Raw genomic sequence first — 72,089 nt, 5'->3', positions numbered from 1 at the left:
TTGTTAACTAACTATAGTTTTGGCAAGTCGGTTAGGACATCTACTGTGTGCATGGCACAAGTAATTTTTCCAACAATTGTTTACAGACAGATTAATTCACTGTATCACAATTTCAGTGGTTCAGAAGTTTACATACACTAAGTTAACTGTGCCTTAAGTAGCTTGGAAAATTCCAGAAAATGATGTCATGGCTTTAGAAGCATCATTTGAGTCAATTGGAGGTGTACTTGTGGATGTATTTCAAGGCTTACCTTCAAACTCAGTGCCTCTTTGCTTGACGTCATGGGAAAATCAAAAGAAATCAGCCAAGACCTCAGAAAAAAGATTGCAGACCTCCACAAGTCTGGTTCATCCTTGGGAGAAATTTCCAAACGCCTGAAGGTACCACGTTCATCTATACAAACAATAGTACTCAAGTATAAACACCATGGGACCACGCAGCCATCATACCGCTCAGGAAGGAGACACGTTCTGTCTCCTAGAGATGAATGTACTTTGGTGCAAATCAATCCCAGAACAACAACAAAGCAACTTGTGAAGATGCTGGAGGAAAGAGCACAGAAGTATCTATATCCACAGTAAAACGAGTCCTGTATCAACATGACCTGAAAGGCCGCTCAGCAAGGAAGAAGCCACTGCTCCAAAACCGCCATAAAAAAGCCAGACTACGGTTTGCAACTGTACACGGGGACAAAGATTGTACTTTTTGGAGAAATGTCCTCTGGTCTGATGAAACAAAAATAGAACTGTTTGGCCATAATGACCATCATTATGTTTGGAGGAAAAAGCGGGAAGCTTGCAAGCCACAGAATACCATCCCAACCATGAAGCACGGGGGTGGCAGCATCGTGTTGTGGGGGTGCTTTGCTGCAGCAGGGACTAGTGCACTTCACAAAATAGGTGGCATCATGAGAAGGAAAATTACGTGGACATATTGAAGCAACATCTCAAGACATCAGTCAGGAAGTTAAAGCTTGGTCGCAAAAGGTTCTTCCAAATGGACAATGACCCCAAGCATACTTCCAAAGTTGTGACAAAATGGCTTAAGAACAACAAAGTCAAGGTATTGGAGTGGCCATCACAAAGCCCTGACCCCAATCCTACAGAAAATTTGTGGGCAGAACTGAGTTTGAAGGTAGGCCTTGAAATACATCCACAAGTACACCTCTAATAGGCTAATTGACATCATTTGAGTCAATCAGAAGCTTCTAAAGCAATGACATAATTTTCTGGAATTTTCCAAGCGGTGGCACAGTCAACTTAGTGTATGTAAACTTCTGATCCATTGGAATTGTGATTCAGTGAATTAGTCTAAACAATTGTTGAAAAAATTACTTGTCACGCACACAGATGTCCTAACCGACTTGCTAAAAATATAGTTAGTGGTTGAAAAATGAGTTTTAATAACTCCAACCCAAGTGTATGTAAACTTCCGACGACTTCAACTGTATTTATATTCCAGACTCTGACGTTGCTCTTTCTAATCTTTTTTAATGACATTTCCGTGATTTTCGTTTATTGTTGGGGATATTACTGCACTGTTGGAGGTAGGAAGTGTTTCGCTAGACTTGCGATAACATCTGTGGAATATGTGTCGGTGACCAATAAAATGTGATTTGCCCCTCAACTTACTTTACGTGGCTTTAGTGTAACCTCCATCAGAGCCTTGTAAAGAGAAGACTGCCCTCCATCCTAATGGAGTCACTGGTAATGATATGGAACTGTTCCATGTAATAAGTTGATTCATCGCTCTCATCTCTCTTCTAGGAACTGTTTGTTCAGCACCTAGCTCTGTCCTCATTCAACAATGGATCAGGGAAAGACCAGACCCTCTTGTACAGTGATCTGGCCAATACTGTTGAGGAGAAAGAGACTTTTCAGTTTCTCACAGGTAAGAACTATCTCACAGAACCTTATTTATTATGTATTGATTTTTACAAAATAAATTCACTCTTTATGCCGATGCACAATGCAGAGAACACTCGAATAATTATCATTTTATTACCTTAGTGAATTATTGTAATGTTTGTGTCAATTAATCCCATAAGGGATGGTGTTGCCAATTGGTGATTTGACAATTTTTTTGAATGAAATGTTATTTAATACATTCGTCACCACCACCAGTTGACTGTCCTTCTCTTCTCTCTGAATGAACATGGGCGATCATGACACTGAGAAAGCAAATATTTGTATCTGTTCCGTATACCGTTTGCAGATATCCTACCAAAGAAGATCTTGGTTCGGGATTACCTGAAGCTTCTAGAAGAAAATCCAATTGAGGAAGCAGACAATTGAAGCAAAACCCTTTGAAGCAACAGTGGTTGTATTGCTAGCATGGATACTGAATATTTTTCTCCAGCTCATTCCTGAAGTAGACCACATTCATACCACTTCCATTCAATGGCATTGTGTAGGCCTACGTCTTGATCTGAGATTTACTAGAGCATATTATGTTTACTACAATCAAGTTGCCTAGTCATCTGCATGCTGAGCATCCAGTTTTGGGTGAGAAAGAATCAGTATGTGAAATGACTACAGATAAAGTGTTAAAATCATAATTGAATGTTGACTATGATACCCCCCCCCGCCACAGCAATAACCTGCTGCCAAAGAGAATCTCTGTACTCCCCCAGGTTTTGATGCCAGCTGATGCAAATAGTGCACAGAGATGAGGGCTTTCATTTGTTTTGGGCATTATGTTTTACAGGAGACCTTGAAGCAAAGGGTGAACAGATCAGGTGCTTTTTTTTTTATTATTCTTTTTTTTTTATAAAACAATGTCTTCCATACAAGCAATTTAGTTCTCAGGTCGAAATAAATTTGGCTCATTGGTTGTATCCTTTTATAAAGAGGAACAGCTATTCAGTCTTTGCTAATGGACTTTAATTTCTTTTATTCATATACCCAATGAAATCTGCAGAAATATAGACATGCAAACTGATTTCTTACAGTGTTTGAATGGGGTATGTGACTAAGGAATATACCGACTTTAGATTTTTGCTGTGTTTAGTGTGATCTATTATCTTTACTAATAGGTACTTTCAGTCCTGGGTGGCTGCAGGTAGCACTTATTTAAATCTTCTCTTAATTTTTTGTAACAGCTCCTCCGATTGTAATGTAAGTTATGCTACAGTAGGCATTGCCATATTTTTTTTGTTTTTTCATGTGAAATCATCATACAGACTTATTACATTTATTGAATCAAAGTCAAAATATGCTGCTGTGTGTCTGTGTGCCATGAAACTACAAAGCAAGGTCCTGTAATGTGCTGTCTCAAGAATGCACTGAACTAAGTAGCCTAACTGTTCAATTAAAACATAACTTAATCATATTCTGTTAACTCATACCCAAATAAATGTTGACTCATCCAATACTCTTTGTGGCCAAAGCATGACATTGAAGGGGGAAAAAAACACCTCAAACTCAATTGCATACTCCTGACTTCTCGACAGCGCATCCTCCGGAGGATGAGCTGGCCAATCTACTTGCACCATTCTGTTGTTGGGGTACTTAACTTGATAACCATTAAATAACCATTTTTTTGGAAGGAAAACAATCACTCCTATTGTAATTATAGGTCATATTTAATAGAAATCAGTAAACACTGGACAGTTACTTTTGTCACGGCTCCTCCTCTGCAGTGCAGGGGGCGGTTCCTCCTGCAGGCAGAGGAGGGTCGTTAGTGATTGGAGCCACCTGGGCTCAGGGTATAAAACTTTACATACACCTTACATTATGATACATCCACACCTCATTCCTGTTTCTTAGTTTAAGTTAATAGTTTGTTTAATAATAAAGAATACTTTTAAATTGGCCTATACCTGTTGTTCGTGTCCTCTCATTTGTCACAGGCTATGAGCCGGCTTGTGACACTTTTAATAGCTATGAATATATATTTTTTCTACAAGAGTGAAAAACAGCAATTTCGATCCCACCTAAGTAATGAGACTTGCCTTTTGTATGTTTTTGTACCATAGTTTTATTAATGAAAATGAAATCCTCCATGCTACAGACTATTCATGTTGAATTACTGTAGATACAAGTTTTCGCCTCGTTGCAACAATGTTATGCCATACACTGTCACACACAGCTGTACTTCATTCAATAAAACATCTCTTTATGGTACAGGTCTAAAGCCTGGGAGTATAAACAGATTTTATTGCCATCAGAATACCCCTGATGCTGTAGGCTTTGCATATAGTTTGGATTTTAGGTACATGTGATTAAAATGCACCTAATAGGAATGTGATGCTATGGAGGAATAAAAGGCAGAGAATACAGTACATATACAGAGAAAGTGCACCTCTTGTTGGTACAGGGTTTCCTACCCTGAATCTGCATGCATTGCTAGTGGAATATATTACATGGTACGGTTCATTCAATGTAAAATGCCTAAAGAACATATTCACTGTGCCATTTTTTCAAGTTGGAGTTGCATGTTGGAGTTGCATGATGTAAAGACCTCTAGGCTAGAGAACTGTTTCTCTAGGATCGATGCCACATGGTCTTTGGAGTCCTGTGTGTTGGCAATGTGCTCCTTTATACTAGGAACACAACATAAAATCAATCGCAAAAGGTTCTTAACCTAAAAACGGGTTCCTAGTCCAACAATCCTTTTGCGCAACGATGCACTCATGGAACTCCTAAATATTTACATCTGAGAGGTTACTAGTGGGATTGGTTCAAGCTGTATCGTACTAGAAAAATGTGGGGAGGACTGAAGATGTACAAAATTTGCAATTATTCAGGTGACGTCTGGATAACCGTTTCTGCTCTGTTTTTGGACCCCTCCGTGTGACAGGTCCTGAACAAACTGTTCTCTCTGCTTCTGCACGGCAAGCAGTACCGGATCATCAAGTTTGCCACCAGCAGACTCCTGAACAGCTTCTATACTATATTGATTGCTGCACTGTTGGGTTTAGAGCTTGCAAAAATGGCATTCCATTGTACATGTGGCATTAAAACTTGACTAGTGGTTGATCATGCATAACTTCATACGCTAGGAATTCACAATTCTGGTTGGGAGCAGAAAGCTCAATATTACCTTTCCTCTTTGTTCTCTTACTCCCCTACTCTGCTTGCACAAGCCCCTAGAGGAAGTTCACTCAATCACCTTTGATCAACTAACTTCTACAACCATTTAATTTCTCAATAGTATTACCTTGCCTATAATAACAAATAACAATCACTGTAAAAGGTAGTGGTGGAAAAGTACCCAATTGTCATACTTGAGTAAAAGTAAAGATACTCTAATAGAAAATGGCTCACATAAAAAAGTGAATGTCACCCAGTAAAATACTTGAGAAATTCTAATGTATAAAAGTAAAAGTTTAATTTAAAATGCAAGCCAAACAGCACAATAATTGTTTTAATTTAGAGATAGCCAGACATAATTTAGTGAGTCTGCCAGATCAGTGACAGTGGTGATGACAGCGCGTTCTCTTGATAAGTCCATGAATTGGACAATTTTGCTGTCCTGCTAAGCATTTGAAATGTAACGAGTACTTTTAGGTGTCAGAGGAAATGTATGGGAGTAAAACACACATTTTATTTAGGAATGTAGTGGAATAAAAATAAGTGGAAAACAAAGTACAGATACCCCAAAAAACAACTTTAGTAGTACTTCAAAGTACTTTTACTTTGTTTATTTACACCACTGGTAAAAGGGCATTAATATGACTGCTTGAATATTCCCTCTAGGAGCAAAGCCTAGCACAAGCCTACTGCTGTGCAAGCCTACTACTATCCTGGTCCCGCCCACGCCGGGCACCAGGCACTCAGGAGGAAACAGGACAGGCAAAACTCAGCTCGTTGTTCTATCCTGGAGCAACTACACCACGATGGAACTGTACCAGTCTTGTTCCCCAGCCGTGTTTCTATTAGCCTGGTAAGTGAGGCTGCTGGGCTGAAGAGTAATGTAAAAGGGCATTATTATTTAGATATTAGGCCTAAGTGCAGCTAGAAACAAACAAGGCCAGCACTGAATCATTCATCCAGGACACAGGACTCTTTGTTTTGGACATTGCATGAAGTTCATAGTAACTTTTATCCGTTCTTCAAGAACTCACCTACATTTTCCTGTGTGCTAGTAGGGTGGTCTAATTAAGCAATAAGGCCTGAGGTGGTGTAGTATATGGCCAATATACCACGGCTTAGGGCTGTTCTTAGGCACGACGCAACAGTGCGCCTGGATACAGCCCGTAGCCGTGGTATATTGGCCATATACCACAAACCCCAGAGGTGTCTTATTGCTGTTATAAACTGGTTACCAACGTAATTAGAACAGTAAATTGTATTTGTTTGTTATACCCATGGTGTAAAGTCTGATATACCACAGCTTTCAGGCAATCAGCATTCAGGGCTCTAACCACCCGGTTTATAATAGCAATGTTTGGCATGGTCCCACTGGGCAAAAACTGGTTAAATCAAAATAATTTATATTTGAGATTCTTCAAAGTAGCCACTCTTTGCCGTGACAGCTTAGCACACCCATGGCATTCTCTCAACCAGCTTCACCTGGAATATTTTAACAGTCTTGAAGGAGATCCCATATATGTTGAGCACTTATTTGCTGCTTTTCCTTCACTCTGCGATCCAACTCATTCCAAACCATCTCAATTGGGTTGAGGTTGGGTGATTGTGGAGGACAGGTCATCTGATGCATTCTATCACTCTCCTTCTTGGTCAAATAGCATTTACACAGCCTGGAGGTGTGTTGAGTAATTGTCCTGTTGAAAAACAAATGATAGTGGGACTAAGCGCAAACCAGATGGAATTGGCATATCACTGCAGAATGCTGTGGTAGCCATGCTGGTTAAGTGTGCCTTGAATCCAAAATAAAATTCCTGACAGTGTCACCAGCAAAGCACCATCACACCTCCTCCTCCATGCTTCATGGTGGAAACTACACATGGCGATCATCCGTTCACCTACTCTGCATCTCACAAAGACACGGCGGTTGGAACCAAACATCTCAAATTTGGACTCAGGACAGATTTCCACCGGTCTAATGTCCATTGCTTGTGTTTCTTGGCCCAAGCAAGTCTCTTCTTATTGATGTTCTTTAGTAGTGGTTTCTTTGCCCATCCAACCTGAGAGCTTAAGAGGATCTGTAGAGAATGGGAGAAACTCCCCAAATACAGGTGTGCCAAGCTTGTAGCGTCATTCCCAAAAAGACTTGAGGCTGTAACCGCTGCCAAAGGTGCTTCAACAAAGTACGGAGTCGAGGGTCTGAATACTTATGTAAACATTTCAGTTAATGAATTTGTTAACATTTCTCAACACCAATTTTTGGGTTAGGGATAAAAAAAACGAATGAATCAATTTTAGAGTAAGGCTGTAACATAAGAAAAGTCAGGGGGTTTGAATACTTTTCAAATGCACTAAATATGTATATTTTTTTGGTGTTTATTAATCTCCAGTCACACCATCGGTTTGAGGTTTTTTGTCAGTAAAATTTAAAACAAGGGATGTCTTTGGAGAACTCTACCACTGACGTAAGTAAATAAGATGGTGACATTTGATGTGGTTCAAGAAGCCGTATTACTGAATGAATAACTTGCAGAATCGATGATGATGTCCACCTATAAAGAACTATAACTAGTTATTCAAAACATACATAAGGGAATAGATTAAACCATTCATATTTTAAGCAAATTGTTATATGCATAGTAAAAGACAGACATGTGAAGTTTCTTCAAACCTTTTTATTAATTAATGCAATTTACAGTCAAGCCAAAGTGAACTACATCAAGTAATACGTATTCACATTATTTCCTAACAGGGTTTACAGCATAGCTTGTGTTTGTAATCATAATTGTTAACAAAGTAAAATAGAAATCAAAGCTCACTTACACCTTACGACAACTAGAACGAGGAGCTTAGCAGTGGATCCGAAAACAAATAAACCAGCAACAAAAAGACATCTCCATGATTGGAATGACAGCAAATTCAGTTTTGGCATGTGGTAAAAGAAAACAGAGAGACTGAAAATCTAAATGACAGGCGAGGAGGTTTGAGTTCACAGGACTGTGCAGGGCTGACTTTGCGAAGAGAAACGTTGCTCCTCTGTGGCTTACATTGACATTTAAAGAAACAAAAAAGATCCTCAATGACGGGTTAAAACGGCACCCTGAAAATTCTGTTTAATGTGAAAATAAGTAAAGACAGGACATTTTGGGCTTTAAAAAAAAGTACATTGATTAGAATTTGAGGATGAATGTCTATGTAATAATAACAGAACAAATACATTCATCAAGTGACTGCATCTTTAGGACACTTACATTCATAGGAGGTAGATGTATGACAATGGGGCATGACATGGTTTCAAGGTGTCTATGGGAATCAAGCTTCTTCACAAGTTGTGGATTCTAGTGCATAATTTCGTACTTAAGGCCAAATATACTAGAATGTACCCCATTTGAAGTTCTAAGGCTATCTTAAGACAAAGGTGTGGGAGAGTAGGATAGAGAATATAAACAGTTGCAGATACAGCCCTTTTATGGCAATACCTGAGTCAACAGTCATATTGAACAGCGTTTTGTTGATGGAAAAATGACATGAATTCGTCATTGACTGAACCCATTGTTTTAGGTTCTATGGACACTCACAGCATCCTAACAAAAGCAAAACATGGTAACTGTGTGGATGCAACTATTCAGATGATCAAATGTTTTGTTAACAAGTGCATACAAGACACACAAATCACACAACCATTTCTTTTGGCCTCAGGTTCAGAAAATTCCCTTTCACTTCTGACAGTGAACATGCAGCACATCCTACAAGACCCATCGAGTCAGAAAGCAGGTTTTGCATGGCATATGCACAGCCTTGTGTGACAATCAAACCTCCCAGGGGGGGGATATTGACATTTTATTGGACAATAGAAAAAGATTAAATGAGAAGTCAATGCAGCATTTATCAGGCTTATGAGGTACTTCATGAATATATATCTATATCTTTCCTTTTTTTATTTTTAGAAAAGCTCTTCAAAGTCATATTATTCCTTATAATTCCTATTGATAGCATAAAATACCTTTTTTTTTTTTGTCCGCCCAGCCTCAAGCTGCTTTGAAAGTGCAAAACACAAATACTGATCGTTCTATGCAGCATGTTCACTCAAGGTTGCACGATAACTCATGTAGAAAGTATTTTGTGGCTCTGTGAATCAAAATGTGTAAGCAACCCATATGGAGGTGGAAAATAGCTCTAAAAAAAGGCACACACAAAACGATAACAAAAAACAGGATGGTTTTAGTTCAGATGACCATAATGACAGAAGAATTTGAAGTACATTTTCATACAACCTTTTTTTGTACCTTTTCTTGTGTGACTGAAATATCCCAGTAGGCTACATCAGTGTGTGTGTGTGTGTGTGTGTATGTATATATATATATATATATATATATATATATATATATATATATATATATATATATATATATATATATATATATATATATATATATATATATATATATATATATATATATATATATATATATATATATATATATATATATATATATATATATATATATATATATATATCTCATGTCACAATGTATTGATCAAAGTATAGTTCAAATTTTGATTCCCCTTGTAAAATGTAGCATGCAAAAAGACATTATCTTCATCAAAAACATTACCAAATGTTGATAATGTATAGCTTAATAGTTTATTTTTCTGGGTTATTGCGATACTGGATAAAATCACTTAGAGATGCAGATCATGTCAGACACTCAGCTTTAACTGTGGACCATTTATGTTTGGTAGTGTAGGTTTGTTAAGTATATTCCATTTATCAGACATCCACTTGCAATCTCTTAAATGCTGAATGAAAGATGTCACACTAGACCACAAGCCAAGGTTCATGTAGCTCACTAGGTGAGACTTGCCATACACCTTGACTAGGCCCCCTAATAAACCTAGTCAAGCAAATCACAACCCTAGTTTGGGCTTCAGTAGTTATTGCTCTGCATACAACATCCCATTGATAAGCCTCTTTCTCGCCATCTGCAGCCCACTATTTCTATTTAATACTACCAAAAACCATTGCAGGAATATCGATTGATCGTCGATCTAAAAAGCCATTCCATTGGCACGCCAATATATCATTCAGTCATGACTACAGCTTATGAACACATGAACGAATCCCAACTCATTTTGTTAGTGTTCATTGGTTGTTTTTGTTATCACTACATAAAAAGAAGAAGAGAGGACTCACATGCATGTAAGAACATTGAGACCAACTCCAATTACAAAATTTGGTCCCTTGAACTTTACATACTAAAAAAGTTTATCCGTAAATTTGTCGTTTTTTAATGTAAAATAATAACGTCTATATAATACACAGTATTGACTTGTGTTGTTTGGTCAGTATAAATTATCTTTGTTTTCCTCATAAATTAGGGATATACAACGCTAGCACCCGAGACCGTTCTGAGGTAGTTTACTAAATCCCTGTTTCCACTGGCACTTCAAATTAGGACCACATTCGAGCTCAAATGGAATTCTGAAATTCAAGCTGGGTCGAGGGAAACCTGGGCCAGCGCAGTTTCACAACTGGTGCCAGCTCGATTAGAATGCTGACACCACGTTTAGTTAGCTTGTATGGGCTTGTTGCTGTTAGCTAGCACATGGACAAGCAGTACTGCAGTAGTCCGACTACACACATTACCACCATTGCTGTATCCTTTATTTTTTCACTACAAAATACGTTGAGAACAGTCAGCCCTCGAATGCTGGCTACCTAACATTAGCTTTCAACTCAAGAGTTAAACAAGCTAGCAGGAATTTTTGCTGGCCAGGTCGTATTGAAAGCCAGCTATATCATATCAAAACTGTCATCTGGTTTGCTTGGTTAGCTAGCTAGACTATAGCCAATGCAAAAGCAAGGTAGGAATTATGTTAGCGATGACGCTAACTGTTTAGATATTTAGCTAACTTTAGCAAGACAAATACATGACTGAGTCTGACTGGCAACGGTATGGGGTAATGTTAGTTACAGCATGGTGAGAGTGAATTGAACTCTTCAACGTCGTGATAGTTAGCTAGCAAGCAATATTAGCGAAGCCAGCTAACGTTATACATTGGTTACCTAGCAACATTACATAATTTATCATTTCTGGAGGCAGAGGAAACTCAATTCGAGCTAGCCCACCAATGTCAGCCCAACCCAGGCTGACTTCAAAGTGCCAATGGAAACAGGGCTTTAGTTGGTATATAAAAAGCCAAGTCATTCTGAAGCCCTCTAAGCTTTTAGAAGGATACAAAAATACCCATATCAGTATTGCATGTTATATGCAAGAAATTCCGCTATATGGCATTCGTTTGGTGAAGCTCTCAAGGTTCTCCATTCTCTTTCTAAATAGGATCTCAAGACAGCATCGCTGTGGGTTATAGGGGGTCAAGCTTAGTATGACAACAATCGTGGGCTAGGGCTTGGAATCAGCTCAACCAAATAATACTCAAAAACAACAGTGCCATCTACTCAATGGGGAGAGATGACTGAAATATGGGATTTTTTAGCTGGGCATGCTGAAGCCGTCGCACAGAGTTTGTGGAAAGAAAATACATCTAATCCTAAAAACAACGCTATATTTCCATCAAAAAAGGAAAACAAAAGAAAAGCCAACTCGTCAACTTCTGCATCTATGACTTCAATAGAACATTCTGTAGACCACTAACAGCTGCTCATGAAGCATCGTGTCAGAGGTCATCTGTGTCATAATAACTTTGACAAATTCCAAGAAAAAATTAAAAATAAAAAATAATAAATGTTGGTTGAGGCAGCATTAGTCTCTAGTGTCTTCAAACTCAACTATGGACCTTGATCCCCTCTAATCAGGGACTGATGTAGACCTGGGACACCAAGTGTGTGCAATTAATTATCAGGTAGAACAGAAAATCAACAGGCTCCAGACCTTGTAGGGTAAGAGTTGAATACCCCTAATCTAGTGTGTATTGTAGTGGAATTACAAAACTAAGACAAGCAGAAGCCAAAATCACTAATATTACAGCACCTCAAGAAAAAACTGCACCTGTGTGATACACACAGGTATGTATGTATTTATGTAGCCAAAACATTTGTTTTATAGAAGTCTAAATGTTCCAATGATATATCCAAAAGTGAACAAAGTTCAAAGATATTAAATGAGAAAGACAACTTTTGCATTCTGATGACCAGCGATAAGATGTACAGTATGATATTGAATAGTCATCTGAGTAAGAAATTGATGACTGAAGTGGAATGAATGATTTGACGATATGTGCCGTTAGCCTATGCTAAGGATAAGTATCTTAGGAAAACAAAGACTGACTTGACTACATCCCACTTTCAGGAGCCAATCGGTTTAAGGTTTGTGGATTGAAGTTAATGAGCACGCATAACAATTATTTTATACAACCATATTACAGGTGGATACATTTCTTAATGACATACACTGCCTTTAACTACATAAATTGTAACCTTTCAGTTAAGAAAATAAGTTCTACTCTACTAAACCGGGATGGTATTTCAACTGTAGACCTTCAAGAGAAGACAGGAAAAGGCAAAGGGGATAGACCTTTCTGTATATACAAGTCTGATTTTATATTTTCTAAAGGTTTCGTTTGCCCACAGTATACAGTAGCGCAAACAGATACATCTGTTGTCATTTACATCGGTTGTATCACCTCTGATGCAGGAGCCACTACTGTATTTGGATAAGATAGAAAAGTAATGGATCCATACTACTACACTCAGCACATCTAGACAATGTTCTGCCCAAATCAAAGCTATACTATCACTTAAGCAAAAACTAATATGGGGTAAAGCTAAGCAATGTAGAAACTAAACCATCTCAAATACCTTCGAAAATGTCATGGACACACACAACTCAAATAAGCATGATAAAATGAGAATAGATCCAATATTTATCTATTAGGCTGAGACAAAATACCAAAAGATCAATTATTATTCACAACCTTTAGTTATCAATATATGTGTTCCTGAAATACTCATGCTGACAGTACAAATCAGGTGGCAAATACTCAACATTGATTTTTATCAAAAAATATTGATATCAACATTCTATTATAATCAAAGACAGTCCAATAGGACTAGTTGTCCCAGCCTTATAAAGGAGAGCACCTCTTTCTGCAAGGGCCTGGGACTAGAATGTATGGTCAGTTCCAATGATCTATTGACGTGATATGTCTTAATTCTAGAAAATGTATCAACATACTTGTTAGTCAGTGACCACGTTTACATGCACACCAATATTACGTTATTCGGGATACTCAAGTATTTAGTTTGAGTTGACAAACATATCCCGTTTACAATAACCCGAAAAGCTTGTATCCCGGTTATGAGAAATCCAGATAAGATACCTGGGATATGCTGAGCTTAGATGGGATACTGTGGCATGTAAATATCTTATCCCGTTTACCATTTTTTTTCTCTTGGTCTGCACAGGCTCAGTTTTAAATCTCATGGGTGTTGTGTGATGTCATCTGATTGTCAAAAAAAAAAAAGTGATTTGTTTAATAGGCTACCTGTGCAGCTCCATCCTCCATAATAATATATTTTTCTGATTCTCCGTACTGGACCGTATAGCCTACTTTCACCGCTAACTTTCTGCTTATAATTTCTGACATTTAGTAGGCCAAATTATAATTTTCAACATTTGGTAGGTCATGTGTCTGTCAACTATAGTTAGATACATGCAGCATAACTTGTTGTCCCAGAAGACTAAATAAAGTAGAGCTCACCAGAATAAATGTCTTACATTGATAGAATTAATGCATTAGTAATCTAGTTAACACCGGTAAAGTTGTCTATTTAGTTCAGGGACCTGGGAGAAAAACGCAATAACTTCAAAAAGGTGGAAAGATTTATACATTTTGCAAAGGACCAATGTCATAAGATTGACCGGTTTTAAGGAAATTAAAAGCTGAGAAAACAATTAAAACACGTTTCTGATTAGACTTGGGTACATATTTTGTGGTGCAAATACTGTCTGCTTGCAGTAGTGTCAAAGATAACACATTACACGTGCAGTCACATTTTTGTCAAGAGATGCTGAAAGAAAGAAATCAAATTTCTCCACTCCTGTTCGAGACAAAATTAACATTTGTTCTATAATTTTACTGCAATAAATGCATCATTCTGCAGGAGTTACTATATTACTCTACATGTGAGAGGTTATAGGCCTACAGTCAGTGTCCATATTCCACTTACTATTCCATTTAACCTCTATGAACTTAAAATAAGGAATATTCTGTTTATTCACAGTGATACTCGTGAGCGGGATATCAAAAGGTGCATGTAAACAGCTTATCCCGAATAAGACCTTAAGCGGGATATGAACTATTATCCGGAATACTGTGTGCATGTAAATGTGGTCTTTTCCCCAGAAAAGCACTAGGCGGAGGTCAATATGCATCTTGGGATTTCAGGTAATAATTAAGAACCGGAGATGGTAGGTGCACAATTTAAAATGTTATTTTGCATCATTATTTACTTGGGCTTGCCGTTGTTCAGTTCACTCAATCTATCCACTAGTGTTCTTCTTGGTACAACACCATACCCAGAACTTTTGAGTTCCCTATGGCAATTGTATCTCACTTGTGTACATTCCTGATTTGGCTCAAAAAGACTGTAAATAGCTATATAACTACAGGGAACGGCCAAAATAAAGAAAACACCAACGTAGCGTCTTAATAGGGCGTTGGGCCAGCACAAGCCAGCACAGCTTCAATGCACCTTGGCATAGATTCTACAAGTGTCTGGACCTCTATCGGAGGGATGTGACACCATTCTTCAAATGAGAAATTCCACCATTTGGTGTTGGAAAACGCCATCTCAGGGACCGCCTCAGAATTTCCCATATGTGTTCAATTGGGTTGAGATCTGGTGACAGACAGCCATGGCATGTGGTTTACATAATGTTCATCAAACCATTCGTGCCCTGTGGATAGAGGCATTGTCAGCCTATTGTCAATCTATGGAGGCATAGCCTTGGTAGCCAAAATAATGGCCTTCCCAGAAACTTTATACATGACCCTAAGCATGATGGGATGTTAATTGCTTAATTTACTCAGGAACCACACCCATGTGGAAGCATCTGCTTTCACTATACTTTGTATCCCTAATTTACTCAAGTGCAGAGTTTTTTCTGCATAGAAGTGGGTTTTTCTCAGGCTGCCTATGTCCAAACAGTAAAAAAAAGTTCAGTGTAAACATAAAATGACTAAAACCAGATAAAGTATGCAAAAAACAGACCTAGGGGTTGGGTTAAATGCAGAAGACACATTTCAGTTGTACAACTGACTAGGTATCCCATACACACACACTTTCTTTTTTTATATAACTTTTGAGAACCAACAAATCACCAAAATAAAAAGCTAGTCAAGGAGAATCTAAAATCCCCAAAATGATGCTTTCAGGAGTATTTGTCATGGCATGAGGCCCCCATTGATTGTGTTATGTTTGAGTCACTCGGATAGCATAAGCCATGGCAAAATGTGTAGAAATGCAGAAGATGTGCCTAAAACAGCAACATTTTGTCACTGCGGCCAACAGGAGGGCCTCTAACCTTTCCGGGTGCCACGCAACCAACCAAGCCCCATTTTGACCCAGAAAAAAACCCTGAAATGTTACCATTATTTTGGCAGTTACATGTATGTTGACAAAAAAAAGCTTACGGTTTGCAGATAACTCCTACATACTGCTATGACACTAACGTTAGTTCTGCCACATTCGTTGATGCATGCGATTTCTCTATGGAAGTCGTATTTCTGGCGACCATAAACGCAAATAACACATTCCACACACAAACTTTGGCATCAGACTACAGCTACACATTTACACAACCAGTACAATATACAAATCACAATGTTCACAACTATCAGACATCCACCCAGTATCCTAATACATGGTAAGATGTCAGTTTCATCTTTATTACTTTGCATATGCTGTTGTCTCACTCACAACCTTCAAGCTATCACTCACAACCTTCAAGCATGGCCATAGAAACAAAAGCTCAAAACAAATAAATGCATGAATAGCACCCTCTTCTGGGAGGAGTTTCAATCACAACCCAGTGGCAGTTATTTATCTGACAAAGACTTTAAAAGGCATTATTTTCAGTGAATCACCCACTGTACGCTGGTTGGCTGGGAGAATCCCTCAACAAATAGGCCTAGGTGTAACCATCTGAATGTCTGACTTCGAAGTGCACGTGTGTTTCTGGGACCAGTTGTCAATGCAATGAGTTAATGGTCTCACCAGACAAACTAGCCTGCTATTAAACAATGTAAGCATCATGATGAATCAAACCAGCTCATCTGATCTCTCATTCCTTCTGAGACAACACTAGTGACTCAACTAGACAACAGCTCCAAAAGTATTTTTTTATTTTAGTGCAAAAAAGAACATTATTAAATGTTTTGGATATTTTCAGGAAAAGCAATGCTGTACAGGTCCGATATAATCTAAGGTGCTGTGTATAAATAGGTAACTTAAAACACGTATAAGCAGTAAAAACAAGACCACATCTCCCAAGAAACAAGTTTAGGATGAACAAAGGGTGGGGCAGACTACAGGTTGGGAAAACCGATGAAAAATGGTAGTATGAAACATTGAACATTACCCACATTGAAAGGGAAATATTCACATTTCAATGGACAAGCACACATCTTGTATCATAGTTTCCATAGCAAAAAACAAACTCAAGTTATCAATAACATCAAGTCCACTTGACTACATGTTTCTGCCCTCTGTACGATTGACTGTAGCAAACAATAACCTGAATAAACATGAGGCAGAGCTTAGACGATGCATTCCAAAACAAAAATGTCACTATTTCATTGAACAGCTACATTCAATGAACCCAATTAAAGCAACATGGGAGATGCCTTTCCATGTACCCCATGTGTATCTATGGGAACACAGCAGTACATGTTGCATATTCAGTATCAAGCTAATAGTTTAAAAAACATGACATAGGCTACAATAGTAAATCGTCAAATTGTGGGTGAGCAGCTATAATTGTTATTAGCGTGGCTTGACCAACATGTTTCACAGCAGTCAGTTAGGTAACATATCATCCATCTCCAAGGATATGCAAGGATATATATATTGTGATATATTTTTTTATGTTTTGCATTGGTTGGTTTTGCATTGGTTGGCTAAATGAATGCTGTTCCATGGGCGCATAGGAAAAAAAAGGCCAAGTCAAAAGCTTGGTTGGACCAACATAATTTCAGCTCAACACTAAAGATCATGTAGCGCTCTAACCACTTTTTTTTTTTAAACAGCTTTAGGATCGTGCACAAGAACTATGATTACAGAACGCAGGTTCACCGACTGTCACATGACAAACGTTCAAAATCATTCCATTTCGTGACAATGTAAGATTCAAATGATGCCTACCAGATATAATATCCTGTGTAATTATGAAGAAATGACCAGCAGTGTGACGTTACCATAACACTTGAACAGGTAACAAGAGGTAGAACACACAGCCATTTCAACACAATTGCACCAGACTCATAATGTACGTTCGAGTTTCCTGCTTGGATCAACCAATCAATGGAATTCATACCAAGTTCACTTCTATGAAAAGTGCATCCAAATTTACAAGTCGCAAGACCAGCACCAAATAATAATATTGACATAACAGTAAATATCAAGTACTTGATTTCTAAGAATGCCCAACAAACAGTCAGATTTTGGATTACTTTACAGGGAATTAGAAATTAAAGTAATGAATATCGTTAAGGGAGAAAGAAAAAAAAGTTGTTCAAAAAAGCTTAATCTATTACCATACTTACGGCAAGTGAAGTCCCTCGTGGATTTAAGGTGACATTACAGTGAAGGAGAAAAAACGTCTAGCACCTGTAATTAAGCTGTCCTTTTGTGCGTCAATGTACAAAATGTGTAATCTTGTTTGGCTAAGAAGAAAGATTGTAAAACGAAGTATATACCGAATTTGTGCTAGCAAACATACAATACAAATTAAATACAATCCCCCATACCATTACAAAGGTATAGGGAAGAAGCACTACAAACGCTATTAAATGCACCAAGCAAAAAAAAAAAAAATTTTTTTTTTTTACTACAAATACCCTAAATTCATATTTGAGAAACATCACTGCTAAAAATGTCTTGTTTAAAAACAATGCATAGTTAGAAAAGAGGGATAAAAGCCAGCCCATCTAGGCTACATGAAGAATTCCCTGCTAAAATCGAATTATTCAGGAGAACAGAAAAGGGAATAAAAATAAATATAATAAAGATCAGTATAATTTCAGTTTTGGAAGGCATTACATTTTTTTTGCATGAAAGTTCTGCGTATACAAATAAAGCCAATTTGACTTAATTTAATTCAACTACATATGGGCCAATAAAAAAATTATTCTATTATAATTTTAATAACCTCTTCTAAAAGCTTATTCAAAATATACCATATGTCCCTCAAGGCTATGCTACAAAGAACCACAATTAAAAAACAAAACCTTTGCTTGACTACGAATAATTGCCCCCCTGTTTTGCTGAGCAATAATGAAGAGAACATATCCATCTCCGGAATCCTTTTCCACCCAATAGAACCCCACCTCATTCTTCAGTCCCTAAGCTGTGTGACACTTGGAGCATAGGCTCACTCTACTGTACCGATTCATACATCAACGCCTGTACTAAAGATGCCAGCAACACGACTTGCCCCCCAGCAGGGAGAAAACCATGATTGAAACCATTTTAAAAAGATCAAAACTACAGATAGGGTTAACATATCCAAATCGACTGTGTGAGTCATCTACACACAAATTCATATTTTTTTAAATTATTTTTTTTAGAAAGACAACATGAAAATAAGGGGATACAAAAATGTAATTTGAAGAGACTTGACCTCCCCCCTAATGTAGATGTCTTAACATGTAACAAGGCTCAGAGAACATAAAAAGGTGTCTGTTGGGAACCAGTCCCATTCTATTAGTAAGTTTCTCTTGCAACACTGACCATAGATTGACAAAACGACTCAGTCCAAGTAAAAAAGGCAAGAGAGCGACAATTGCCGACAGTTTAGATTTCATATTACTAATTTGTATAGGTCTTGATTAAAAATAAGTGTTAACAGTTTCAAAATCTAATGAAAATCTAATGCTTGCTGTCATCAGATGCAGCATAAAAACATGTGTTGGTCACCAGTGTTGATGGACAAATACTCTGCAACTGGTACTGTACACAGGCCTGTTCAATTCATAGCTGTACATACAAATGAAAAGACAACATGTTAAGTATTTGTGTCCTGGTCAAAGTATCCATCTGGTCAGTGCACTTTGCTTTGATTGGCTGATAAATAAAGTTGTGAAGCAAAAGAATGATTATAAACCTTCCATTGGGCCCTTATCTTCGATATGCCCACCTCCCTTTAACCCTATAAAAAAAAATATGGAGAAAACGGTTTAGTGTGACCTTGTGTCTAGATTCTAAACAATCAAAGTGTGAGGATACTGCCCTCTAGTTTTTGATAGAAGTATTTCCTAATAAAAGTTTTTCCTTTGCTCAAACTCTGTAAACTACTAATTTACAAATACAAACAAAATGTACAACATGTCAAATAAACGAGTCCACCCCACCACAAACTATTTCTGAGGAATCATTTTACATACTACTGCCTAATAATGACCAGGGTAAGGCCAGGGAGAGGGGAAGAAAGTGGTTTTGCATGTGTGGGTTTGAAAACAATTGTGGACATTTTGGAAAAGAAACCATTCCAATTTGTTTGGGATGACACTTAACATGCCCCCTTACTGGTGAGGAGAGACGATAGACGGCACAAACCCACTGATGCCCACACCTGACACAGTAAGGGGGTTAGGTGGGAGGAGTGAAGGCTTCTTCCCTGTGTGGTCTGTCTCACCCCTGCCGACCCCGGTGCCCAGGCTTGGAGCTTCAGGCGAAGTACATTGTGCGCAGTGTGTCCTGGTGAATCTGAACTGCCTTGGCCAAGGCCTGCTGGTCACGCCCGTTGCTCTGTCCCGACGTGTGACTGCCCTCCGCACTGGAATGATCACAGGGGAAAGAGTTAGTGAATTCTTTAAAAAAAATATATATATTAAAAAGACCTTCCTTCATCACCTTCTGGTAATCAATCAATCAAGTTTATTTTATATAGCCCTTCGTACATCAGCTAATATCTCGAAGTGCTGTACAGAGACCCAGCCTAAAACCCCAAACAGCTAGAATGCAGGTGTAGAAGCACGGTGGCTAGGAAAAACTCCCTAGAAAGGCCAAAACCTAGGAAGAAACCTAGAGAGGAACCAGGCTATGAGGGGTGGCCAGTCCTCTTCTGGCTGTAATCACTCATCTACCACAATTTGAATGGTGCAGTGATGATGGAAATATCAGTTACTTTAATAGGGTATCAGAACAGGACCATGGTCGACAGCAGACATGGTGATGTCTCTTACCTGTCGTGCTCCTTGTCCACCAGGTGGTATCAGAACAGGGCCATGGTCTACAGCAGACATGGTGATGTCTCTTACCTGTCGTGCTCTTTGTCCACCAGGTGGTAGCGGGCACGGAATGCCACCAGGTGGGCGTAGTAGGCCGGTGCTGGGATGGACACAGAGCGGGTGCAGCGCACATAGGTGTGGCACAGCTGGTAGGTCAGTACCTGCAGCTCGTCTGAGGTGAAATGGTTGTCGTCCCACAGCACGTGGTAGTGGGATGGTCGGCTGGTCCCCTGAGGGGAATTACAAATTATATAAATGTTTATTGTAAATGGATTAGTCCTTTACTTTTTGGCTCTACTATAACCAACATCTAGAAATGTGAAAAGTCCCAATTATAAAAACATTTAGAGCAGAGGAACTACAATTCGATTCTCTCAAAAGCACATTATATTAGTAAAGCTGGCGGTGGGTCCATTCTCCACAACCTAGCTCTATAGTGTCCTGGGTTGTGTCAGACATTGTACCCTATTCCCATATAGTGCACACAAAGTAGTACCCTATATAGGGAATAGGGTGCCATTTGGGATGCACCCCTGGATGCTGGCTGGTTCTTACCTGAATGCCAGCATGGCTACACAGATAGAAGTCAAACTCCGATGGGTGAGTGATTTTGGTGTCCACTGTGGTGCCGGCAGGGATGTTGCCACTCTTACCAACCTGAACAAAACACATTAGGAATCATATAATATCCCAATGTAGGAATTTAATATGCACATTTATTTTACAGTAATAGTGGTCAGTATGAATTGGAGAGATTACGAACCCTCTCGTTTCTGTCCATGCAGAACAGTCGAGTGTGGTGTCTCTTCTGCACCACCACGAAGGTGATACCGGGCTGGTAGTCTTTCTCCAGCTTGATGCAGGCCTCACGGATCGCCAGTAACTCATGTTGGAGCACCTGGATAAACCCCAAAACGACAGCAGGTCCATTTATACCAGTTCAAAACAAGGAGTCAGAACGGTAACCAATAGAAACACAGCAGTGCAAACCAAAAAGGAACAATTACAAATTAACTCCCAAACAACCAAAATATCTGATTTGATCTCGGTAAAGACAAAGACAGGGCAGTCAGAATTAAATTGGAACAGTAACCAATAAACAGAAACCAATACAAAACCCCAAAATATATATTTTTTTTACTCACGGCCCACGGTTTGTACAGTACAATTACAGATCATGCAATTGAATTGAAATCCTATTTCCTCAAGTCTACCTCAAGTCTAACCTGGTTGAACTGGCCCTCAGATATGCCGTCGCGGTAGTAGATGATCCGGGTGGGCTTGAAGCGGGTGGACTTGTAGAACTGGATGAGCAGCTCTCTGACCATTGTGGCCAGGTCCTGGATGATGTCCTGGCGATGCTGCTGTACCCGCACCGTGGCACAGTAGCGGCTGGGGTGGGCATCCATGCTCCCCACCACCTAGAAAAGAGGACCAGGGATGTGATCTGGACAAAATTACACATCAGGGATTTTGGCTAGGGGTATAGGTCAATCTCAATTATATGTGAATGGAGGATGGCTAGATAAGCAGGAATTGCTGATTAATCATGAAGAATCACATCTGAGGAAGCACAGGTCACACTTAGGAGATTTTTTGCTAGTCAGGTGAAAGCCCATCAGTGAGCTAGGTGGAGTGGTAGACTATAGTTTTCCTTAGTCCTCTCCATTTTAGATGATGTTGGACATAGTCAAATAAACCACAGTAGACTTGACATTCACCCATAGACCTTAGACTATCAGTGCCATTGCTTCCACCATTTCAGATGGTGATGTTTGACATAGTATAGGAAACCACAGTAGACTATTGAGATGCACCCTGCCTCCCTAGCAGAACATGGTTGTGGGTATAGTAAAATAAACTACTGTGCACTATTGAGATGCACCCCTACATTCCCTGGTAGTTGACACAAGGCCCTATGGAGAGTCTGGTCTGTCTGACTTACTGCTGCGATGGAGGGTTTCTTCCCGTCTCCAGCAGGAGGGTGAGTGACGTCAGCACCCAGGAAGATGACTGGCTGCTGGAACACCAGGGGCCTGGGAAGAATAGACACCCACAAGGTTAACCAGAACCATCCTTAGAGAAGAAGTGTGAACAGAAGAATGGACGGAAACATTATAGTTTAAACAAATTAATCTCATTTACGGCATGTCATGGCTCTACAGTGCAACCATTTCACTTGCATAGGCGCCAAAATATTTTGCAGTGCAACCTTTCATTTATATTTAGGAGCACCAGTGCACCTATAATACTTAAGGATTCTAGCATTATTACCGCAAATATTTTTCACTGAGCTCCTAAATTCCTTTGTGTGTGCCTATATTTTTCAACTTAAGCACACACGTGCTCCTGGTAAAAAAGCTTTGAGCCCTGCATGTGGATGTATAGGTGAATGAGCATGTCGAAACAAGCCACCAGTCTCAGATGTCATGGACAAATGTATAACGGTTTATACATTTTGAACAAATGTATAACACTCCATTTGATTGATGACAACAACCAGCAAGTACTCATGCACATGTTAATGAGAGAGGTTCTACACTGACCTGCCCTGTGGGAGGAGGATGTTGTTGACCCCGCCCAGCTTGACGTTGATCTTCAGGCAGAGGTTAGAGAGGGTCTGGGGAGTGGTCTTCTGAACATTCTTCACCTGGACACACTGGGTGGCCATGCCCAGCACCGTGTCACCAACACGCTTCACCTCAGCTACACCACACAGGGAGGGAGGGAGACAGGCCATGTTAGCGCAACAGGAGAGATATACAGCTAGCGGTGTGTGTGTGTGTGTTAGAAAGTCTACATATGAGATTTGATACAGTTGGAAAGATGATCCAGGAAAAATAACAAAAGCCCTTTTAGAGCACAGCGTTCTAGCTGAACCAAGAGGGTTTACAGGTTAATCTATAAAAACAGGAGACAGCCATTCACTTAGGAACATACTTTCCACTTTCCTCACCATAGACGGGCGTCTTCCCAGGCAGGATGACCACCACCAGTTGCAAGCCTTGATAGGTGTACTTGAGATGTTTGAACATGGGCTCCACGCTGTCCGCCCCCTGGGCGTACTTACAGAAACAGGGTTGGCCCTGGATGGGCATCCCCGCGTCACGAGAAATCTTACGCAGCTGGTCTGTAAACGCCCTGAGAGAAACAGGTTTATCAGGGGTTAGATGGGGAAACAATAGTCCTAAAATATGTTAATCAGATTCAGAAAATATGGAAATCATAAAGGGCAAACATGCAAAGAATGTGTAGAAGTAATGAATGTTTTTAATACCATCAAGGAATTGGTAGAAGAAATGACTGGTTTTTAATACTATCAAAATTTCTGCAACAATAACTTAATAGATCCTCATCCTTGCAGATGCAGTTCTTACTTGAGCAGGAGTTCAGTACACTGTCTCTGTGGGGCGAAGCAGGCGATGGCCCACACCTTGATCTCTATGCCAGTGTGGAACTGCTTGTTCCTCATGTCCCACACTCCCTGGATGGGAGTTGCTATTGCTTTATTCTGCTTGAGTAAAAGGGAGAAGAGGTAAGGGTCAGAAACAAATAGTTGTCTGTAACCACTCTTCCAGCCAACCATTTCATGCGGATGAATTACCTGACGCATGAAAAAAAGTCACGACTAGACTAATGGAAACATAAAATACCAGTACAATTTTATAAATGCCAACAGACAATTTGTTAGTTCGACACGGTTGGATCTTTGTGTCTAAGAAATGGCGGTGGAAACACCTTCATGCTCAAATATTGATATAACCATCATCCTATCGAAGCGAACTTGGAGTCACACGATATGTTCTGTGATCCTCCCACTACACTGCAGTTTATTAATTATTAGTCTACAGATGAAATAAGTTATGATGAACTTCACAGGGTGATGAAAGTGCAAGGTGATGAGCTTGATGCTCCTTCCAATAAATATTGAGTCTTATTCTGGTGACATGATGATCGATGCTTGGCTGCTGTTAGACAGATACAAATATGGCTCTTATCCATAATAATCTCATGTAGGTAGCCTACCCACACTATCTGCCAGCTGTTGGCTAGAGAGCATGTACCAAGACGAGTGGGCACATTCTCTATATAACACAACAGTTTGTGACAAAACCATCAGTAGAGTTGAAAATGCGATGGAAACCTATTTAACTTGCATTTTTCATTCGGTACATGGGAATTTAATAGCAAAAGTTATTTTATGTGCACTACTTCATCATCCATAGCCTTTTATCTGCAAAAAGTCAGTTTGATTGAAACATCTCTGGTGGGAAAATGCAATGTTAAAAATATTTGCATGAAAATCTGTTGCAAATTGGATGGAAACCTAGCTTGTGGCAAAAAAAGGAGAAAAAAATAAGTAAAGTCTACACAGGTTAAGCGTTACATTTTTTTAAAGACAATTACACCCAACTGGGATATGTCTCACATTCAAAACACAAATGATATAATGTTAACACTCCAAAAAGCTCAGTACCAAGTTTATTTTTGCATAATATACCTACAGAACTGTGGTTCATCAGTGCACTGTTCTTACACATCAGAGGCAACAAGTGGTTTTGAATTACCTAATCAGTCAATCAATCAATCAATCCAGCTTAAATGGCAGAAACCTACCCGCCCTCCGTAGAGGATAGATGGGGCCTGGAGGACTCGGCCATTCACCTCGGTCATCTCATCCCTCACCATCACCCCAAACTCACGCACGTAAGGATCATTGTTAAAGTTGGCACTTCTCATCTGAAAAGGGTAAAGGTTCAGTGGTAATAATTCAGAGGGGATTAGTATACACTAGGACTTCAGAAAGACTGAAATAAATAATTTGCATATGGTCAGGCCACCAATGGTTCAATAACAGCATTTCAGTCATTGTACATTCAGTTACAACCAAATACATACTTTAAGTGCAAAAAAGCAGCTTTCAAGACACTCAGTGCTGGAGTTCATTCCAGTAACAGTAACTTTACCAGTTTGCTGATCTCTTCCTGGCGGTCGGGTGCCGATCGGGCTGTGGCACGGATCATAGTGGACGTCTGATTGTCTGTCAACTTCTTGATGCACCGCTGGCCAGCTACTATGTTGCATACCTGGACACATACAACTTTATTAATACCCTCAATGACACATTAAGGCATCATCGACCAGGAGATTAATCTCCCATACCCTAGAGATACAGGGCATTTTCACTGTTTCAATGGCACCCTGGAGTTTCTATAATACCGCCAGGGACCTCATTATTTGTAACAATTTGAACCCAGCAGTAAACCATCTGAGGTTGTGAGGGGAGACTGCAGACTGACCTCAAGGGGGAGGTAGGTGTGTTTCTGCTCCTGTCCAACCTGTAGACAGGGGAGGTGGGGGTAGCGTAGTATGAGTTTGTACTTGTCTTTGAAGTACTGTGCTACTGTGCATTCTATGGTCTGGCCATTCTCCTGCTGCAGAGGAAACCTGAGGTCAAACAGATGAGAGAAATAAAGAAAAAAATGTTTGATTGGATTTTCAAAGGTATTCCAGATCCCAAGTGGGGATTTCTGTTTGTCCTGATTGGTAACTGCTCTTAAATCTGCGCATAGAAGATGTGTTAAGCAGTTTTGTTTTACATCCCTATGCAAACCATTCCTGGTTATGTCACAAGATACTAAAGGAATTGAGGCAGTAGTTGTGAATCTTTTATGGTGTTCTTTCTTACGTCTGGTGGCTGGCTGGTCTTCTGGTAACATTACATACTCTGTACTTCCTTTTCATCTGACCACAGTGAGTGATCTCAACCTTCAGACCTGAGAATCACAACGGCAAAACAATGGTCAGATTCACACACTGTGAACAATAACATTTTCTTATTTTATCACATTCTACTTTGAAATAACAGTTCAAATCAGATTTTACTTCAATACACAAATAGATATCAATATTTATTATTATTATACTACAGAATTGTTGGGTATAAGTATTAAAGCATTTCCACTCAGACAGACAAAACAACCAACCCAACGCAACTATTGATTACCTGGTAATGAATGATTACCTTTGATTTCCTTGGTAAACTTTACTCTCTGGGAGTCGGTTAAGGGCTTCTGTTGTTCTTCAATGCTTTTGAAATCCAAAACCTCACACATGAACTCAATCACAGGCTGAGCCTTGTAGAAAGCGGTGGCAGACACTGGAACAAAACACCAAGCACAGCGATGAGATTCACAGACCTATCCTCCGGCTTCCAAATACATACTGTAACTTACGATTATGTAGGTTGCACTCGATTGAGGATAATTAGTTGGGTTTACCTTTTTAGGACCTATGGCATCACCTCAAAAAGTACAAGCCCTACCCAATCAGCACTTTAGGAAGAATTAAATCTATTTACTGCCTGTAACATACCATGGAATGAGATTCTATCCTCCTTCCAGTCACACACCCTACACAGAGATGTACTCTAGTCTGACACACTCCCTACGATTTAGGGAATAGGGTGCCATTTGGGACGCAAGCATTTCCTGTGTGAAACCTACCGTCAATGTTTAGCATCATCTTCCACAGGGAAGGCCTGACTGATTGGTGGAACCCAAACCAGACCTCCCTACCCCCGCCAAGGGGGTTAGAGCATCCCTCTGAAGGGGTGAAGAAAGAACGTCCGACGGGGGTGTACCTGGTGGAAGAGGGTGGGAAGACAACAATGTGATTCACCTCAGTCTCAACAGAATCTGCCTTTACAAGGAGCCTGACAGAGGAATTTGAATAAACATGGCCCAATACACTAGATGTAAATGGTGTGTACATAGGTATAGAGAAAACAGTGATTTGAGAGAAAGATTGAAGAAATTACTTGAGGGTCATTAAGTATGTGGACCAATGTATTATAGCAGACATGGTAATGCTTAGCCTATATGCAAGTTTTGTCTGAAAATGTTGTATGCAACTCTAAATACCACCATTAAATACCAATTTTACTTAGCAAAAATATACTGGTCGTTTTCAAGGGGAAAAGACTGACCTCATAGAGGGCAAATGTCTCATGACCACATCCAGGGCCTGGATGGTCTCGAAGGGGATGTTTGGCAGTCGTCCCGAAAGGGCTTCTTGAAGAGCTTGCAAACTGACGCAGGACACCCACTTTATGGCCACTTTGAAGCTCCTGTCCTTCCCCTCGCCTGGGATGGTCACTTCCAGCTCCACCTGTGAGTGTGCGTGTACAGGTGTTTTAGTGTGTTTAAAATTGGCATGACTACCCAATTGGTCAAAGCATCAAAAAGCTTAATAAAATATATTTTTCATATCACCAGGCAAGTCAAGACCTTACATGGAATATGTATCCTATACACAAGGTAAAACCACTCTCCATCCAATATCATGGATGTCATTAATATAGTATCACATTGCATGTAATCACATCAATAGTCCCATAACATCACCGACACCTCAGGTCAGATGGGGAGACATACTTTTTCCCTCCCTATGGGTAAGGGCATGGCTGTGTAGAGATTCTTCCTCCCGTCATACACTGGCTTTCGATCCCCAAAGATCTGCGTTTTAAAGTGCTGTACCATGTGCTCCACAATTTCACTGAGAAGAACAAAAATGGAGCATATGAGACGTTATCAACAGTTTTTATGCTATAAAATAGGACTGTGTAGTATGTCATATAACAGAAGTGATGTGCATCTGGAACAGTTATTCTCAAAGAGTGATCATTTGAAACGGGGCTCAATTTGGAGAGTTGAAAGACATTTCAGGGTTACAAACCAAAAATCGTCTTTTCGATATTGACGTTTGATTTAGTTTATTCTGTTCTTTCGAGTTTTCTAAACGGATTAACAATTCCACAATGAACATTGCATGGGGATGAATTGTGGCTACCACATCCGTTTGGTGATTAGACCTATGCATAACGTATTTGATCTTTGTCTTTATCAAACTAAAGTTTTTTCATATTTTCAGTCTGGAACCTGTCTATATTTAGTGGGTTTCTAGCCTAGGCTAATCAATTGTAAATGGCACTAGCAGTTCGCAGACTAGGATCGTCACTGGTTACCACAGCCACAAAGTCATAAACCCCAACTGTTTCTACAATTTCTCTTCTTAAAAATCAGATGTTAAACCTAACCCTAAACCACACTGCTAACCTTATACTAAGACAAACATTTTCCTTTTGGTTTTCATGATATGTGACACGTTTCAGGAAACTAGGTGAATGTTGCGCATCACTACTTCAGAGGAGAGGCATTTGAGCATTAACATTTTTTTTTTGCAAAATGCGTTTGCCAGAAATGCCTTTTGGAACGTGAACTTTCATGTGCCTTATTAACAAACTTGTATGCCATCTGTAAATATGAACACAATTGTTAAATTATGAGCCTAGTTGGTTTAGCCACGGAGAAAACAGGAACCTTCCCACTTTCCATGATTGGCTGAGATAATGGGTTGGACATGCCGAGATGAGTTCGGATTGGTCTGCCATGTAGCACGCTTCGGTCTATAATGAGCTGCTTAATGATAACTCCACTTTCTGGAGGACCGAGTTTTGAAATCAGTAGAATGCCTGTTGGAAGCAAGAGTATGATAGCTAAGGAGAAAAATGTAGGCGTTTGATTACAAGGGAGTTGAAAATAGAACACAGAAAGCTGTTGTATAAAACACATCTCTGGATTACGTCTTCAAACGAAGGCAACCATGGCATCCATGACAGAGGGAGAAGTGTTCATTTGTGTATACGGGTAAGAGTCTAGCTAGCTACAATTTAATATATTATACGTTTCTAATTGTCCAAAAGTAGTTCTCATTGCAAGTTAAAGCATACAGTTAGATAGCTAGCGAGAGAGCCAGCCAACGTTGGCTAATGTTACGTGTATGTATATTATTCTTATCTCAAAGACATTTACATTGCTAGCAATAGCCTAATGTTAGCTAGCTAACATTGAACCTAGTTGGTTAGCGTTTAGCTACCTGTAGATTCATGCAGGGTGGTAACGTTATGAGTTGGGATTATGGTTCATCATTTAGCTAGTTACACAATATTTTTTAAAGACTCCATTATGCAAGTAACCATTTCACTGTACCGTTTACACCTTCTGTATCCTGTGTATGTGACAAATAAACTTGGGATTTGATAGTGTGTTTACCAGAGACTAAATGTGAAGAACATAATGACCAAAACCAAAGTCAAATTATGATATAACATTAAGCCAACGAGACAGTGTCCAAGTTCTAAAATGATCTGGTAAAATGCCCTGCTTTTATTTTGTCACTCACAACCGTAAGCTATGAAAGCTTTGGTGGTTTAGTACACGACCGTACTCACGGTTTAGCACATGGCCTCACATGTGAATCCTTAAAAAGTTGGGTGGGGCTATGGCTTAAGGGTGTGAACGATGCTGAATGAGTGTAGACCAAGAGCTCTCCAGTAGGTGTACCAAGACATTCAAGGGCCATTTTCTCAAAAGTGGGGTTACAAGTTTATCACCTTTCAAAGCAGAATTACTTTTCAATTGTTCCTCAACTGTAGTGTGACATACCAGGTTTCTAGCCGAGTCTCTACTTTTATCCAATGTAAAAAAAATAATACAATTTCAAATTTTGTTACATAGGACTGAATCGAGCCGGTCGGTTACATATAGCGATTGACGTTGTGCCTGTTGTAACTAATGACAACCGCTAAGACCCCACGCAGAAAATTGTTCCAAAATTTCAGCTCATTATTTTAACACATATTTCCCACCTTCAGTCAGCCAGTCCATTTTGAATTTGTGATGAAACTGTCATCATTTGGCAAGGAATGTAGCTTGTGTATCCCATCAGTAACATTTACATTTACGTCATTTAGCAGACGCTCTTATCCAGAGCGACTTACAAATTGAAAGTTCATTCATATTCATCCTGGTCCCCCTGTGGGAATTGAACCCACAACCCTGGCGTTGCAAGCGCCATGCTCTACCAACTGAGCCACACAGGACGATACGTCTTTAATAGGCATTTATTTCTCTAAGTCCACTCAGCACGCATGTGTGGAGGGAGCAGTCGGAACGCAATTGAGTAAGTGAGACATGGAAGGGTAAGGGAATTTAGGGATCAGAATTGTGTGATACTTGGCTTCTTTTTTGATGTGTTGCCCAAATGCATATGCACAAATGGAACTTGAGTAAAAGCAAATTAACGTAGTCCTCAAGAAAAAACAAATTACACCAAATAGTTGTACAGCTTTTTTGCTTTAATTTTTTTTTATATATATATATATATATATATATATATATATATATATATATATATATATATATATATATATATATATCATCATCTCTGGTTAAAGGTAAAGTTTTGACGTCCGTTCAAGTACTCGATTACTCATGCCCATACCTAGCTCACATGGGAAAAATGGCACAGCTTCCAGAAAAACAGTCTCTTTCAAACTAGGGATTTCGTGGCTAATTGTGGTAAAACTATTTTATGAACTACACATTAACACCACCAGCCCAAAGCGGGAGGTTAAAAAAATACTTAGATATACTCTGGAACTTTGGCAACTTCTAACTAGATAATTGAATACTCAGGCGAAAGCCTGTAAACCAAATAAAACGGTTCCTTACCGGTTGACCCTTCTGGGGCATTTCTCTGGCTTGATGTCGATGTCGTAGTGGTAGACCTCCAGTTTGGGGATCTCCATCTCAAAGAAGTTGGCCTGCAGTTTGATTGTCCTGCCCATGGTGCCAAAGTCTGGCCGCGAGGGGGGTTTGAACACATACTCTGGCACTGGGGGAGATGGGGGATCTGGATCAGAGGGGTCAGGGGTAGGAAGCAAACAAACGAACAAGTTAATAACTGTACAGATGGAATGGATTGTGCCTAGTCACAGATGTGTTTGTGCAGTTTTTCCAACTCCTATGTTCATTATCACAAGTTAGCAAGACACCCTGTTTGCGCTAACGCACAACAAGATTGTTCTAGAATATTATTTTTAGAATTCGAATAGTTGGATGTTCAAAGCATTTGACTTCCATGCTTGAACTATTTGGTTGGTGAGCCCTGACCAAGTTGGGACAACTTATTGAACACTGAGGACTGTGAAGAGACACACACACGATAACTCACACCCACATGGATTTCGTATTGGAGTAGTGGCCTGAGAGCACACACTTAATGTGTTGTGAAGTTATGAAATGTAATGTATATAACTGCCTTAATTTTGCTGGACCCCAGGAAGACTAGCTGCTGCCTTGGCAAAACTGGTTCAAAGTCAGTCTTTTCTTTAGCGGTCTGTTAATCCTAGAGATTATGTGTGTTTCCTCAGATAGCTAAGCTTCTATGACGAGAGGGTCAAATTTTCAACTTCTAATCAGCATGTCTAAGAATAACTGGCATCCCACGTGATAACCAGCTTTGTTGTAGAGAAGGGGATATCAGACCCCTGAAATTCGGGACATATGATGTAAAACAAGTCTCTTTGAAAATAATGGTTATTCGGACACGACCTGACTTGCGTTCTAAATAGGTATTTTAGGAATGCGATATATTTTTTTATAGTATGTCAATCTTTAAATTGAGTATGCTTTAAATGCGTCGATGTTCTACTCATTTTGGCTCATCTATTAGAATTCACTGCACACTTTTGAAGAAGAGAATCGTTATTCCTGAGTCTGTTTAACAACAGCTGATAATCAGATAAGGGGACGCCCTGTACCCAAATAAATCATCATAGCATACCACCCTGCATACCACTGCTGGCTTGCTTCTGAAGCTAAGCAGGGTTGGTCCTGGTCAGTCCCTGGATGGGAGACCAGATGCTGCTGGAAGTGGTGTTGGAGGGCCAGTAGGAGGCACTCTTTCCTCTGGTCTAAAAAAAAAAATATCCCAATGCCCCAGGGCAGTGATTGGGGACACTGCCCTGTGTAGGGTGCCGTCTTTCGGATGGGACGTTAAACGGGTGTCCTGACTCTCTGAGGTCATTAAAGATCCCATGGCACTTATCGTAAGAGTAGGGGTGTTAACCCCGGTGTCCTGGCTAAATTCCCAATCTGGCCCTCAAACCATCATGGCCACCTAATCATCCCCAGTTTACAATTGGCTCATTCATCCCCCTCCTCTCCCCTGTAACTATTCCCCAGGTCGTTGCTGTAAATGAGAACGTGTTCTCAGTCAACTTACCTGGTAAAATAACGGTAAAATAAATAAAAATAAATGAATGGCAGGAATCAAAAGTTGTGCATTACATGACGCATTCTCAGGATGGGTGAGCCAAGTATCTTGATATGTTACCTACTGCATTAGTTCTTAATAGGATGCAGTAAAATTAGTACACAGTATGTCATTTTAGTAAGTAGCAGGCAAGATAGATTTCGGACATGGCCGATGTGCTCTAGTGCAGTCAGCTGTTGTCCAGTGTTACTTGCCGGTAAACACTACCTAATTGATTCCCACAGTTATACTTGCCCTATTTTATATCCAATTTCCTTTGCCTGCCAGAATCAAGACATTTAAAGATGTGGGAAGCTCTAAAGGCTAGCAAGGGCAGGCTACTTTTCCTTGCTTTCACATCGCCCCCATGTAAATGGTAGCGGGACATGTTACCAAAAGCTGTCCGCTGCTCCAAAAATCTCACTCCACCCCTGGGCACGCAAGCGAGTAGATCAACGGAATGAAGCTTGTAGTAACATTAAGGGTGTTTTCACACATACAGTTTCGGTCAAAAGTATGGACACACCGACTCATTCAAGCATTTCTTTATTTTTACATTATTTTCCACATTGTAGAATAGTGAAAGCATCAAAACTATGAAATAACACACATGGAATCGTGTAGTAACCAAAAAAAAAGTGTTAAACAAATCAAAATATGGTATATTTGAGATTCTTCAAAGTAGCCACCCTTTGCCTTGACAGCTTGGCACTCTAGGCATGCTCTCAACCAACTTCACCTGGAATGCTTTCCCAACAGTCTTAGAGTTCCCACATATGCTAAGCACTTGTTGCCTGCTTTTCCTTCACCCTGTTGTCCAACTCATCCCAAACCATCTCAATATGGTTGAGGTCAAGTGATTGTGGAGGCAGGAGCATCTGATGCAGCACTCCATCATTCTCCTTTTTGGTCAAATAGCCCTTACACAGCGTGGAAGTATGTTGGGTCATTGTCCTGTTGATAAACAAATGATAGTCCCACTACATGCAAACCAGATGGGATGGCGTATTGCTGCAGAATGCTCTGGAAGCCATGCTGGTTAAGTATGCCTTGAATTCTAAATAAATCAGTGTCACCAGCAAAGCACCCCCCCACCTCCATGCTTCAGTGGGAACCACACATGCAGAGATCCGCCGTTCACCCACTCTGCGTCTCACAAAGACACGGCGGTTGGAACCAAAAATCTCAAATTTGGACTCAGACCAAAAGGACAGATTTCCACCGGTCTAATGTCTATTGCTCGCATTTCTTGGCCCAAGCAAGTCTCTTATCATTGGTGTCCTTTAGTAGTGGGTTCTTTGCAGCAATTTTACCATGAAGGCCTGAATCACGCAGTCTCCTTTGAACAGTTGATGTTGAGATGTCCGTTACTTGAACTCTGAAGAATTTATTTGGTCTGCAATTTCTGAGTCTGGTAACTAATTAACTTATTTTTTGGACTGCCCTTGAAGAAACATTCAAAGTTCTTGAAATGTTTCACATTGACTGACCATCATGTCTTAAAAGTAATGGACTGTTGTTACTCTTTGCTTATTTGAGCTGTTCTTGCCATAATATGGACTTAGTCTTTTACCAAATAGGGCTCTTCTGAATATACAAGGCCCCTACCTTAATTGAAATGCATTCCAGGTGACTACCTCCTGAAGCTGGTTAAGAGAATGCCAAGAATGTGCAAAGCTATCAAGGCAAAGGGTGGATACTTTGAAGAATCTCAAATATATTTTGACTTGTTTAACATGTGTTTACTACATAATTCCATGTGTGTTATTTCATAGTGTTGTCATCATCTTCCCTATTATTCTACAATGTAGAAAATTGTAAAAATAAAGAAAAACCCTAGAATGAGTAGGTCTGTCAAACTTGACTGGTACTGTAGTTCTGAGCAATAGTTGAATCAGTGATTATTTCTTAATTTTTTTGTTGGTCCGGCTGGTTTCACATTGCCAAATGTCAAACTAAAATGGCTCAACAAAATCGTGTTCATACCAGTCATTTGTTTATTAGAGAAAACTCTCACATTAAATCCATGTATTATCATTAATCAGCATAACTTGTCCCAAACGACATATTACTTTCTCTTTGGTCTTCCAACAACATGCGGGAGAAAACAGCACAATAGCCGCTCCATCTTACGACGCGAGTAGGCTAAATTCAGTAGCCTATAGCACCACCCTTTGAGCGACCCACGTTGTGTAATTTTGTGCATTCCCAAGTGCAGATAGTGTATTCACACTAGGGCTGGGACTACACCAGTATCGAGAAACTCATTAGCATTGTTGAAAGGAAACAAAACAAATTTAAATTCTTTAGGAACACATTATCATCCAGTCACATTTATTTATTTTCCAAGCTATATATAGCCAGTGCTGAGCGATTAACTGAAACTGTGGTTATTTTCCATTTTTTTAATTAATTGACTGGTGTCAGTTCAATTATTTGAATTCCATTTTGTGTTCCTCTCTGTGAGCTCAATGCACACATCACAGTTCGTCTATAGAGATAAATCAGAACCAGCCTGAACTGTGCGATGTAGTAGGGAGTTGTAGTTTCCAACAGGCCAATAGTCTACGCACTTAAGCACCTAAAACTTGGTAATTAACTATGACCATAATCCATTGTGCATCTACATTACCAAGAGTGTGGGAAGAAGAAGAAAAGGAGAAAAAAAAATGAGTATGTGGACACCTGCTCGTCGAACATCTCATTCTAAATTCATGGGCAATAATATGGAGTTGTTCCCCACTTTGATGCTATAACAGCCTTGAAAGTCACTGAGCTCTTCAGCAAGGCCTTTCTACTGCCAATGTTTGTATAAAATATATACACTGCTCAAAAAAATAAAGGGAACACTAAAATAACACATCATAGATCTGAATGAATGAAGTATTCTTATTAAATACTTTTCTTTACATAGTTGAATGTGCTGACAACAAAATCCCAAAAATTATCAATGGAAATCAAATTTATCAACCCATGGAGGTCTGGATTTGGAGTCACACTCAAAATTAAAGTGGAAAACCACACTACAGGCTGATCCAACGTTCTTAAAACAAGTCAAAATGAGGCTCAGTAGTGTGTGTGGCCTCCACGTGCCTGTATGACCTCCCTACAACGCCTGGGCATGCTCCTGATGAGGTGGCGGATGGTCTCCTGAGGGATCTCCTCCCAGACCTGGACTAAAGCATCCGCCAACTCCTGGACAGTCTGTGGTGCAACGTGGCGTTGGTGGATGGAGCGAGACATGATGTCCCAGATGTGCTCAATTGGATTCAGGTCTTGGGAACGGGCGGGCCAGTCCATAGCATCAATGCCTTCCTCTTGCAGGAACTGCTGACACACTCCAGCCACATGAGGTCTAGCATTGTCTTGCATTAGGAGGAACCCAGGGCCAACTGCACCAGCATATCACAAGGGGTCTGAGGATCTCATCTCGTTACCTAATGGCAGTCAGGCTACCTCTGGCGAGCACATAGAGGGCTGTGCGGCCCCCCAAAGAAATGCCACCCCACACCATGACTGACCCACCGCCAAACCGGTCATGCTGGAGGATGTTGCAGGCAGCAGAACGTTCTCCACGGTGTCTCCAGACTCTGTCACATGTGCTCAGTGTGAACCTGCTTTCATCTGTGAAGAGCACAGGGCGCCAGTGGCGAATTTGCCAATCTTGGTGTTCTCTGGCAAATGCCAAACGTCCTGCACGGTGTTGGGCTGTAAGCACAACCCCCACCTGTGGACGTCGGGCCCTCATACCACCCTCACGGAGTCTGTTTCTGACCGTTTGAGCAGACACATGCACATTTGTGGCCTGCTGGAGGTCATTTTGCAGGGCTCTGGCAGTGCTCCTCCTTGCACAAAGGCGGAGGTAGTGGTCCTGCTGCTGGGTTGTTGCCCTCCTACGGCCTCCTCCACGTCTCCTGGTAGCGCCGCCATGCTCTGGACACTACTCTGACAGACACAGCAAACCTTCTTGCCACAGCTCACATTGATGTGCCATCCTGGATGAGCTGCACTACCTGAGCCACTTGTGTGGGTTGTAGACTCCGTCTCATGCTACCACTAGAGTGAAAGCACCGCCAGCATTCAAAAGTGACCAAAACATCAGCCAGGAAGCATAGGAACTGAGAAGTGGTCTGTGGTCACCACCTGCAGAACCACTCCTTTATTGGGGGTGGCTTGCTAATTGCCTATAATTTCCACCTGTTGTCTATTCCATTTCGCACAACAGCATGTGAAATTTATTGTCAATCATGTTGCTTCCTAAGCGGACAGTTTGATTTCACAGAAGTGTGATTGACTTGGAGTTACATTGTGTCGTTTAAGTGTTCCCTTTATTTTTTTGAGCAGTGTATATAATATTTATTAGGGTACTTGTCCAATCTGCGTTTTTTAATGACCGCCACGGAATAGAACAATGCTCAATCGTGAGGTGATAGAGAGCAGCTGTTGCTTCACGAGGCATTTACCTGAAAATACATGATCTAAGTGATTGATAGTTGGTATTCAGCAGTCATAAAAGTATGACTTATTTACTTTACATGTTGCGTTTTGTATTTTTGTTCAGTAAAGTGTTGGTGCCATGTTTAATGAGCTGAAATGAAAGACCCCAGAATTTTTCAATACACACAAAAAAATATTTCTCAAATTTTGGGCACAAAGTTGTTTACATCCCTATTGGTGAACATTTCTCCTTTGTAAAGATAATCCATCCACCTGGCAGGTGTGGCATATCAAGACACGGATTAAACAGCATGATCATTACACAGGTGCAACTTGTGCTGGGAACAATAAAAGGCCACTAAAATGTTCAGTTTTGGCACACAACACAATGCCACAGATGTTTCAAGTTCAGAGAGTGTGCAATTGGCATGCTGACTGCAGAAATGTCCACCAGTGCTGTTGCCAGATAACTGAATGTTCCTTTCTCTACCATAAGCCACCTGCAATGTAATTTTAGAGAATTAGGCAGTACACGTCCAACCGGCATCATAACCGCAGATCACGTGTAACCACGTCAGGCCAAGACCTCCACATCCGGCTTCTTCAACTGCGGGATTGTCTGAGACCAGCCTCCCGGACATCTGATGAAACTGATGAGTATTTGTCTGCAATAAAGCCCTTGTGGGGAAAACTCATTCTGATTGGCTTGGCTCCCAGGCCCACCCATGGTTGCACTCCTGGCCACTCATGTGAAATCCATAGATTAGGGCCTAATGAATTTGTTTAAATTGATTGATTTCCTTATATGAACTGTAACTCAGTAAAATCGTTGCATTTATATTTTTGTTCAGTATGGCAAAAAAAATAATCACAATTTTGTAAACAGCATAGCTCTAGAGATGAGATGCTGACTTGGAAGTAAATAAAGTCAAATAAAACAAATGTAATATATACAATTTAAATATTTTATTCAAGTGAATAAATGGTTAATAAGTGAATAAGTAAGTGGGTAATAAGTAAGTGGGCAATCACTACCATCATGGGACTTCAATTGTTTTATTCTGTGTTACAGCATTCAACCCACATAACGAAATTAATGTTTAAAAAAATTACACCCCGATTTGTGATTTATTTTTATAATCTAACATAAACCCTAAAATGCACTAGTCGCTCAACACTAGCTATAGCACACAATATTTTACATACAGCAGATTATTAAAGGACCAAAGAGCTTGTTCTGCTTTGTGTTTTCATTTTTGCCATGGAAAAAAATATTGTGACACTGTTATAGTCACAGCCCTGGTTCACACCAGTCCAAACAAACCGAACTAAAGGGGGGAAAACATGCCACACTTCTGAAAAGTCACTCCAAACCAATTTAGTGTTAAAGTACCCTAAGACTGGTGTGAAAGAAGCTTACCAGAGCCAATTGACCCCGAGGAGTGAGGTGGTTCAAGCATCTCAGCAGCTAGAAGAGAAAAACATTTGTCAATTGACATGACTCACAATGATTAAAATGAAGGCTGCATGGATCACAAAATGTTCTGTAATATTCTTAGAACTTCCTCCTATTCATAATGCCCAAATAAAACCGTGTCACTTCATTCTCCATGTTCATGCCCTGTAGTTTATTGCTGCATAGCTAGCAACTACAAACCCTACCAGTACACTTGTTTACACCGGAAAACTAGCAGTATTTCAATCTTCGATGGAGTAGTGTGGATAAAGGTACAATTTGGACTACAGTGGAATCCCTCATCCCTGCATTGAGGTAGGTTTTCCAACCCATATATCGTACCTGCTTGCATCTTCTCGCACACTGACTACCCATTTCCAAATGCCTCACCCTCTTATCAGCCTTAGAACAGAATCATGTACAACTGCTGAGCCAATTTTTCATCTCCCTTATCAACAAGTACACACCAGCAGCTCAGCAATCTGACCACTCCTAAAACCACCCATCTTCCTGAAACTGGTCACCATCATTCTCAGTAACTGAAGGATTGGAAATAATTAACTGGAAATAGTCAACCAGTGTATCAGTGGTGCAACCTTATTTTCTAGCAAATATTAATTCTCACAACTGGCTCCACTTTGAACAATTTAAGAGTAATGAAAAATTACCCACTAGTAGTATAGCATAAAATATATGTTCGCTAACGCTACTAGTCACCATGGATGCTTCCCCCAACCTAAATACCAGGCCATGTTCCCACTTGCAAACTAAAACAGCCTGTTAGGAGAGGATATTTTCTTTAATTGGCCTTCGCTTAACGGCGTTTTGTTAGTGATCAAACAATTAGTTCCCCATTCTCAATTTCAACTCAATAGCTAGTTAAATGTAGCTAGCTAATGATGCACAACTTAAGTATTGTTGCTTGCTCAATATATAGCAAGTTGACTGGTACCCATAATGGTAGCTAACGGCAAAGAGAATAACTCGGTGCAAACAGTCTCCGAAATGTAGCGGGTTAGTCAGCTAGAAAGTTAGACAACAAGCAATGGTTAACAGGTAGCTAACTAATTCATTAGAACGCAAACCAAGTTAGCTAGCTAACATTTTAAAAGGTTAACAAGCCGCCGTTGGGTAGTCGCCTTGTTATCCGTTAGCAGGCTAACGTTAGCTAGTTTACTAAAAATTAGTTTCTGAGCTAGCTCGGTAGCTAGTTACTGGCCAACCATCTATTTGATTTTTTTTTTTTTTACTATTTGCTATTTATACAAATGTCTCCTGCTTTAGGATTGGACTTGAACATGATTGAAGTTAATCGACTTCCAACTATCGTTAGCCAGGTCAACAGGCTTAGCTAACATTAGTTAACTAGCTAACAACAACAGGCCAGGCAAACGGTGGCAAGGCTTGCTAACGCGAGATCTAGCTAACTAACTAGGGACGAAATGTTAAACTGAGCTTGGCGAACAATGTTACAAAATGAAAACAAAACCGTGTAAATGATTGGAGGCCCCAAAGACCAAACTATCACCACATGTATTCGCTATCCGTCTTGCTAACTAGCAAAATGCTAAACTTACCTCCAGCTGCTCCACTGGAATACATTTTATCGTTTGTTCAGCGTGCACTCTGTGGTCGTACGTACGGGTACTCCACTTTTCTCAAACGTCGCCAAAATACATACGTAAATGGGTACTATATATATATAAAACAGTGTGGGCGGCTCTGTTAGGAAGTGGAAGGTTTTAGCCAAGCAGTAAATTACAACACCACGATAGCTTTATCATCCTCGGCACGGCACCATCCCCCCAACACAAACCGGAGCTATGCCGAGAGAGGCTAGCGAAGGATCTGTGTGATGTCACACGCACAGTCCACTCTCTTATCCCCGCGCGGTCTTTCCTTGGCCGTGTTCATTTTACAACATTGCGAAAATCAGAGGAAGATGAATCAACCAAAGTGCAATGAATGTATTTAATTTAGGCCCTGTAAACACTACAATATTAAAATAGCTGTAACGTTACCAACCAAATGTGTAATTTTACTTAATTTGGCCACTGCCGAATGCCTTTCGCTGGAAGAAAAAACAGCAGTCTTTTTCGGGGCATGTTGTATTTGAAATAAATGCTCACTGATAAACCCATCTCGTGGATTCCACAAAAGTCCTGCGAACTAGCTTAACATTCATTATTGTTACTGGATGATTTTGTATTGATTTTGTATTGGTGTAGCTAGTAGGCCTCGGCCTACTGTACACATTGGTAGAGAAGGTGTGTAGGCCTAGACAGCCCAGCCTTCTCATGCCATATGTCCTATGTCCCCCTACTTATCCTCCTCAAATATGTTCTCCAGAGTGGCGCAGGGGACTAAGGCACTGCATCTCATTGTTAGAGGCGTCACCACAGACACCCTGGTTATACAGGCTGTATATCCAGGCTGTGTAGGCCGTCAATGTAAATAAGAATTTGTTATTAACCGACTTGCCTAGTTAAATAAATAAAAACTGTGGCTTGACCAGTAGGGGCAGCCTAACATGCTAAACTGAGTTTAGGGGCCCAGCCAACTCCTCAAAAAAATTCACTTCCACTTGTAAACTTAGGCCTACCAGAAAGAGATCAACATCAATGGGGTGGCAGGTGGCCTAGAGGTTGGAGAGACAGACCAGTTGCCAGAAATTTCTGAAAAAATACAGAACTGAACTGGCAACCTGCTGTGGGCTGCTGTGTTTTACCCCTGGCACCATTTCCTGCCATTGTGCCCTTGAGCAAGGCACTTAACTACCTAAAACTGCTCTTGATCCAGGGGTGCTGCTCCCTGGTGGCTAACCGTGTGCCTCTCCAAGTGTGTGTATTTGGTGGGGTTGAGATAGACATATTTCTGTATTTCACAAAATGGACACTAATCCTATATTATTCAGAGGACTCATCCCATTAACTTATTAAGTCAATATGAACAAACAAATCCAATCATTAGACTACCTCATAGGCCTATTTACACTTCACTCCATAAGTATTTGGACAGTGAAGTTACATTTGTTGTCTTACGCTATACTCCAGCATTTTAGAATTGACCTAGAATGTTTCATATTAGACGCCAGTACAGAATATCACCTTTTATTGTAGGGTATTTTCATACATACAGTATGTTCCGAAGACGTGGATGTCGGTTATGGCAGCCCCCCGCACCTCCCTGATTCAGAGGGGTTGGGTTAAATGCGGAAGACACATTTCAGTTGAATGCATTCAGTTTTACTACTGACTAGGTATCCCCCTTTCCTATCTGTTTTACCATTTAGAAATGAAAGCACTTTATGTATCTAGTCTCCCCATTTGAAGTATTTGAATAAATTCGCTTTTAGTGTATCAAAGGAGTCAACATTTTAAGTGTTTAGTCCCATATTCCTAGCAAGCAATGACTATTTCAAGCTTGTGACTCTACAAAGTCGTTGCATGCATTTGCAGTTGATTGTGCTTTGGATTATGTTTTGCCAAATAGGAACAGAATAATGTCCTGTACAAATTTGGTGCCAGTTTTATTGTACGTAAGAATAAACTCAGAAAAAATAAACGTCCTCTCACTGTCAACTGCGTTTATTTTCAGAAAACTTAACATGTGTAAATATTTGTATGAACATAAGATTCAACAACTGAGACATAAACTGAACAAGTTCCACAGACATGTGACTAACAGAAATGGAATAATGTGTCCCGTTAAAATCAAAAGTAACAGTCAGTATCTGGTGTGGCCACCAGCTGCATTAAGTACAGCAGTGCTTCTCCTCCTCATGGACTGCACCAGATTTGCTAGTTCTTGCTGTGAGATGTTACCCCACTCTTCCACCAAGGCACCTGCAAGTTCCTGGACATTTCTGGGGGGGATGGCCCTAGCCCTCACCCTCAAATCCAATAGGTCCCAGACTTGCTCAATGGGATTGAGATCCGGGCTCTACGCTGGCCATTGCAGGACACTGACATTCCTGTCTTGCAGGAAATCATGCACAGAACGACCAGTATGGCTGGTGGCATTGTCATGCTGGAGGGTCATGTCAGGATGAGCCTGCAGGAAGTATACCACATGAGGGAGGAGGATGTCATCCCTGTAATGCACAGCGTTGAGATTATCTGCAATGACAACAAGCTCAGTCCAATGATGCTGTGTCACACCGCCTCAGACCATGACGGACCCTCCACCTCCAAATCGGCCTGTATCCAGAGTACAGGCCTCGGTGTAACGCTCATTCCTTCGATGATAAATGCGAATCCGATCATCCCTGGTGAGACAAAACTTTGACTCGTCAGTGAAGAGCACTTTTGCCAGTCCTGTCTGGTCCAGCGACGGTGGGTTTGTGTCCATAGGCGACGTTGTTGCCGGTGATATCTGGTGAGGACCTGACTTACAACAGCCCTACAAGCCCTCAGTCCAGCCTCTCTCAGCCTATTGCGGACAGTCTGAGCACTGATGGAGGGATTGTGTGTTCCTGGTGTAACTCGGGCAGTTGTTGTTGCCATCCTGTACCTGTCCCGCAGGTGTGATGTTCGGATGTACCAATCCGGTGCAATTGATGTTACACGTAGTCTGCCACTGCGAGGACGGTCAGCTGCCCGTCCTGTCTCCCTGTAGCGTTGTCTTAGGCGTCTCACAGTACGGACATTGCAATTTATTACCCTGAACACATCTGTAGTCCTCATGCCTCCTTGCAGCATGCCTAAGGCACGTTCACGCAGATGAGTAGGGACCCTGGGCATCTTTCTTTTGGTGTTTTTCAGAATCAGTAGAAAGGCCTCTTTAGTGTCCTGAGTTTTCATAACTGTGACCTTAATTACCGTCTGTAAGCTGTTAGTGTCTTAACGAACGTTCCACAGGTGCATGTTCATTAATTGTTTATGGTTCATTGAACACGCATGGGAAACAGTGTTTACCCCCTTTACAATGAAGATCTGTGAAGTTATTTGGATTTTTACGAATTATCTTTGAATGACAGTTTCGCCTATGACAGTTTCTTTTTTTGCTGAGTTTAGAATATGTTTTTGAAAACTTCTATACTGAACAAAAATATAAACACAACATGCAACAATTTCAGCGATTTTACTGAGTTGAAGTTTATATTAGGAAATCAGTCAATTGAAATAAATTAATAGGCCCTAATCTATGGATATTAAATGACTGGGCAGGGGCACAGCCATGGGTGGGCCTGGGAGGGGATAGCCCCACCCACTTCAAATCAAATCAGATTGTATTGGTCACATGCACATGTTTTGCTGATGTTATTGTGGGTGTAGCGAAATGCTTGTGTTTCTAGCTCCAACAGTGCAGTAATATCTAACAAGTAATATCTAACAATTTCACAACAATACACACATCTAAAGTAAAGGAATGGAATTAAGAATATATAAATATTTTGACGAGCAAAATCGGAGCAGCATAGACTAAATTACAGTAGAATAGAATAGAATACAGTACATACTTATGAGATGAGTAATGCAAAATATGTAAACATTATTAAAGTGACTAGCATTACATTATAAAAGTGGCATGTGATTTCAAATCTATGTATATAGTGCAGCAGCCTCTAGGGTGCTAGTGATGGCTATTTAACAGTCTGATGGCATCTCGGTCCCAGCTTTGATGCACCTGTACTGACCTCACCTTCTGGATGATTGCGGAGTGAACAGGCAGTGGCTAAGGTGGTTGTTGTCCTGATGATCTTTTTGGCCTTCCTGTGACATTGGGTGCTGTAGGTGTCCTTGGGAGCCAGGCCCACCCACTGGGGAGCCAAGCCCAGCCAATCAGAATGAGGTTTTCCCCACAAAGGGCTTTATTACAGACAGAATTACTCCTCAGTTTCATCAGCTGCCCGGCTGGCTGGTCTCAGATGATCCGGCAGGTGAAGTGTTACGAATCCCGCCGAGGACGGTGCCTCTTCCCGTTCGGGGTCGCTCGGCGGTCGTCGTCTCCGGTCTACTAGCTGCCACCGATCCCCTTTTCTGTTTTCTTTTGAGTTTGTCTAATTGGTTTCACCTGTTTTGTGTTTAGGGTAGGGGGTTATTTAAACCCAGTTGGCCCGCCGACTTTTGTGCGGGCTTGTTTTTCTGTTTGTGTTGGTGGTGTTTTGTATAGTGGATTTCAGTCCTACTTATATTGGACAGTATTTTGACGCGCCCGTTGTTTGTGTGGCGTCGCCGTTTAGGTGATTATTTCTGGGTGAAATAATAAATCCACTTGATTGAGATTACCCTGCTCTCTGCACCTGACTCTTTCATGTCCACCATTGGAATTGTGACATGAAGAAGCTTGATGTGGAGGTCCTGGGTTTGTGTGGTTACACTTGGTCTGCGGTTGTGAGGCCGGTTGGACATACTGCCAAATTCTCTAAAACAACGTTTGAGATAACGTTAGTATAAACCCCCCCGCACAGTCCCCGCAGCCGGACAACTTTCTCATGGCTTCTGGAGGGAAATGCTGTTGGAATGCTCAACTGGTGTCGCTCGTTCAGCCGACAGAAACTTTCAACCGGTTTTCCCCATTAAGTAGCGAGTCGGAGTCTGAGGCCGAGTCTTCTCTTGTCTCTACTCCTCCTGTTACGGGGTCTGAGACGCCGAAGGCTCCAACCATTAGCTCTGACAAATTGAAAACCCTAGTCATTGGCGACTCCATTACCCGCAGTATTAGACTTAAAACGAATCACCCAGCAATCATACACTGTTTACCAGGGGGCAGGGCTACCGACGTTAAGGCTAATCTAAAGATGGTGCTGGCTAAAGCTAAATCTGGCGAGTGTAGAGAGTATAGAGATATTGTTATCCACGTCGGCACCAACGATGTTAGGATGAAACAGTCAGAGGTCACCAAGTGCAACATAGCTTCAGCGTGTAAATCAGCTAGAAAGATGTGTCGGCATCGAGTAATTGTCTCTGGCCCCCTCCCAGTTAGGGGGAGTGACGAGCTCTACAGCAGAGTCTCACAACTCAATCGCTGGTTGAAAACTGTTTTCTGCCCCTCCCAAAAGATAGAATTTGTAGATAATTGGCCCTCTTTCTGGGACTCACCCACAAACAAGACCAAGCCTGACCTGCTGAGGAGTGACGGACTCCATCCTAGCTGGAGGGGTGCTCTCATCTTATCTACTAACATAGATAGGGCTCTAACTCCCCTAGCTCCACAATGAAATAGGGTGCAGGCCAGGCAGCAGGCTGTTAGCCAACCTGCCAGCTTAGTGGAGTCTGCCAATAGCACAGTCAGTGTAGTCAGCTCAGCCATCCCCATTGAGACTGTGTCTGTGCCTCGACCTAGGTTGGGCAAAACTAAACATGGCGGTGTTCGCCTTAGCAATCTCACTAGGATAAAGACCTCCTCCATTCCTGCCATTATTGAAAGAGATCGTGATGCCTCACATCTCAAAATAGGGTTACTTAATGTTAGATCCCTCACTTCAAAGGCAGTCATAGTCAATGAACTAATCACTGATTATAATCTTGATGTGATTGGCCTGACTGAAACATGGCTTAAGCCTGATGAATTTACTGTGTTAAATGAGGCCTCACCTCCTGGTTACACTAGTGACCATATCCCCCATCCCGCAAAGGCGGAGGTGTTGCTAACATTTACGATAGCAAATTTCAATTTACAAAAAAAAAATGATGACGTTTTCGTCTTTTGAGCTTCTAGTCATGAAATCTATGCAGCCTACTCAATCACTTTTTATAGCTACTGTTTACAGGCGTTCCTCTCTGAGTTCCCGGAATTCCTATCAGACCTTGTAGTCATAGCAGATCATATTCTAATTTCTGGTGATTTTAATATTCATATGGAGAAGTCCACAGACCCACTCCAAAAGTCTTTCGGAGCCATCATCGACTCAGTGGGTTTTGTCCAACATGTCTCTGGACCTACTCACTGCCACAGTCATACTCTGGACCTAGTTTTGTCCCATGGAATAGATGTTGTATATCTTAATGTTTTTCCACATAATCCTGGACTATCGGACCACTATTTTATTACGTTTGCAATCGCAACAAACAATCTGCTCAGACCCCAACCAAGGACCATCAAAAGTCGTGCTATAAATTCTCAGACAACACAAAAATTCCTTGATGCCCTTCCAGACTCCTTCTGCCTACCCAAGGACGTCAGAGGACAAAAATCAGTTAACCACCTAACTGAGGAACTCAATTTAACCTTGCGCAATACCCTAGATGCAGTTGCACCCCTAAAAACTAAAAACATTTGTCATAAGAAACTAGCTCCCTGGTATACAGAAAATACCCGAGCTTTGAAGCAAGCTTCCAGAAAATTGGAACGGAAATGGCGCCACACCAAACTGGAAGTCTTCCGACTAGCTTGGAAAGACAGTACCGTGCAGTACCGAAGAGCCCTCACTGCTGCTCGATCATCCTACTTTTCCAACTTAATCGAGGAAAATAAGAACAATCCAAAATTTATTTTTGATACTGTTGCAAAGCTAACTAAAAAGCAGCATTCCCCAAGAGAGGATGGCTTTCACTTCAGCAGTAATAAATTCATGAACTTCCTTGAGGAAAAGATCATGACCATTAGAAAGCAAATTACGGACTCCTCTTTGAATCTGCGTATTCCTCCAGGGCTTAGCTGTCCTGGATCTGCACAGCTCTGCCAGGGCCTGGGATCGGGAGAGACACTTAAGTGTTTTAGTACTATATCTCTTGACACAATGATGAAAATAATCATGGCCTCTAAACCTTCTAGCTGCATACTGGATCCTATTCCTACTAAACTACTGAAAGAGCTGCTTCCTGTGCTTGGCCCTCCTATGTTGAACATAATAAACAGCTCTCTATCCACCGGATGTGTACCAAACTCACTAAAAGTGGCAGTAATAAAGCCTCTCTTGAAAAGCCAAACCTTATAAAAAAATATATATAAAAAACTATCGGCCTATATCGAATCTTCCATTCCTCTCAAAAATTTTAGAAAAAGCTGTTGCAAAGCAACTCACTGCCTTCCTGAAGACAAACAATGTATACGAAATGCTTCAGTCTGGTTTTAGACCCCATCATAGCACTGAGACTGCACTTGTGAAGGTGGTAAATTACCTTTTAATGGCGTCAGACCGAGGCTCTGCATCTGTCCTCGTGCTACTAGACCTTAGTGCTGCCTTTGACACCATCGATCACCACATTCTTTTGGAGAGACTGGAAACCCAAATTGGTCTACACGGACAAGTTCTGGCCTCGTTTAGATCTTACCTGTCGGAAAGATATCAGTTTGTCTCTGTGAATGGTTTGTCCTCTGACAAATCAAATGTACATTTCGGTGTTCCTCAAGGTTCCGTTTTAGGACCACTATTGTTTTCACTATATATTTTACCTCTTGGGGATGTTATTCGAAAACATAATGTTAACTTTCACTGCTATGCGGATGACACACAGCTGTACATTTCAATGAAACATGGTGAAGCCCCAAAATTGCCCTCGCTAGAAGCCTGTGTTTCAGACATAAGGAAGTGGATGGCTGAAAACTTTCTACTCTTAAACTCGGACAAAACAGAGATGCTTGTTCTAGGTCCCAAGAAACAAAGAGATCTTCTGTTAAATCTGACAATTAATCTTGATGGTTGTAAAGTCGTCTCAAATAAAACTGTGAAGGACCTCGGCGTTACTCTTGACCCTGATCTCTCTTTTGACGAACATATCAAGACTGTTTCAAGGACAGCTTTTTTCCATCTACGTAACATTGCAAAAATCAGACATTTTCTGTCCAAAAATGATGCAGAAAAATTAATACCTGCATTTGTTACTTCTAGGTTAGACTACTGCAATGCTCTACTTTCAGGCTACCCGGATAAAGCACTAAATAAACTTCAGTTATTGCTAAATACGGCTGCTAGAATCCTGACTAGAACCAAGAAATTTGATCATATTACTCCAGTGCTAGCTTCCCTACACTGGCTTCCTGTTAAGGCAAGGGCTGATTTCAAGGTTTTACTGTTAACCTATAAAGCGTTACATGGGCTTGCTCCTACCTATCTTTCCGAGTTGGTCCTGCCGTACATAACTATACGTACGCTACGGTCACAAGACGCAGGCCTCCTAATTGTCCCTAGAATTTCTAAGCAAACAGCGGGAGGCAGGGCTTTCTCCTATAGATCTCCATTTTTATGGAACGGTCTGTCTACCCATGTGAGAAACGCAGACTCGGTCTCAACCTTTAAGTCTTTACTGAAGACTTATCTCTTCAGTAGGTCATATGATTGAGTGTAGTCTGGCCCAGGAGTGTGAAGGTGAACGGAAAGGCTCTGGAGCAACGAACCGCCCTTGCTGTCTCTGCCTGGCCGGTTCCCCTCTCTCCACTGGGATTCTCTGCCTCTAACCCTATTACAGGGGCTGAGTCACTGGCTTACTGGTGCTCTTTCATGCCGTCCCTAGGAGGGGTGCGTCACTTGAGTGGGTTGAGTTACTGACGTGATCTTCCTGTCTGGGTTGGCGCCCCCCCCCCCCCCCCCCCCTTGGTTTGTGCTGTGGTGGAGATCTTTGTGGGCTATACTCGGCCTTGTCTCAGGATTGTAAGTTGGTGGTTGAAGGTATCCCTCTAGTGGTGCGGGGGCTGTGCTTTGGCAAAGTGGGTGGGGTTATATCCTTCCTGTTTGGCCCTGTCCGGGGGTATCTTCGGATGGGGCCACAGTGTCTCCTGACCCCTCCTGTCTCAGCCTCCAGTATTTATGCTGCAGTAGTTTATGTGTCGGGGGGCTAGGGTCAGTTGGTTATACCTGGAGTACTTCTCCTGTCTTATCCAGTGTCCTGTGTGAATTTAAGTATGCTCTCTCTAATTCTCTCGTTCTCTCTTTCTTTCTCTCTCTCTGAGAACCTGAGCCCTAGGACCATACGACTTTTATTCCTGATTATTATTTGACCATGCTTGTCATTTATGAACATTTTGAAAATCTTGGCTCTCTCTAATTCTCTCCTTCTCTCTTTCTTTCTCTCTATCGGAGGACCTGAGCCCTAGGACCATACGTCAGGACTACCGGGCATGATGACTCCTTGCTGTCCCCAGTCCACCTGGCCTTGCTGCTATTCCAGTTTCAACTGTTCTGCCTGCGGTTATGGAAACCGCCACCTGTCCCAGACCTGCTGTTTTCAACTCTTAATGATCGGCTATGAAAAGCCAACTGACATTTATTCCTGATTATTATCTGACCACGCTTGTCATTTATGAACATTTTGAAAATCTTGGCTCTCTCTAATTTTCTCCTTCTCTCTTTCTTTCTCTCTCTCGGAGGACCTGAGCCCTAGGACCATACGTCAGGACTACCGGGCATGATGACTCCTTGCTGTCCCCAGTCCACCTGGCCTTGCTGCTATTCCAGTTTCAACTGTTCTGCCTGCGGTTATGGAAACCGCCACCTGTCCCAGACCTGCTGTTTTCAACTCTTAATGATCGGCTATGAAAAGCCAACTGAAAATTATTAATGATTATTATTTGACCATGCTTGTCACTTATGAACATTTTGAACATCTTGGCATAGTTATGTTATAATCTCCACCCAGCACAGCCAGAAGAGGACTGGCCACCCCTCATAGCCTGGTTGTCACACCCTGGCCTTAGTTATCTTTGTTTTCATTATTATTTTAGTTAGGTCAGGGTGTGACATGGGGAAGTTTGTGTGTTTTTGTATTGTCCAGGGTGTTGTATGTTTTAGGGGGTTTAGTAGAGGAGATGGTTTAGTGTTCAGTGTAGGTGTCTAGGAAAGTCTATGGTTGCCTGAATTGGGTCTCAATTAGAGACAGCTGGTTATTGTTGTCTCTGATTGGGAGCCGTATTTAAGGCAACCATAGGCTTTAGCTTTTTGTGGGTAATTGTCTGTGTCTATGTGTAGTGGTTGTGTCAGCACTATCTAGATTTATAGCTTCACGGTCGTCTGTTTGTTGTTTTGTTTCATTTTTCTTCTTAAAATAAAAGAGAAGATGTATTTTCAACACGCTGTGCCTTGGTCCTCTCTCTCTCCCTTTGACGATCGTGACACTGGTTCCTCTCTAGGTTTCTTCCTAGGTTTTGGCCTTTCTAGGGAGTTTTTCCTAGCCACCGTGCTTCTACACCTGCATTGCTTGCTGTTTGGGGTTTTAGGCTGGGTTTCTGTACAGCACTTCGAGATATTAGCTGATGTACGAAGGGCTATATAAAATAAACTTGATTGCTTGATTGAGATGGCTTATGGTAGAGAAATTAACATTCAAACCTCTGGCCACAGCTCTGGTGAACATTTCTGCAGTCAACATGCTAATTGCACGCTCCCTCAAAACTTGAGACATCTGTGGCATTGTGTTGTGTGGCAAAACTGCAAATTTTAGAGTGACCTTTTATTGTCCCCAGCATAAGGTGCACCTGTGTAATGATCATGCTGTTTAATCAGCTTAATATTCCACACCTGTCAGGTGGATGGATTATCTTGGCAAAGGATAAATGCTCACTAACAGGAATATAAACAAATTTGTGCACAAATTGCTATTGTCTATATTGTAATTGTTTTTAATAACCTGCCCAGGGACTGCGGTTGAAAATTAGCCGGCTGGCTAAAACCGGCACTTTTACTGAAACGTTGATTAATGTGCACTGTCCCTGTAAAAATAAAATAAACTCAAGCTCAAAAATTGAGAGAAGGCTTTTTGTGCATATGGAACATTTCTGGGGTCTTTTATTTCAGCTCATGAAACATGGGATAATAATGGGACCATTATTTTTATATATATTTATATATTATTTTATAATAATGCTAGCCTCCCCTGTTAGGTAATGGTGAAAAGTTTGCATGTTTTGTTGTCGCCTCTGAATGGCATCTCACTCATTAGGCCTATTAATTATTCATGACATTATCAGGATTCATGTAGAAGTGTTCAGAAACATCTTTATTATAGACTTAAAGAAAATGACTCCAGTCATCATTCACCATTCAGTTAATATTGGGCAACATTTCTGAACGGTAAAACAGATATGTATGGAAATACCCTCAAATAAAGTTAACATTCGGTACTGTCGCCTCATATGAAACGTTTGATCTCAAATCCAAAATGCTGGACGGAGTAGGTCTACAATGAATAGACCTATAACAATTAAAGAAACCTTCATTATTTTGGATTTGGCATGTTTTAGTCTTAATTGATTGATTACATACAGTATGCAACAACAGCCAACTACGTTGAGTATCCGGCTACGAATGATGCGCAGTCCCCAAATATTTTCTTGGAATGTCTTGTCGCGTGTGGCTGACGCTGATTCCACTGCTTCTCACCAAGTAATGATACGTTCCCTCATTCACCACCGAGCGGCGCCATTTTATGCTGATTCCTGCTTCGCACAAAGTGATCATACGTTCCCTCACTCACCACCGAGCGGCGCCATTTTACTACAATACGCGCGTTGTTCAGTTGCGTGCAACATCCACAGAGCTTAGTGAACATAGTGATAAAATAAATTAATGTTGTCTGTTTCCGTTGTTTCAATGCATTTTCGGTGTGGTTAAACGTGGCCGTTGTTGACGGACAAATAATCGAGTATAATTAGGTAGTTTCCATAGATTTCCACCGTGGTAAGAGAAATGTGTGATATAGCCTAATAATAAATTGTATGCAGAAATGTTCATCTTTATGAGGATGAGGTAGACCTTGGTGTGACCTTAAAATTAACATAGGCCTACAAATGAATGGGCATATAGGCCTTTAGGCTGACAATATGGGGTAAAATCACACAAAAACACTTGTTTCTTCTTCCTTTGTGAATATGCAAGTAAAACACAGATCTAGTTTTATCTGTTCATTGCATCACCTGCATTTTATGTTGTGACAATCGAAACTGTTTCATTTCTGTCTCTGCATTAAGTCCAATCATGAGACATTTTAAGATAAATACTGTAGTAATTTCATTTTTTTGTTTCGTTTCTTGTCGAAAGCTGAATTATTAATGGAAGGCAACACAACAGTCGTAATGTTTTAATACTGAAGCTCATGATAGACTGATATATTCTTGTGGACGTTTTGGAAACTGCAATTTACCACCCTAAATTGTCAATCGATGACATGACACTCAGTTTAATTGCCCGTTTTGATTGATAATAAAAACACAACAAAGTAGCCTGAGTCGTATATCGCCTATGGCAAACTAGTCGAGCGAGTTGGGGTGTATGCTGTCTGCGCGCCTTGGCCAATGGAACCAGATCCTCCCTGCAGTGCGTAAGAGCGCAATTTAGGATTTAACCAAGTCTTTGCTGAGGGGCTGGCAGAAGTTCGAGAGACCCCGTCGGTGTAAGCACATATCACACAATGCAAGTGTAGTCTTCAGTCATTCTTCAGACGTCTCATTGGAGTTAGACTGCCATTTAACGTTGCTGCTTTCGAACTATGACTGGAGTATTCGACCGAAGGATTCCGAGTTTCAAACCTGCCGACTTCCAGAACCCTTTTCAGGTTTCCACCACAATGCACCACCCGTCTCAGGAATCCCCTACGCTACCCGAGTCTACGGCCACGGATTCAGGCTACTATAGCCCGGCTGGAGCAGTGCACCATGGCTATTGTTCGCCTAATTCCACCTCGTATGGGAAACCTCTCAATGCCTATCAATACCAGTACCACGGCGTAAACGGATCTGCGGGAAATTACCCTGCAAAAACATACCCAGACTACAGCGCATACACAGCCTCTGCTTACCACCAATATGCTGGAACTTATAGCAGAGTACAACCACAACCATTAAGTCCGCAAGGTAATTACACAATGTTTTATTGAATTTGTATTAGGCTATTATTATTATTATTGAATCAAATATGTGTTGTGTTCGACCTCACACAATTTTTACATGCGTGTATTTCAAACTGGGGTAAGCTATTTTTCCATCATGGTAAAATTCTTGAAATCAAATTTGGTAAAGGGGCACAAAGTTTTCACCGAAGTTATTCTGTAAAAAAGACGTACTTTTCCTTTACTCGTTAGATTCTTTGCGAGACGCATTGGCTTTAATATCCGCCTATAAATCGACAGATGTCCTCTTGATTTGATCGCTCTGAAATAGATGGAATACCCAGGAAATATGACTGTGTTATGCAAATACTTTATTAGTACACCACAGATAAAGCAATTGAATTCTTTCTTTCAGAAAAAGAAGTAGCAGAACCTGAAGTGAGGATGGTAAACGGAAAGCCCAAGAAAGTCAGAAAACCACGGACAATCTACTCCAGTTTTCAGCTAGCTGCCCTGCAGCGGAGATTTCAGAACACACAGTACCTCGCGCTGCCAGAGAGAGCAGAGCTCGCGGCTTCGTTGGGACTCACGCAAACGCAGGTAAATAGGTTACTTTTCTCTTTTTCATTGAGTGTTCAGTTTCATTCTGTTTTAGTTTTTTAAATCAAAATTATCAGTTCAAATTTGCCTTGTGTTTTGAATATACATGTAATGCGTAAAGTGTGCGTAATGAATTATTGGAAAATGATCGAAAGCTTAATTCGTATGCATACTTTTGTATAATGGCATTCTGGGATGTTAATATGCTGTTATTTTAACTCACTTTGACATATTTCTCATCCATCCCCAGGTCAAGATCTGGTTCCAGAACAAAAGGTCGAAACTGAAGAAAATTATGAAGAATGGTGAGCTTCCACCGGAACACAGTCCGAGCTCCAGCGACCCTATGGCATGCAACTCTCCGCAGTCCCCCGCCGTCTGGGACACGCATGGCCCGTCCAGGCCTCACAGCCACCAGGCGCAGAACATCAACCCCGCGGCCTCCACCTTTTTGGAAAACTCCGCGTCTTGGTACTCCACGGCTGGTGCCATGAATTCTCACCTCCAGGCCCCCAACTCGATACAGCACTCTTTGGTTCTTGGATCTGGGACGTTATACTGAAACCCAGTTCAACAAATATTTACATTGTATGGGACTCGTGTTTAAAATGTCCAGAGGAATATGCAATGTATTGATGACAGTCATAGAAGAACGTGTATAATGTGTAAATGTGTGCATGTAATTTATTGCATTTTGGAAGACTAATTAAACGTTTTAAATCGACAATGCAACCCAGAGACTTTTAATGGCGCCCTCCTGAATTATGACTTAGACAAAAAACAATTACTGCTAGCCCTCCCACAAGTCCTCCCTCATAATTAGGCTATTCGCACTGAAAATCAATGACCCCGTAACATTACAAAATTTGCCCACATTCTGAGACACTTTAAATCCACGTACAGATCAAACTCGAGATTAATTGCCTGGGCTGTCTGCGTGACATATTTGGTCAGTTCTGCACATTTGTGATTGACTTTAAATATTTATTTGGGGACAAAACGATCAACAAGGAGATGTGTATACTGACCTTAAGCTATAGGCCTACAATTAGGCTATTTTTCATTTTCAACAAGCGCGGAATTCTCAGGGGGAGTTACCTGCTGGTATGCCAAAAGGTTAGGCTGGATTTGTTTTGTGTCATGTCATGTATTATTCATGTTAAGTACTACAACCTGTTTTATGGTTATGCGCATATTACATGCCCAGAGTACATTATGTTTCGAGCGGATCCATAACGGACTGAAACAGAACCGTATCGAAGAGAGCATCATAGTTTATGAGTGTCTATTGGTTTTGACATCCAGTTAAATGTGGATGAATTGATTGCAGGTACAGGCCTACTATTGCATTATTAGAGTTGTAAATTATGTTCCTCTGAAAGACAAATATTCAAGGAATGGTATGCTGTTGTTACTACTTTATTAAACAGTCATAACAAAACATATTATTTAGTTTGTTCTTGTTGTCCGTGGTGAACGAGATGTAAAACCAAACAAAATAATCAATAATTCACACGATTTAAATCAGATTATTGTAAAGATACAGACATTGTTGTTGATACTATTTTCTTGCAGGTTAATTCTACTATACATGTATTATTATTATGCCTATTCTTTAAATCATGTTAGCACATTTCAGTCTCGTGTTTTGGAGTTGCATCTGGATTTCAACCTCCCCCAAAGAATGTGGGTGTCGGTCTGGCAGACAGTCTGCAGCCGTGCTCTCTTTTTGTCCCCTAGAATTAGTTGCTTTGAATGGCAGAGAGGAGGCGAATGGGCGGTACGAAGATCTGAGACAATTTGCATTCCTGTGGGGGCAAACCGGCTCCAGAGCTCTGCCACTCCCGGCCACAGCCCACCTCCGTCAGACCTTCCGGGTAAAATAAAATCTTCAACATTTGAACATATCATTAACTACCAGCAGTAGGCCTCCTACAACGAGTATTGCCACTGAATACCACTAAACAAACTATACTCCACAGAAGCGAAAATCAAGGCCTATGAATGTGTTGTGATTGGGTTCTTTTTCCAGACTTTACATAAAACATGTTATCATTATGGATATATAAACGAATCAACCAAGAAACAATCACACACACACACACACGCGCGCACACACACACACACACACACACACACACACACACACACACACACACACACACACACACACACACACACACACACACACACACACACACACACACACACACACAGGGAGAGGACACGTTTACCACAAACTAAATCTGGCCTGGACACAAAATAATGTTGCGAAGCATCTGACCTAAGGATACACAATGCATAATAAACAATACACCAATGTTAACATGGTGTGCATGCAACTGAATGCCCGTCTCCTCTGATTTTCCCACGGACCTGACTGTCCTGGCTGAATATAGCCGTAGAAAACAACTAATGCACTTGGGAATGTTCAGCTGAAATCATTGTGCAAAAAATAAAATGGTTTGCTGAACGCTAATCCGAAACCTCGACGTAGTGCACGTGGTCCCATAATTACACTGCCAGTGCTCGAGAACTCTACGTTTGATTTTCATATTACTGTTTATGCCCCCTCCACCCCCCGTCCCCCAACACACACACACACGCGCACGCACACACCATGCCATTATATCAAGAGCCACGCTAAATTCCAACTGAACATGTTCCACTCCCCTACAAATCGAGTCTAAATAATGACAGTTAGCTTTACTGGACAGCTTCAACCGTAACACTCAAAAATAATTATACTCCAGGATTAGGCTCCATTATCATAATCTGGACATTGACAATTATCTATAATTTTCAAAGATGCGCTTGCTTCTTGATTGCAGAATGCTTTTTTCTAGCTCACCATCACTAAACAGTGACAGTAATAACAGCTAATTTTGCAGGCAATATATAAGAGGTACCGGGGTGTTCAAGCACTTTCACACCTGGATATGCTTACTCAACCACGAGCACTAGAACCGTGTACTGTCGCAGACAGTGTTCCCATTCGAAGCCAACCTTTTTGACCACTGCTAACACTATTGTAGGCTAAAGAATCATATGAAGGTAAGGCTGTTTTTTCTCTGTGAATCACTTGATGAAAGATTGTTGTATACTTTCGTTTTAGAATTTTTAAATACCGATTGCATTTGTTTTGTATAGCCTAGGCTAAAGGTATTTAACCTACCTTATTCTAGGTTACATTTTGAATATATTCTTATATTTTTGTAATAAATAACCCATGTCTTACGCGCTAAATAAAACAACGACAATGGATCAAATCTGAGAAGCATGCATTCAACACTAGCCCGTAAATATTGACGTTCATTCTAGCCTATGTATTTGCCAGACGTTTCGGACAATGTTATTTCCATAGGCGTATATGCAAAGAGAACCTTTGCCAATTCAGATTTCATCATCAATTGCAATCAAGAAGCCAAACTGATCAAATATGATCAGGTTATCCTGGAACATATTGCATCAATCTATATCTTGGTCAGAAAACCACACAGGAGTGTTGTCATCTCCCTCCCTCCCTTACCCCCCCCCTTCTAGCGCTAGTTCTGATTTTCTCATTATGTCTTCTGTCACTTCCAGCTGCTTTCTATCTGAGCTCTATATTTTTGTTCATATAATATTAATCAATTGACTTACATAATATTAAACATGTGCATTGTTGAGCCTTTTCACAGTTCTGATGCAGATTGACTCTTCCTATTGCAACGATTTTCAAAATATCCTTTAAAATGCATGACAGATTTATGACGATATAAGCTTCTTTATTGTAAAAGCAAGTGATTTGCGGGCAGTCCTTTGGGTGTGAAAATACTTTGGTAGAAGAAATTCCGCACACCACGCACTTTTCTGCTTTACGAGTTACTCTCGGTAAATATAGGAACTTTTTAAGTGAAAGGTTGTTTACGAGAGTTTGGGCAATAAATCAAAGTATATATATATATATATTTGCAAATAAAGGCATATAGATATGGTGGTGATAGGGCCTGTAGGTTTTAGTTAAGTGGGGCCCATGCAGGTATACTGTGTGCCAGTGGGGCATCCACGATTTGACAGCTGCAGACACTTTCACATTCTTCTTTTCAACATTGTAATTTCAGATAATATCCCAACCGTTCACTGCTCTCAGCAATTTGTATATGAATAACCTAATAATTTCCCTCTTTTGTTCCGTCTGTGCTACCTCAAATCCAAATAAAGATGCCTTTTAGTATTAAAAGTGGTAGAAAATTACAGGTAATTATCTTTGACGGTAAAAACGTTGTAATCAGCGGGCTTGCATCAAAAATTACCCTAATTATGCCTGCATTTATGAGAATGGAAAAAAAGCCTCACTTGGATAAAACACATAAATTGTCCCAAATATCTCCTTCATATTGAACGGGACTGCAGCTGGATGCTTTGTTAAAGATCGATCCCGTGGAGCTTGGCATTTGGCGTCTTGCTTTAGGACAGGCAGAGAGGAGAAAAACATTTTGTCAATACTTCTAATAATTGAGGCAGAAAATCACAAGATTAACTGGACATGGAGCGACCATCTTTAGCGGGATAAATTGATAAAGCGGAACAGGGTAAGTTCATTTCCTCAAGTGTTGTTTAATGTATTTGACTATAGGCTATTTTGTTCGTTTTTAGTGCGTTGGATATTTATATTTTATGAAGAGGAAACATAGTGTTATGATGGATAGCCTGTAATATTTGAATGAAAAACCTATGGGACCTACATTTTAGAACGTCCATAGGACCTCGACAAGGAAGGGCTCATCTGTCATGTATGACATATATCAATCATGTTATCTTTCAGTACAAAACACGAAACTTTGTTTTAAGTCAAGGTTTACTCCATTTATGAAAGACAAAACATAAAAAGTGTATGTACAACTAAAATTGATGAATATATATACAGAGAGAATGCTTTGTTTTGCATGTTCGAGAAAAACACTCAGTCAAAGTGAAGTTTAGATTTCAACAATATAAGATGGCATAATGTTCAACCCGCAAGTGTACTCCATTCCGTGCCCAAGTGTTGGGCTAAATGTCAGTGATAGCCTATATTTGGTATATTGACAGTCAGATGTTGACATGAATGAAAGCATAACAAAGGCAATCCCACTGAACAGTCATTGGTAAGTTAATACGGTTAGTTCCTTTATCGTGTGTCATATCACAGAGACTTTGTCCCCAAGTATCCTTCACAAGCAGCCGACCCTTTCGCCAAGGAATCTCTGTTCGAACGGGACAACAATTTTGTCTCGAGGCTGATGGAAATCAATTGTGCAGGTAAAACTATAAAGGTTCGAAAGTCTCGAGTCAGGCCTCGGGCCTCCCCGCCCTTTGCGCAGTCTATCTCTGCATTGTCTCTTGATGTGGGGAGGAGTACCAGTGAGAATAACCGGGCATGTAGCCGTTGGCCGCCATGTTTACTCCTTTGCTGGACGCTGAAACATCCCATATGGGAGGAATTGCTGGAGAGCGGGGAGACAGGCCGATGGAACTAGGCATAGTAGGGTCGCTCTCCTGCGGGTTGCCACCTGCCTTCAGCAGCTTCTTGAACTTTGACCTTTTATTCTGGAACCATATCTTTACCTGCACGAGATAACAGGAAGGCAACGGAAGACCAGATAACAGATAATGTTACAATCATTAAAATATGTATTAATTAACATGTTAATAAATAGGCTTATAGACCAATAGAAATGTTGAATATTATTAGAACATCTACAAGACAGTATTACAATGCAACACAACACCCAGAGCAATTGTTGGGTAGTAATAATAATAATACATGCTAATGATATGCCTAATAATAATACGAGTAATACATGATAATAAATGGCTAATAATAATACCATAATTTATACCCTTCTGTATAATAATTCCCGTGTTGTAAATACCTGTGTCTGTGTTAGTCCGAGAGATGCAGCCAGCTCAGCGCGTTCTGGCAGGGCAAGGTATTGTGTTTGCTGGAAACGATGATTTAAAGCTTGAAGCTGCAAACTAGAATAAATCGTCCGAGGTTTGCGAATCTTCTTGCCTTTCCCGTTGAAACGAATTTCTCCGTTTTCAATCACTGTTGTTTTTTGCTGCTCTGCAACAAAAAAGGGCAATGTTAGTCCACTACAAAAGACCAAAAATATTACACAACAAATTGTTAAGAATTCCCCAAATCATGTTTTTTCATTTCGTAGATTATAATAGGTTCCAATTTAAATGGCTAAATAGGTCTATCTAATAAGGAAAATATGATACATTTAGTTATATTAAATCCAGACCACTAATACATATTCACATGTCACATTTGCTCAATCTGATTGTAATCATCCTTGAATCCTCTGTCATATTTAGGATATTGCTCATAATGACATGTCAATTAAATGCTAATTACAACTTTCAAAGCGAGTAGACCGCCTAATTCCAAGAATAATTCGTGAGGATTCCTCTTTTGTCATTATACCCCGTGAAAAGCATGGCCATGGAATGGGATCTGGGGGAGGGTTCTAAAGCAAGAGACACCATGAAATAAACATCGATGTAGAAAATTAACCGAGTCAACAGATAACATGTAATTCAGACACAATTTCAAAATTATTTCGAAATTCAATGATCTGCTGGACGTTTATTTGGCTTTATCTCGTTCTTGACCGATTTGATAAGAAATAAATAAGCATTCGCATTTTTATCGCTGTTCATGAAAACGACATTCAGCATATTTCTTCTCATGAATGGAAAGCGTCTTACCTGTGCCGTCTAACCTTGCCTGGCCGCCAGTTGTGTTGTTGTGGTAGGACGGCAAGTACGGGCTGTGGTGGGGGTGGCTCACGTAGGAGTACGGTAGCGACCTGTTGTAGGAATTTGTTCCGGAGTACGAAGAGTTATCGTGCTGATGGTGAGCTGGGTGCGACCCGGAATGGAGACAGTGCAGCGGGTAGTGGCTGGCGGCCATCGACGGAGAGCTCTGTTGTGAGTGAGACTGCTGACCAAACTCCATGAAAGCAGACTTTGACGAGTCCTGAGCCTCCAGACCGTCAGCCATCGTAGTCATGGTCATCATCAAATTTTCTACCTTGAGAGCACTCACCCCCTCTCTCAAGTCCAAATGGGTTCTCTCGCTGTGTTGTTGTCTCTCTCTCCTCAACGGACAGATATTGTCCCATTAACACCTGAATTTCTTAGTTTCTTCGATTTTTTTCCTCCTCTGATTTTCTCACTCGGTATGGCGCAAAGTGGGCATAAGTTAAGGCAGAGATTTAAGGTGGATTCTGTTAAAATTGAATCCTTGCTTCCAGACTTGATGCAGACACTACAAGTAAAATGGTTTGTCTCCAAAGGGCAGCGCCTTCCGATTGGTCATTCAACCCAACGTCATCAGTTGTGTGCTTCACGGAGACTTCAGCGCAAGTTAACCCACCTTACCAACTCCCACCGCAGCCACAACTAGGATAACCTAAGTCCTACAGACAATAGTCAAACGCAAGAAGCTTGTATAATAATTATAGAAGCCCTTTGGAATAGTCAATTTGTTTAAGGATGAATCCTCAACCCCAAATTACGCACAGCCCACGGTTTGATTTAGCCTAACGAACAAATATAATTTTGAACACACCGTATCACCACCCTGGAAATATACTGACACAATTTCCATACTGTCGTAATGATTAGGTTATTCAAAGAAAATGACATGCAACAAATCAACAAGATGACAACAACAATGCAGTCCTATTGCAGATAGGAAGAGTGGATGTCGTGGTTAACCGATTGTATCCTTTATTCAGTAGGCCTACACTCTTAGAAAAAAAGGTTCTGGATAGAACCTAAACGGGTTCTATTGCTTGCTTCATATATGGCACCCCTAAGTGTTCGATATAGAACCCCATGTGATCTTCTTCACTGAACCAAAATTGGTTCCACATAGAACCCTTGGATTCCATATAGGGTTCTATATGGAACCAATTTCGGTTCTACATATAACCTAAAGGGGTGCCATATATGAAGCAAGCATAGAATCTTTTTTGGGTTCAATTCAGATACTTTTTTCTAAGAGTGTATGAAATACATGCAAATTATACAGTTTGCGGTTTGGCAAAATCTGTTGCAATATAAACTATCAATGCAAATGCAATAAAACGGTCTTTAAATTTACTTTCACATAGGCACATTATTTCTTTTTTCATTATCGTCAACACGTTTTTTCCCAAAGTGTGGCATTCATTTATTTCAAAATGGTGATGAAAAAGCAATTATTGTCGCAATCATTTAAAACCAAAACCTCTTTGATTAAACACCACACATCATTCCAATTGGAGCTATAAAATTAAGACCATTTCGCCTGTAATGATTATGGACTGGGTTTATTTTGGGAAGGTGGAATAAAACTGTATATAGCATAAATTATCCCCTAATTATACGCCAGTGTCGCCTCAATTATCCTCTTATCAAAAATGGTTGTCTAAATGCAGCGTTTAGTTTCAATTTTCTCCATTTCTATAACAAGAACTTGGTACCTTGCTATTATTGTCAGGCTTGTTATTTACTTTGTGGCATTTAAAAAGTGCACAACCCAGTCGGATAATCATTTTCCAGCAGTGGACCAAGCGAGAAGTACAGAGACAGTTGGTAGATGTGAAATATATGAAATGCCTTTTGATATCGGATTTTAAACCAAGGCCTTCATAAAAAAACGAGACGTTTTAGGATACCTCTATATGGACATCATAAAGGTAAGAGACCCCAGAGAAAGACACATGTCTTCTGCATGATAGATTTGACAATTTTTCGTATTTTTCTTGGTAAAGGCTATATGGGGATTTATGTATTTATTCAGATAAATTAAATCAGTGCAATTCTTAGGAACCTAAATAAGGGAATTAGAACAGGCTTTACCTGAGATATAACAGCCTAGACGTCGCCATCCCTGAATGCCTCATCCCGAGTTTCACCTCAACACGCAGGACAGAAACCAGATCCATACCTTATCTAATCGGATTTGAATGGCACAAGCCAAACATTGAGGGGCTTTTCCGTGATGTTGCTTCCCTATCTCGGTACTTTATTAGTTAAGACTTAAGATATTATAATTCATTACCTTTTGGAGAGACCGAAGCATCACCTACCTACCGTGACAGTTGTATGACCTCCGAACATGTTTTCTGTGAAATGTGGAAATGTAACGTATAGTGTCCCGCAGGCGTGATAGGAAGCTGTACACCAGTGGAGATTATTGAGGTGATGAAAATAATGAAAGATCACTGGATTTGTTTGTTTTAAATGGTCTGAGGACACAGTGTGATGATGGACGTAGGCTATCGTTTTTTGGGGGGAAACATAACATTTCAAATATGATGATGTGGTGCATTTATATTTCTAAGTAGTAAGCTATAAATGCAATGTACACAATTGCTATAATCATAATTTTTTTCAGATTAAGTATATTTGCTTATATTGATGCTGAACAATTTCATAAAGTATACATAGATACATTCATACATTCATACAGTACCAGTCAAAAGTTTGGACACACCTACTCATTCAAGATTTTTTCTTTATTTTGACTATTTTCTACTTTGTAGAATAATAGTGAAGATGTCATAACTATGACATAGCACATATGGAATCATGCATTAACTAAAAAAAGTGTTAAACAAATCAAAATATATTTTAGATTCTTCAAAGTAGCCACCCTTTGCCTTGATGGCAGCTTTGCACACTCTTGGTATTCTCTTAAACAGCTTCACCTGTAATGCTATTCCAACAGTCTTGAAGGATTTCCCACATATGCTGAGCACTTGTTGGCTGCTTTTCCTTCACTCTGTGGTCCAACTCATACCAAACCATCTCAACTGGGTTGAGGTTGGGTGATTGTGGAGGCCAGGTCAGCTGATGCAGCAGTCCATCATTCTCCTATATGGTCACAGCATTGAGGTGTGTTGGGTCATTGTCCTGTTGAAAAACAAATGATAGTCCCACTAAGCGCAAACCAGATGGGATGGCGTATCGCTGCAGAATGCTGTGGATGCCATGCTGGTTAAGTGTGCCTTGAATTCTAAATAAATCCCAGACTGTCACCAGCAAAGCTCCCCCACACCATCACACCTCCTCCTCCATGCTTCACGTTGGGAACACTTGATGAACACTTGATGTTGAGAAACATTGAAGAAACATTCAAAGTTCTTGAAATGTTCTGGATTGACTGACCTTCATGTCTTAAAGTATTGATGGACTGTCATTTCTCTTTGTTTGTTTGAGCTGTTCTCGCCATAATATGGACTTGGTATTTAACCAAATAGGGCTATCTTCTGTATACCACACCTACCTTGTCACAACACAACGTATTGGCTCAAAGCATTAAGAAGGAAAGAAATTCCACAAATAAACTTTTAACAAGGCACTCCTGTTAATTGAAATGCATTCCAGGTAACTACCTCATGAAGCTGGTTGAGAGAATGCCAAGAGTGTGCAAAGCTGCCATCAACGCAAAGGGTGGCTACTTCGAAGAATCTAAAATCTAAAATATATTTTGATTTGTTTGACACTTTTTTTGTTACTAGATGATTCCACAAGTGTTATATCTGATGTCTTCACTATTATTCTACAGTGTAGAAAATAGTAAAATAAAGAAAAACCCTTGAATTATTAGGTGTGTCCAAACTTTTGACTGGTACTGTACATACATACACAGCTAGATCACCTGTGATACAAATCAGGTATTCGACGTCCATCCATGTCTGAGGACCTCGGGCGATGACGTGGAAACCGGCCACTAGGGGCAACAGTGAGTGCTGTTACCTTCAAGTAGGGTTCGGTTTTGCTAGGGCCTTGTGGACGGGGATGGTGGATGGGCACAAGCATCTGCCTCTGATTCCAACATTTTGAGTTAATGCCTAAGCTTAAAATTAAACACTTCGAAATTTGACATTTGGAACAAATTTGAAATTAGAAATTTGAGAAACATGGATGAATTTCTAATTCTGACATGAGACTGTGAGAATACTCTTGGCATACGTACATAGCTACATACTCACATACATGTAAAAAATACATAGGCATAGTTACATATGTTGCTCTCTTTTCAATAGCTAAATGGCTATAGCTATTTCTATTTTGGGGCCTAATTCAGGGGAGATTATGCCTCAAATTGACCAAATGTTTATATTATAATGATCAAATGGCAGCTATGAAAAAATATTTTAGCTTTGGGCTGAGTAGTAGGTGATTGACCTTCAGCTTGAAATCAATGGTTGTGATGATTTACAGAAGTGGTCTTTAATTCAAGCTGTCCTACAAACGGTAATAGATCACTCTCTAAAATCACTCAAACGTCAAACCACTGGGAATAGGCATGGATTCCTAAACTGCAACTGCATGAGTTACTTGCACAAAAAGTCTGCCTTTTAGAGAAACATAATGCACAATATGAACAGCCTATACAACACATTTTAAAATAAATACTATAGCCTACTAATAATAATACTAATACTACAAATATTAATACTACTACGACTAATAATAATAATAACAGTGGTTACTATCAAACATTATTACTGAGGTAAAGGCCTATTGCCTTATAAGTCTCTTCGAACAGGAACTGTATGTGTGTGTGTGTGTGTGTGTGTGTGTGTGTGTGTGTGTGTGTGTGTGTGTGTGTGTGTGTGTGTGTGTGTATGTGTGTGTGTTTGTGTGTGTGTGAATGCGTGCATGTGTGTATGACTATGGCTGCCTGTCTTTATGCTAGCCTGTCGCATCTGTGTGTGTCTGCGCGCGTGTGTGTGTCTGTCTGTGTCTGTATGTCTTTGTGTCACACGTGTTTGTGACGATTTTCTCTGTGTTGAACATATCGACATTTGTTTAATCGTAATTGAGCGTTAACATGTAGCCCGCAGAAAACACATTCATATCTCTGCAGAGATATGTATGCAATGTCACCTCCTTGATTGTAGAGCTCTGTTTTCATAAACGTTTGGGACGTGGGGACTTGCCAGTCTAGTCCAGCAGAAGCATTTAAAAGTGTCTCTCTTCTCCAGAACTCAGACCCATAGGCTCTTCACAGACTTACAGGCGTCGATGGATTTCCACCGCTACTTTGTGTGGGAAGTGGCGAGGGGAAAGCGAACGCAGATAGATACCACACGCAGCTGTCTTAGATGGGTCACCGAAACACAGCTGTCTAACGAGGGTCACCGATCGTAATATCCATCAGAAGGGGAGCAATGAGCATCCACAGTCCCCCAAACATCACCAAACGGCGTTCCTTGTTTGCTCATAGCAGAGCTAGGCTAACCCTTCACCAAAACCTACGCACTTTTACGCACAACGACTCTGCGTAAAAGTTTGGAACGTAAATCATCCAGGCATCCATATAGACTATACAGTATTACGGTCACAATAACTAAACATTGCTGTTTATTTACATGTTCAAATGAATAGGCTACACCAGGGATGGGCAGCTGGCGGTGAAAGCCCTCGGATCAACCCCCCAGCCAAAAAAGCTATAAATGTTCCTCTCCACCCATGGCGAAATAAGTATAATTGCACGAAATGAACTCTAAAACTTAAAAATGTGCATGAAATGAATTATAAAATTGCTCTATCTTCTCTCCGCCCCATGGAAAAATGTATAGAATTGCCGCAAAACAGCAACATTTGTTCTACACTTAATGGCAAAATGTGTAGATTTGGACGAAATTAACTCTACAACTTAAATATTTTGAGCAACTGCGGCCCCTCATGAGTTCAGATATTTTTGTGTCCTCCAACCCCATCAAAGTTGCCCATCCCTGTGTTACACTCACTGATCTGACTCATTTCAATTGAAGCCAAGGGATCTTTCTCCATCATCAGAATCATATAATACAAGGAAGACTCAACCCAAACATGACGATTTCTATAAGAGCATAACAGCAGGATAGGTAGGCTACAACTAGGGACTGACTGGCAATTAGTGTGGTCGAAAAAAAAACTCGTTTTGGCCTCAATTATTAAACATTAACAAGGAGCTGCACCATTACCCTCTGTAGTCAAATTGATTTTATTCAACACAGTCCAAACTACTGCACTAAAAGGTGACTCACACACACAAACCACATTTTCTAATTAAGCTCGCCTGTTTCTTCTTCTCGCCATCTCTGGAAACACTCGATGTTTACTTTTTAAATGATTACTCCGTTGACTGAAACAGCCTGGAGCTAAAACCGATCTTTGGAAACGAACGAACAACTAAGAAACACCAATAAAGCGATTTTCTGATCATTTTCTCCAAATTGTGAATGACCGAAACACTCAGAATACATTGTTTTGTTGAGGTTATTCACGGTCAAAATTAGAAAGTGGTCACTACATGAACACCATTTGTTAAGTGCCAACCCAACACCTAACAAACAAGCATTTTTTTCCAAATGAATTTATCATGAGGTTGACTTTCTCCCCGATGGTTTATATCAAGTGAATGTCTATCTAATAGTAACCACATAGCCTATACTGAGGATAAACATTTACTTATTGTGATGGTCATATTGGTTATGCAAATACAAACCCATCTCACAATATGGCCTAACGTTATTTGCATAGTGTTTTTTACAGGAAGAGCATAATGAGTCAGGCCTATCACTAATTTACAAATTGGTCGATTTATTCCACCAAGATGTCTACGCAGCAATTAATCGTAATTATGCTGCTGGCTGAGCCGAACACCTTTTATCTTCGACGGGGACAAATAAGAACACTGTGGCTTCCCTCTTGGTGCGTTTTCTCTCTCTCGACTTAATGCGCGGCATTATTAGGTCTGACAGCACACAGCTCGGGTTTGAAGGAGAGGATTTCCCCGAGAGATGACAGACAGGAAGGCCAGCAATCATGTGTTTTTTTTAATCAGAATGTACTGTTCGATGCCGTTTATCCCTGATGATAGAAAAGTGTTATGTTGCCAGGACGCTGCTGTCGAAATAGAGGGCAAGAGCAACATTTCCATTTTCCAGTATGAAAGCCATTAAAATGAATTAGTAAAATGGGAGGAAGAAGTCCTCCTGGTAAACAAAGGGGGACAAACAAAGATTCCTTTTCTTGCCGTGAGCCATTTTTTCATTTCGTAATTTTTTCGTTTGCAGCCACAGCGGTAAGGCCTTCGGTTTAACACTTGCAAATCACATATCCTTCTAATATACTTCAAAGGCAATAGCTAAATTATTTCCAAACCTCCTGAAATATAATTGGTGTTATATGTCTTTTATCCTCTATATCCATACTGTAAATATACATTTTTTTGCAATTCTTGAAGAATAGTAAGCATGCATAGCCTAGTACGTGTAACTTAAAAATGTCAACAATAAATGCAAAAAATGGACACAATCACGTATAGGCCTATATACACTAACTTTTTAATAGATACATCATAATATAACTCAGCTGAATGAATGAGGAGCAACATCTCATAACTGCAGCTTCTAGCTTTGGTCTGCATTGGCACAATTTATCAGATGAAACATGTAGTGGAGTTGAATGATAGGTTAGCATGTCATCTCGCACATAGAGCCACTGTTGTTTAGGCGTGTAGAGGCCGAATGACATATTTTGGGTTAAAAAAATCCTATGTGTGCGAAAATACTAGAACTGTCAATGGTGCCCTAAAAGTCACGGCTACATTCATATTTTAATGTCTCAATAGTGTTATCACTGTTGTAGTCTACATCCCAAAACAATATATACATATTCACAATTTCACATATATTCACATAGAATTGCTATCGAATACATTATTTTCTATTAATATAGGCTAATTATTTTATACATAACATTAACATCAGAATTATTACACTGTATTATGACATTATTACATATTGTTGTTAGCCCCCGCACGCAAACGCAAACGCACACACACACACACACACACACACACACACACACGGACACGGGTGACAAAGCAGAAATCATGTGACAATAACAGGCCTATTTGCATGTAGGCTCCCCGTGTAAACGTTTTCCTGGTTTGAGTTTAGGCTAATATGGTGCTGCAACTGATCATATTTGAAGAACCCTTTAATCCGCGCAGACTACGATACTGCACCTTTGATCTTCAACTATAAAACAAAAAAATCTACATATTCATCTCGGAGATCCCGCGGCGGGGCCTTCCACTGAAGAGGAGTTATTGTGCATATTTGAGTCTGAACAGGCAGGTGGCTAGAACTCCAACAGGGTATTCTTATAAAGTTGTCCGCAATGCCATCTCTACTCCATACTGCGATGTATTACAATCACTGGAGTGTATTAATAGTTAATACACTGTGCAGCATGGCTTACGGTGCGAGAGACAATACTTCTATGACAAATCATGGGATGCTAAATTGGGGTCATGAGCTGGTAATTCACGAGATAGATAGATCAGTGCACACTTTGGGGTGTGATAAGGTAAGGTCTGCTGTCCTCATCTCAGAAAATAGAAGCAATTACATTTTTAGTAAATACAAAACAAACGAATGGGTAACAAACGTTGGGAAGATGGATATGGAAAACTATGAAACATATGTATGCAATTTTGTTGATAAGGACTGGGATAGTGCACATAAATAAATCCACATTTCAGTTTCCACATCAGTGTGCTGTAGTTGAAAAACTAAACAACTAGGCCCAATTCACAGTTGCTGGGCAGGTAAAAAAACAACAACAACAAACATTTAAAACCTTTAAATTCTCACTAGAAAGTTATCATAATCAGTTTTTCATCATATTCAGAATTTAGCTAAATTCTGATATGACTGAGTTGCTTGTGCGTGCATGTCGACTGGTGGGTAAAATCCTCTAGCCTGCACCACGCTGTTGTGGCTAAAGTAATCTACATCACGCTGTAACCACTGGAAGGGATAAGTGAACGGATGTAATGTAAAAAAACTCAGACCTAATGATATATGTGGCATACAGTACGGAACATAAACATATTACACTATTCAGTAGAGAGGATAACGGCTAACAGACCGTTATGCAAAATTACTATGAGAATCGCATTTCTGTACATTTTCAGAAAAAAAGGAGCCTACAATGCGTTTCTAAAAAGTAAAATAAAGAATATTCCTGTGGTTGGGAAAGGCTTACATTTGAATAACATCGAAAATGAAAAATATTTCAACAAAATTGAGAGAAATTCAAATCCTTGATGCAACAGAACCAACTGCACATTGCAGTTGTACAGAACAGGAGTTGCACCTAGCAGAAAACACAATTCACAATCAAATTTGAGCAAATTGACCTACATTTGCTTAAACAAGAGAACTTGCACTGACTAAAGTGGGAACCATTGAGGAAGTGGCACACACAATGCATTTATGCCTATAACAAAAGGAGCATGTAATTTAAGAGCACAGAGTGACCTGAGGCGGAAAAAAGCAAAGAAAAAAAATTCACACCTGGTCATGTGCACTGTGACTGACAGCCCAACTCATTCACTGGGCTGCCATGGTTCTCATAAAAACGACAATGCAGGAGTTGTCAGATTATATTTCCTAACTATTGTCTACACCGCCCCCCAAAACACCTACCTGAAACTGCATTTTGAACAAGGAGTTTACTCATGGCCAATGTTTTGAAAGCTAAATTAAAGTTACCATGGCTTTGATTGCAAAATGCATTTATTGTTTTCACGTACATTCTAGGAGAAATAGTCTTATTTGTCCATATCCCAATGTTACAGTAAAATGCTAAATATACATTTTCCTAAAAGACATAAGCCACAACAAAATGGATGGAGATGACAATACATTAATATACAGCCTAATATTCCTCTTTATAGAGGTGGGTTAACTGGACTCAACAGGATCTGGAGAAAATATGTTCAATTGAGTTTAAGGTTTTGTCGTTCATTAACTGAATGAACAACAGAGGCAAAATGCAATATGAAATATTTTGGGGAATGGCCTCATCTCCGAGCTCGGAGCCAAATGCTGTTATAGCAGGTAGTCCTATGAGGGGCAGCTGGCATCCAATCCCCCCGCGCTGGGAGAAAGGAGGTCCAGTGATGGGCCTTAGCTGGTGATGGTGGTGGGGAGGTGGAGGGTTGTCGGTAACTTTTCCTGTAATGCAGCAAGTAAGAAAACATGGGTCAATTTGACATATAAATACATTCCAAGATTTATGCCCATTGGTTGAGAGAGAGAAAGGTGATAATTGCAAAAGTGTGACCATTGGTTAAACAGCAAGTGTGAGGAATGCACATTATTGTGCCTTGCTTATAGGGTAGATAAGGTAATATAGGTGAATGACATTCTGCACGTGGCTAATATTAAAAGAGGAAGAGAGACTTGATGCTATGCAGATGATAACATTTGTAAACACTTATGTACTTATGTATGCCACAATTCCTGTAGAATAGGAAACTATGTTCATTATGTTATGCCTTACTGTATGAAGCTAAAGTGAGCTAGCCATTCAGACCAGCCTTACTGTATGAAGTTACAGTGAGCTAGCCATTCTGATCAGCCTTACTGTATGAAGTTACAGCGAGCTAGCCATTCAGACCAGCCTTACTGAATGAAGTTAAAGCGAGCTAGCCATTCAGACCAGCCTTACTGAATGAAGCTAAAGCGAGCTAGCCATTCTGACCAGCCTTACTGTATGAAGTTAAAGTGAGCTAGCCATTCAGACCAGCCTAACTGTAGGAAGTTACAGCGAGCTAGCCATTCAGACCAGCCTTGCTGAATGAAGCTAAAGCGAGCTAGCCATTCAGACCAGCCTTACTGAATGAAGTTAAAGCGAGCTAGCCATTCAGACCAGCCTTACTGAATGAAGTTACAGCGAGCTAGCCATTCCAACCAGCCTTGCTGAATTAAGCTAAAGCGAGCTAGCCATTCAGACCAGCCTTACTGAATGAAGTTACAGCGAGCTAGCCATTCAGACCAGCCTAACTGTATGAAGTTAAAGCGAGCTAGCCATTCAGACCAGCCTTACTGAATGAAGCTACAGCGAGCTAGCCATTCAGACCAGCCTTACTGAATGAAGTTACAGCGAGCTAGCCATTCAGACCAGCCTTACTGAATGAAGTTAAAGCGAGCTAGCCATTCAGACCAGCCTTACTGAATGAAGCTACAGAGAGCTAGCCATTCAGACCAGCCTTGCTGAATGAAGCTAAAGCGAGCTAGCCATTCCAACCAGCCTTGCTGAATGAAGCTAAAGCGAGCTAGCCATTCAGACCAGCCTTACTGAATGAAGTTACAGCGAGCTAGCCATTCAGACCAGCCTAACTGTATGAAGTT

The 72,089-nt window shown here is 40.5% G+C and overlaps 4 protein-coding genes across 11 annotated transcripts in view; 2 read left to right on the top strand and 2 right to left on the bottom strand.

Moving 5' to 3' along the window:
• LOC129830847 (chromatin accessibility complex protein 1-like) overlaps positions 1 to 3,820 on the top strand; it is a 5,161-nt gene extending 1,341 nt beyond the window's left edge. The window contains exons 2-3 of the mRNA XM_055893636.1: positions 1,768 to 1,891; positions 2,216 to 3,820. Of these exons, the coding sequence (XP_055749611.1) occupies positions 1,768 to 1,891; positions 2,216 to 2,295 (204 nt within the window). The 3' untranslated portion in view covers positions 2,296 to 3,820. The remainder of the gene's footprint in view (positions 1 to 1,767; positions 1,892 to 2,215) is intronic.
• A 12,561-nt stretch (positions 3,821 to 16,381) lies between these two features.
• LOC129830845 (protein argonaute-2-like) lies at positions 16,382 to 40,419 on the bottom strand. 8 transcript variants are annotated; one of them, XM_055893631.1, is made up of 20 exons: positions 40,132 to 40,419; positions 38,519 to 38,566; positions 31,077 to 31,257; positions 27,939 to 28,059; positions 27,491 to 27,672; positions 27,009 to 27,145; positions 26,510 to 26,662; positions 26,192 to 26,279; positions 25,803 to 25,950; positions 25,470 to 25,589; positions 25,120 to 25,242; positions 23,880 to 24,016; positions 23,459 to 23,643; positions 23,049 to 23,208; positions 22,448 to 22,538; positions 21,717 to 21,923; positions 21,266 to 21,400; positions 21,058 to 21,159; positions 20,533 to 20,732; positions 16,382 to 20,048 (listed from the first exon to the last, which is right to left on the bottom strand). In XM_055893631.1, the coding sequence occupies exons 1-20, from the start codon at positions 40,154 to 40,156 to the stop codon at positions 19,940 to 19,942; spliced, it is 2,652 nt and encodes an 883-aa protein (XP_055749606.1). In that variant the 5' UTR covers positions 40,157 to 40,419; the 3' UTR covers positions 16,382 to 19,939. The 8 variants fall into 8 exon arrangements, with proteins under 8 accessions (XP_055749606.1, XP_055749602.1, XP_055749603.1 ...); XM_055893627.1 differs by having other exon boundaries at positions 31,077 to 31,277; positions 38,524 to 38,566; XM_055893628.1 differs by having other exon boundaries at positions 23,880 to 24,013; positions 31,077 to 31,277; positions 38,524 to 38,566.
• A 12,277-nt stretch (positions 40,420 to 52,696) lies between these two features.
• Positions 52,697 to 55,301, top strand: LOC129830844 (homeobox protein Dlx5a-like). The gene is made up of 3 exons (XM_055893626.1): positions 52,697 to 53,281; positions 53,672 to 53,856; positions 54,107 to 55,301. Exons 1-3 carry the CDS (start codon positions 52,918 to 52,920, stop codon positions 54,416 to 54,418), a joined length of 861 nt encoding a protein of 286 aa, XP_055749601.1. The 5' UTR covers positions 52,697 to 52,917; the 3' UTR covers positions 54,419 to 55,301.
• A 3,377-nt stretch (positions 55,302 to 58,678) lies between these two features.
• On the bottom strand, positions 58,679 to 61,316 carry LOC129830843 (homeobox protein Dlx6a-like). The gene is made up of 3 exons (XM_055893625.1): positions 60,598 to 61,316; positions 59,754 to 59,947; positions 58,679 to 59,445 (listed from the first exon to the last, which is right to left on the bottom strand). Exons 1-3 carry the CDS (start codon positions 60,908 to 60,910, stop codon positions 59,203 to 59,205), a joined length of 750 nt encoding a protein of 249 aa, XP_055749600.1. The 5' UTR covers positions 60,911 to 61,316; the 3' UTR covers positions 58,679 to 59,202.
• Between the last annotated feature and the right edge of the window lie 10,773 nt (positions 61,317 to 72,089).

This window comes from Salvelinus fontinalis, chromosome 32, assembly GCF_029448725.1.
Source record: "Salvelinus fontinalis isolate EN_2023a chromosome 32, ASM2944872v1, whole genome shotgun sequence".
Taxonomy (NCBI): Eukaryota; Metazoa; Chordata; class Actinopteri; order Salmoniformes; family Salmonidae; genus Salvelinus; species Salvelinus fontinalis.
Note: the sequence above shows the minus strand (reverse complement) of the source record. Positions and strands in the feature narration are given on the sequence as shown.

What these genes read in the sequence shown, in the direction of transcription:
- LOC129830844 (XM_055893626.1), top strand. Translation starts at nt 52,918, where the DNA reads ATGACTGGAGTATTCGACCGAAGGATTCCGAGTTTCAAACCTGCCGAC. An exon ending in ACAACCATTAAGTCCGCAAG is followed by an intron (nt 53,282 to 53,671) that starts GTAATTACACAA and finishes TCTTTCTTTCAG; the next exon opens with AAAAAGAAGTAGCAGAACCT. An exon ending in TGGGACTCACGCAAACGCAG is followed by an intron (nt 53,857 to 54,106) that starts GTAAATAGGTTA and finishes ATCCATCCCCAG; the next exon opens with GTCAAGATCTGGTTCCAGAA.
- LOC129830843 (XM_055893625.1), bottom strand. Translation starts at nt 60,910, where the DNA reads ATGATGACCATGACTACGATGGCTGACGGTCTGGAGGCTCAGGACTCG. An exon ending in GGCAAGGTTAGACGGCACAG is followed by an intron (nt 59,948 to 60,597) that starts GTAAGACGCTTT and finishes TTTTTGTTGCAG; the next exon opens with AGCAGCAAAAAACAACAGTG. An exon ending in TCGGACTAACACAGACACAG is followed by an intron (nt 59,446 to 59,753) that starts GTATTTACAACA and finishes TATCTCGTGCAG; the next exon opens with GTAAAGATATGGTTCCAGAA.
- LOC129830845 (XM_055893627.1), bottom strand. Translation starts at nt 40,156, where the DNA reads ATGTATTCCAGTGGAGCAGCTGGAG. An exon ending in AGACCAGCCAGCCACCAGAC is followed by an intron (nt 25,951 to 26,191) that starts GTAAGAAAGAAC and finishes GTTTGACCTCAG; the next exon opens with GTTTCCTCTGCAGCAGGAGA. An exon ending in GTAGCCATGCTGGCATTCAG is followed by an intron (nt 20,733 to 21,057) that starts GTAAGAACCAGC and finishes AATTCCCCTCAG; the next exon opens with GGGACCAGCCGACCATCCCA.